A 60,948-nucleotide genomic window follows, 5' to 3' on the forward strand; every position below is an offset into this window, starting at 1 on the left:
GCTAAAGACGGTAGTTCACGTTCAGAATTGGGCTTCTTTGATCTTATACGTAAATCACAATATGGTATGTTTATTTTGAATTTTGTTTCGTTGAGGAATTTATGTATGACTGTTTGAGTATAAAGTTACAATATTTGTTAGGGGACTTGTTGTGAAACTATTCTATGTTATTTGGTTTGAATTAATTATGTGTTTATGTTTCAGTTTGTTTTTTTTATCAACGAGAAGTTATTTTACAGTTTTAGTTTTGTGCTTTGAAAGTCATAGTGGCGAAGCCCTGGGGGTGAATTTGGTTTAAACTAAAAAAATGTATCGTAAGAATCATTGGAATCATGACTTCCAATTGATAGCAAAAAAGAAAAAAGAAACCCACATTTAGAGTAAAAAAAAAAACTGTATAAACAATTTGATTATTCTAATCAAATTCCTATCTTATTTTGTTACGATTATGAAACCAAAACAATTCTGTCGTATATTGCCTAATAATTAACTCTTACAACCATTCTTAAATCAAATATATTCATTATTACCTTCACCCACCAGACGGTATACGAGTTAAACAGACACCACGTTTTAGAAAAAAAAATATCTTATAAACTTAATGTACTCAATTTACTAATGTCCCTTGGATCTAATAATAGTTACAACAAAACAACTATACGTTTCCAAAGGTCAAACTTAATATCCAAACTACCTATTGTGATTTCTTATTAAATAACCTATCAAGTCTTCATAACAAGTAAAAACAAAAAACACTCATGTCACATTAAAAATGTCAGATATCCTCACCGCAGTGAACCTGCAGACTAAGCGAATTTCCATCTACCTGGCTGAATTCCACTAAATTATTCCCTTAAAATTGTCAAATTTATTTCCTATTTAAATATCATTAATTTTAACGAGTACTTTGGTTTGCTGCTACAGGGACGACAATGAGTGTTTAACGTGTTTTAACGAAATACCGTATTGATAGCTTAGTATAAATTAAACAAGTTTTCAAAATTTCATTAAAATATGACCATTGACAAGCAAGCTACAACAGTTTATTTATTCTCTATAAGAATGACTTGGTAATTTTAAATTTACACTTTCTGGATTTTTTCCTTAACCGTTAGGCATACAACAACACTTCAATATACCAAATTATTTTTTTTTTAGCTCTACAAAATTGTTTGTAAAGAAACTCCAATGTTTTTATGGTGAAAATGGAAAACCCCATGTTTACCCCATAAAACCCCGTTCCCATAGTATAATCACGAACTCGTTCGAATAAATGTAGGTTTACAAGTTTACACCAAATTTCATCAAAATCGGATCACTTTTGCTCGAGTTATCGCGCTAACGGACTTATACACGCATAATACAGTATATATACATATATGAATTTGAATGGATGGTGTTTTTGGCCTCTGGGAACCTTCAGGTCTTACCACGAGACTCACGGTAATAGCTTATTCCCTATATGGGAAATTCTAAAAAAATTATATATACACAAGTATACGTAAAACGTGCTTAAAACTTAAAACACGTTTCGGGAACTAAGTAAAATCTTCAGACAAATTCCAAAATACCTTAATTATACATTCATTTAATACAGGCCTGAAAAGAAAACTACACATAGCCTAATAACATTTCTCCTGACAACTTTTCAAAAGTTTCATCTATCAAAAAGCATGATCCCGTCACACAGGTGAGCCATGGGCCGATCAGCGCCTATTAATCTAGGGCTCAGCCCAGCGGTAATTGGGCTCCCTAATAAATCTATGGCGAATAGCGTCCTGAATAATTTTGCAATGTCGGGCTTACCAGGTGATTGTACTGGCGATCCTAATGTGCACCCCCCACTCCCCCACCCTAGTTTGGTCAGCAGCATTACCGATGGCCGATTTTACCGGCTTTATCCTTTGTGCGAATGATTTGTGGGGAAAATAGGGTGAAATTGTTCATTTGATTGTCGGCAGCTCGAATTACTTCTTTGTGAGAGGGAAGGTATTTTCTGAAGTTTTGTGTAGAATTAGGTTATTGGAAATTGTAGATTTTTCAGCGAATTTGTTGTGATATGCTGTTTTATTGATTGGACTATGTGTATTATGTGCTGAGAACTCAATAATTATTCTGTAAATAAACCATAGGTCAAATGAATAGGTGTGATACAAGATGTACGTGTGATTATGATTTTTTTTATTTTACCGTAGTCATAAGAAATTGGATTTGGCCTGATTGGTGGTTGAAGCATATTTTTGTCGTGAAATTCCAGGCTAAAATCCTCCAATCAAGTATTGCTCTTGGCCATACAATAATGTCGTGACGCGCTAGCTGAGAATACACCTTTGAAAAGTCATAGAGAGACATGTCACGTTTCCGGTAATTAAGGTCAAAATATATCTGCTCGTGCCTACGCAGTGTATATAGTACGGCATACTATATCGACGCTTATTCGTCGAGTACGAACTAATAATGTATTAACAATGCGTTTATTAGATTAAGAACACATTTTTATAAGTGTAAGAATTTTACAACATTTGTAATGGCTTTGTTAAATTACGTGTAATTTTGACATAAGATGACAAAATTATTTCATAAGAGAGTTTAAGTCCAGACTTGATCTCCGCTGTGTTAGTGTCGTCTGTTATCAACATATCAGTATTAGCATTGACCATTTACCACAATTTATGGAATAAGTAACAAATGCATCATGTATGTGTGAGTGTCGTTTTTAAATGTTTATTTTTACATGTTTTGAATTCAACGAACTTCACGTGAAGCTACAAAAACGTCCTTAAACAGCCTAATGATGTTTCCTTGTAGGAGCCAAACTATTTGATTCTGCTTTACATGGCTTGTCCAGTAGTAGGAATTTAAACATTAAAATACCCCAGCCGCAGCAAACCTGCCGACTAAGCGAATTTCCATTTGTCTGAATTGATTTTCAGTTAAATATATTTTAATAACATTAGGTTTAACGAGTACCTAGGTTTGCTGCTACAAGGAAACTAATAAAGTGTGTTTTTGAGTAAAATATTGATAGCTTAGTACAAAATAAATAAATTTGCCAAGTTTGATCAAAATTTATCCATAAACAAGCAAACTACAAAATTTTACAATATTCTCCTTAAGAATAACATGGGAATTTTAAATTTACAATTTTTTTAATTTTCTCCGTTACTAATAATCGAACAAAAATACTTTTATATACTAAATTATTTGTTTTTTTAAGCTCTTTAAAAAGGTCTAAAGAGAAATTGGGAAATTATGTGTTTTGAGGGTCAAAAGTGAGAAAAACCAATTTTTACCCCATAAAACCCCCCGTAAAGCCCCGTTCCCATGGTCCGATTGTGCTGGTTCGCGAACTCATTCAAGTTTATCCCGCTTTACACCTTTAAACCAAATTTCATCAAAATCGGACAAAAATTACTCAAGTTATCGCGTTCACGGACGTATATATATAAACATTTGAACGAATGGTGTTTTTGGCCTCTGGGGACATCAAAATGAAAAAGTAAATCGGTCCCGGGTCTAGGTCTTACCGTGCCACCTACGGTAATAGCTACTTCCCTATAGGGAAATTCGCTAAAATATAGGCTTTAACAAATATCCAGTTCTTTTCATTTTGCTGTTTCAAGTACAGTAAGCACTTTTGGTAATCAACGCGAGTCCAGACATGCTCATTTTATAACATTTCAATTTAAAAATTAGTAAACAAAATATTTCAATTAAACAATTTGCTTGTTTGAAAGTAAAATAAATATACCGTTTTCTAACTTATTTGTGATAAACTATCCTATTAAGGAACGCGGCAGCGTTCCGCCCCGCCAAGTCCCCCAGCGGTACACAGCTGCTGCAGTGTATATATACATGACGTGACAAAGTGGCTTTTTTACTCGTCTATAGCTCTGAAGAAACAAAAGCTATTAAAATAATTGTTCATCTACTGGATAGGGGCAATCATTCTCAACAAAATTAAAAAAAAGAATTTAAAAAACGGTTGTGTTTGAGCCAAGAAAAACTAGTTTGAAAATTCACAAATTTTCCGTGTTCTCCTTCTTCTCCTTAAATGTTGACGGACCTACAGCCCAAACCACTGGCTCAATTTTAATGTTTTTTATGTTGTTTGAAAGCCCTTAGCGTGTAGATGTGCCTTTTGAGGGTCTCAAGTCGGTGCGTTGACCCATAAACCCTTGGCAAGCCCTCAAAGTACGAGTTTGGCCCATTTAAATAACATGGGATTAAAATCAAAACAAAAGAAGGACCAGCTGCGATTAAATCTTAATTAATTAAATGTTAGAGAAATTCATAGGAACAGCTGAAAAATTATTTTAATACTTTTATAAAGTATTTTTTTCAGGTATACTGAATGATTTGAACTACTTATTATATAAAATTACTTAGAGCAGTGATATTCCCCGATACTTTCCATTGAAAAATGCAGTGTACCGATGGTACACTGGTACAGCAGCTCGTCATTTTTAACAGTTTAATACTACTTATCAAAACATATGAAACCTAGGAACTTGAAACTTAGTACTAGTACGCTAGTACTAAGGTTTGTTCTATGTTTTGATACACTAAAACAAATAAAACGATCGGGAAAATCACTCTACATATGTTAAACAAGCAATTAAAAAGTGATATGTAAATTTAGGATAAATGAGTTATTCAATATTTGTTTTGCCTTATGCTATTTCTAACAAACCTAATTAGTTTGATTACATTTTTACATCTCTAATAAGGGCTCAATTTACACTAGTCTTTAGATATACGGGTTTAATTATTAGAACACTTATGTAACATCAACACATTTTATGTTGTTCAAGATGAGCATTGATGAAATTTGAAACTGAGTTTAAGCCCAGTGGGTTTGTTAAATAGTAATTTTGGTACGTGTGTCAAAAAGTTTTTAATCTGTTTAAAGCAGATAAGACCAAAAATGTAGAATTTAGTTCTACATTAACAATATTATTGAAATTAAATGAGATGTAGTTGTGCCGTGGTCTATATATCAGAGAAAAGAGGATTTTTATTTTAACTGTTAATTTTCTACAAAAATAAATAAAATCTAACAAAAAACCACTAAGTGGTAACACTTTCCCCACCAAGTCAGCAATCCAAAAAAGTTAATAAATCATTACTTTTTCCGCCAAGAAAAACAATGTAATGTATGTAAGTTTGGCAACTTGGCGGCAGACTTTTGCTCGATCCCTTTAAAAAATACCATAAAACTAGTTTCATTGAGCAAGTATCCCTCCCATTGGTACATTGCTAGGTGAGAGCTTATTTTACAAAATTTGACCTTATTTGTGCCACATTTCATAAATTATACTTAGTTGGACTAATTAATTAGAGAAGTTGATTTGTGAAATTATCCACGAACGTAACTTAAATGAAAAAAACTAAGCAAAAGTCTGCCGCCAAGTTGCCAAACTTACATACATTACATTGTTTTTCTTGGCGGAAAAAGTAATGATTTATTAACTTTTTTGGATTGCTGACTTGGTGGGGAAAGTGTTACCACTTAGTGGTTTTTTGTTAGATTATTTGGGTGTTTGAGTCGTCACAATATACTTTTAATCGTCAATACAAATTTATATCGCTATAGTATTATCTTAATCGATCTCCTTTACATTTTCATCAAGCTCTCAGTGAACTTGTCAAACTTTATACATTCAACCAATGAATCACAATTAAAATATACAGCGGCGAATGCAAAACAGCAAATCTCTAACAGAAACAGAGCTCTGTGGAAATAGAAAACCGTCGGCAATAAACCAGACCTGTCCCTGGTCGACGGCAAATCACCACAATATGTAAATAGGCGTCATAACTGAACGATGTAGATTGGACGTTGTACTATGGTATTGATATTGCTAAAATCACCGTAGGGACCGACCATTCGATCGTTCCGTTCCGATGTTCCGCCGTTCTGCTGTTCCGCTCCCATTATTACTGCACAACAACACTGGACGTGGAACGATGGTTTCGGTCCTCTCGGGCTAGAAGGAAAATTGAATGTGTTGGGTTTTGTATTAATCACTGAGGAATTAGATGCGTGTGTTTTGCAATTATTGTGCAGCATATAAGTGTGTAATAAAAATAGCATTATGATTATGATTAACGAATAGCTAATACAATTTAATTAAAGAAATGGAATAATTTCACACGTGCTCTATATCCTTCCCTGCGAACTACAACAATTTGTCGATTCTCCCATGCACACGCTCGTGGAAGCAAAAATGTGTATGCATTTGTTATCAAATGTTATTACCGATGGATTAATGTCATATTCTAGGTAAATATCCAGATTTGATCAAATTTAGAAAATAGGACATGATCAATTTCAGTTTAGATGGTACTAATTAATATAAGTAGTATACGGTTTAGCAATACCATATAAAATTTGATTATAATATTTGTAGTAGTAAAATATCCAGATAATATATTACATAACAATAACTACAAAAATGGGACAATGTCCTTGCAAAGGCTGGTGATGGCTCAATTAATTGTGAGGTTATACTACAAGTAGTTGCCACAGGGAACATTTGGCTCAACATTCAAACCACTAATAGTGCAAAAGAAAAACTTCGGTAGTTTACAATTCCGTACTGTGATAATAGCAAAAAGTTTAACTGTCGGACAAATGTATAATCAATGCAGTAATGCAAGAGTGTTACCATTATTAAAATAATGTATCTTTTTATTTGTTTCCTTTCATATGCACTACGAAGCTACAAAAACACTGGATTTATAAACCCAGCACATTCTGTAAAATGCAAAAAAGAATTGAAAAAACTATCTGATGTGTGAGAACTTGGCCAGATAGGTTGGTAACTTGGGCTCAGCTCCGAGTACATCCATCACCCAGGCCAGAGGTTTGGGGCGACAGGCGAAAGAAAATGTGAGAAAATCCTGGAGAAAACTCTGAGAAATCCCGGAGTTGAGCCGAGGTTGTGGGAAAAGCAAGGTGGTTATGTCTAATGACCGGCAAGGGTCGATACTTACAACATGTTCGAAGATAGAGAGATACAGGGTGGGGGTGTGTTTCATTCGTCGAGTCAAGCTGTTTGTAAATATTGTTAATTGGTATAAAACTGTTTTATTAATCGAAATAGTGAATTTTTAACTTTTTTTATTATTACTCGATTCGAGCCAGTTGATCTCATTTGTTTGCGAATGTTCTACATTTATATACTTTGAAATGATGGAGTTTTTGGCTTCGGGGGACCTCAAAACGAAAAGGTAAATCGGTCAGGGGTGTATGTCTTACAATGATACCTACGGTAATAACTTATTCCCTATAGGAAATTAAAAACTAATGGATGAACCAAATTACCTTAATTTTAACTATAAATATACCCGTGAAAGCTTATTTTTGTAATGCGTCCAAACCAATGACCACCATCAATAGTAGACCATCGTCAAGTAGTGATCGAGTGAAAATATTATGTTATACTGCTTAAACGTTTCTTCAAGGCGAAAACATTAACATAAACTCCATCTTAAAGTGTAAATTGGGCCTTTAAATTCGTTATAGGTAAACACTTTTGATTTTCTTTAATACATCTTACCTCAAATGTTTTGTATTCATTTGCAGGCAACGCCTTCAACCCAGGAGCTGTGAAATGAGTGCAGCTTCAATATTGCGTTGGAGGAAATTCAGGCGCGCCGAGGATCCACCCGGCCTGAACACGGCAAGCATTCCAGATTTTGTGATCCTGATAAAATGACATTATAGGCTTTAAATTCAAGGCCATTTAGACATATTATTCAACTATAAATTGTTATATCCTATGATAATATTGTTTTGATAATTATTGATTGGAATTTAATTATAATTTTTTTCGTTCATGACTTGACTCCCATGAAGCATCAAAATTAAGTCCTGTTTTTATGGAGGTTAGAACAGTTTTATGTGTAGAATCATAATAATTTACAGAAGGGTACTGAACTTGGTTTCCGGCTTTATTGTTAGGTTTTTAGGTACAATTTTAAATTAACTAATTTAAATTAGAAGCATAGTAGAAATTTACCACCATTTACAAAAAGTCCTGGTATATCTTTGGTTTTCTACCAAAAATTAAAACATTAAAAACATTGAAAACAATATATTCCCATTTATGTTTAAAGGGATAAAGTAAAATATGAATAACATAAAAATACAAAAAATATGTTTTTAGATTTGCCTTATGAGTTCACACATCTTTGGAAAGGCTTGTTGGTTAAAGTGGTCAATCAAAAGATGGTGGATTCGCCGGGCGGATGAAAGTAGACGCATTGGATGCATTCCAACAAGGAAGTGTTCTTATTTACTTAAAACACAAGTAAATATTCTTACCTGCATGACTTTTACTGGTTTAAGAAGGGTTCAACTTTTGTATTTTACAGTGTGATATTGTTTTCATTTTTATTTATTTCTTTATATATTTTCCATATGACTTATCTTCGTTTGCGCCCACGAGTCACCCCAGGGGCGGGTTCACCACGGACCTCTGCCCGATGAAGCGGTACTAACTGCACCCTGTGTCAATGGGCAATCTGTTTTGTATCTGGGGTTAATTTTGGGGCCGGGGCAGCTGCCAGTCACCTGTGTGTCCCCACACTTGCTGCGGCTCAATGCGGCTCAATGCGGCTCACTTACTCCGCAATTTGGAGGTCTCATGGTGATGTTGCGTTTATGTTTTTGTAGATGTAAATGGGGGGAAATCCTTATAATCTTTGATTGTGAATAGAACTAGACATTACATTTGTGCGTTAAATTTGTAACCAGTTTGTGAAGTAAGTTTGTTTATCCTGAGAAAATTCATCATTACAGTGTTTAATACACAAAAAGAATGTTAACTATGCGAAAGTAATGTTAACTATTTTATTTTGCCTACTTAAACAAAGATTTGTTATTGCTTTGCCAACTGTTTCAATTTGCAACAACCAAAACTGTACAGTTATTGTAAATATTAACTTTAAATTGAAGGCATTACATAAAAAATTTTATGAGTTTTGTAATGTTCCTAATTTTATAAAGAAATATTCAATTTTTTTATTAAGAAAATAATTATCTTTCCAGTATAGCAAAAAGTAACGTTCAAAACACAAGTGAAAGTGGGCCTATGCATATTCTCGACCATATTTAAAGTGATAGATAAATCTCGCACTTCTCAGATATGTAATGAATCACTTTCTACTCTTGTAATGAAATATGCTATCTTGTGTAGTAAACATGTCGTGTTATGCCAAACTAGTTATTGGTTTTAAAAACTTAAATCTTAAACTTAAAAATATATTTTCAGGTTTTGCAGACTAGCATTTAATTATTTCTGGAAGACTGTTTTGTTTTCAGTATTTATTTTAACTTAAAGTCATATGTTTGGATTGTTTAAAAAAATTAAATGTTGTTTGGATTTGTTAAAAGAACACAAGCTCATTTTGTGTTGTATAAAATACTTCAGTTTTGTACTTTTTTAATTTCATTTTTAAATTAATCGTCCGTGATATCACAAGCTATTGAATCGTGTTAATTGACGACTACAAACAATGTAATGATGAATTTTCGCAGGTGATCAACTATAAAGAAAACAGGTCATTTCAAAGTAGTGTAGCGAAATTTTATTTTGGTGTTTATCTTAGTTTCACATTTGGCGTTTTCCGACATTACCACAGCATACGTTTGCCATTTATTGACATATAGACACATTTTACGAATAAATTTTAAATTTAACTGAGTAATGCGTGTTGCTTCGGAATGACGGTCACAAAAGCAGCTAAATAAGACGGAAATATGAGGACTTGGAGGACTATATTTAAAAAAACAAACAATACACGAAATTATAATTTTTGTAATTAAGTTATTAGCTTAAATAAAAGAGTTAGCTTTTCATCATAGTTGGCATGGTATGACGAAAAATATTGTCCGGTCATTAAACTTGAGCTCGTGTCAAAAAGAGTTACTTTATGCCCTAGTGTTGGAATGTTCTATTATCTTACATCAAGTATACGGTAAAAATGTTTAATTAAAATGGGATTTCAATATTAGTACCCTCTGAGTGGCGTATTAAAATGCACTCAATTAACGAAAATTGCTGGACCATTTAGATAAAATGTTTGGGTGTGTAATTCAGTGACAAAGAGTAAATGCAAAATGTATACAATAAATAGTAGGATAATATATTTTGCAACAAATGCGTATATATTTTTTTGATTGAAATCTTTATTAGAATTTGATACCCTGAGTTTAGAGAAGAATTTTTCACACACCATAAATTCTAATCCGAAACATAAATTACAATTTTAACAAACAAAATAAATGTTATCTTGCAATGTTTACATTTCCTACAACACAGTACCGCTAGCTCCATCTACCAGAGATCGAGAGAGCTACCAGCAGCTGAGGTCGATACTTGACAAGTGCTGCAGTCTGGCGGGGCTTCTGTGAACTACGTCAGCTAACATATTATGGTATCGGTGGTACATAAGTAAATTGGAGCACAATATTATTAGCATTGACTATATAACACTACTGTAGTGTTATATAGTCAATGTTATTAGTTACTTGTGTGCAATGATTTACCTTATAAATTGTCTCCCTTAAATTTACGTTTTCCATAAGGAGCTAAAAAGCAAACATTTAGGGGGTAGTAAAGATCTAAGTTATTAACGCTTAATTTAACTGCATTACCAATTAGTTAAAGCGCATTTTTGCATTGAAAGTTGCATTTTTTGTTAAGATTTATTGTGAACCCAAGCCATATTTGAAAAAAAAAAAATAAAGCCATGTTTGGGATTGAAGAATTGCGCATTTCTGAAGAATTATGTATTGTATTATGCATAACCATTTTATAGCGTGCTATTAAATGCTATAAAATGAAAATATTACCCTAACAATATTTATTAGGTAATACCTAATAGATCATAGAGATCAAGTGAGATTCTGCTAACATTTCTTGGAATAAAACGAATGATTTGTTTTAAATAGTTCAATGTATTCCTCTACAATACTTAATCTTTTAGCATGAAAAAGCACAATGTTAAGTCTTATTTACAACAACTAGCAACAGTGCCCGTTGTGGTTAAATACAACGGTCTCTAGTAAAGTAAAGGTTATGAAATCCATTCACCACTTTACTCACTAATATTAATGGTACAGTTAACGCACATAACATTAGAATAACACAATTAACATAAGGAACACAATTTAAACATAAATGCAAATTGTTAACAACAACATTTAATCAAAGAAAAATTAATTAGATAACAATATAACAATAAGCTGTTTTATTAACACACTAGCTGTACCCGCGGGCTTTGCCCCGTTTAACTTCATATGTGAGCTCGTTCGCATGGCTCAATCACGTCCTGGTTGAAGTTCGTTCGCTACGCTCACTCACCTTTAGGTTGGAGCTCGCTCGCTGCGCTCACACGTCCTGGTTGAAGTTCGTTCGCTACGCTCACTCACCTTTACGGTTGGAGAACTAAAGGTATGGACGTACCGCAGATTTGCCATCAAGCATCGGCATTCATTTTGACGTATATTTCGAGTTATGCACAAACTGCCTCCCTGTACATTTCTTATGGGAGTTAAATTTGGTTTTTTCCGAGTTCAATGTTTCGCAGCCGGGCGATGGTTTACAGAAGGGCTCTTCTACCTGCCCGATTTTCATAATTTTGGTCTTAAAATAAAGCTATGCAAGCACATATTTGTCATCAAGCATCATCATTAATTTATCTTATTTATTACTCGACGAAAGAATAGTTTTTCTCTTCAATTAAAGATGTATTCCAGCAGTTCTAATTACATTATACATTTTGGTCTAAAAACCATAAGTGAAATACCAGCTTTCTTGAGCTATTGATTATTAAGATCGGACTACCTAAAGCACACTGATGAATCACGAATCAACAATAAATACAATCGTTTTAGTACCTATCTGCAATCAATGATACGTAACTCTATTTTATTTAAGTTATTTTATATATGTCTTGGTCTTATAATACTTCAAAGGCTTTCACTTGAGATATTGATAGTTTTAATCAGTTAAGTTCAAGATACTGTATCACTTAATCAGAAAATATAAATTTGATTATATCTTGGATATGGAATTTAGTTTTAGATACATTTACTTAATTCTAATTACGTCATTCTATTTGTTTTGACCTAAGAACCCTCATTGAAATACCAGCTTCCATTTCATTAAAGCACGCAGCTAAATCACGACCAACACAAATTGTTAAAAAAATGGAGTTATTTATCATCGATTTATAGCCAAACGATCTTGCTTGCAACCTCAACAGTACTTTCATAATTATTTGCCAATCTTCACAAATTGGGCTATCCAATGACCTATTAATTAATAAAATCGGTTCAGTAGAACTGTAGATTTAACTGTACAAAGTTTAACAACAACATCTTTAATTCAGTATTTTCTAGTAGTATTCATTGCTATAAACTTGGAGGTTGCCTAACGTTTTTGCAAATAACTTTGAAACGGTGAGGAAATCGACCAAAGTGGAAGTGATATTCTGAAAGAGAATAAAATTTCCTACAAATTGCTGTTATGAATTTCTTGAATATAATCAATAAAGGCAGCCTAAAGTTGGCTACAAATATAAAATTTAAAATATAAACCTGGAATAAAAGGAGTTTTAAATGTATTATTTTTAGTTTTTATTTTTTTTATCTTAAATATCTAATAAAACAAACTTTCATAATTATTTGCAAATCTACACAAATTAGGCTTTCCAACGACCCATTAAGTAACAAAATCGGTCAGGTAGAAGTCTAGATTTAGTTGTCCAAAGTTTAACAAAAATATATCTAATTCAGTATTTTCTCACTACTATAAATTTGGAGATCACTTAGATTATTGCCAATATCTTTTAAATGGAGGGGTAATCGACCAAAGTGAATGTGATATTCTGAAAGAGAATAAAATTTACTACAAATAACTACTATGCAATTCTTGAAAATACTTAATAAAGGCAGCCAAAAGCTGGCTACAAATAGAATCTTGAAAAAAGAAACTTGAAAAACCCAGTTTTTAATGTATTTTTGTTATTTTTAATTTTTCAACACAAATATTTAATAAAATCACGATTTTATAATTATTTGCAAATCTACATGGGTTAGGCTTTCTAATGACCCATTAATTAACAAAATCGGTCCAGTAGAAATCTAGATTTAGTTGTACAAAGTTTAACAAAAATATCCCAAACTCAATATTTTCTCATTACTATAAATTCGGAGGTTGCTTAGCTTTTTTGCAAATAACTTTTAAATGGTGAGGAAATCGACCAAAGTGGAAGGTGATATTCTGAAAGAGAATAAAATTTCCTACAAATTGTTACCATGCACTTCTTAGAAATATTCAAAAATGACAGCTAAAAGTTGCGCCCAATTAAAAAGTGTGAAAAACACCGTTTTCAATGTATTTCTTATGGAAAACACGTTTTCTTTAATTTATCACCATAAATCATAACAAAAACAAACTTTCATAATTATTTGCAAATCTACACGACTAAAGCTTTCCAACGACCCATTAATTAATAAAATCGGTCCAGTAGAACTCTAGATTTAGTTGTACAAAGATTTTTAAAACTGAATTATATATAGTTATTATTATAAAATTTATATATAAATAATTATATAATTATATAAAATTATATAATTATATAAAATAATTATATATATATATATATATAAAACTGAATTATGTATATTCATAAACAGCATTACAAAAATCATCAGGGGCTCACCAGTGTGACAAAATTCTTTTGGTTTAAGTATATGATAGTGTGATGATGCATATATAAGAGTGTCCAAGTCTAAAAATTTGCTTCCCAAAGATTTTTTTAAATCATGTTTTTAAACACAATACAGCAATTTATCAATTACCTGCAAACGGATTTGAGTATATAATGTCATTTTTGTGTTCTACATAAAATTTTGAATAACAATAATTGAAAATGTTGGAGGCCCAATAATAAAAACCCCATAGTCAGTTGCTCCCAAGATTAAATTTAAGGTATTTGATACAAATAAAAAAATGCTAATACAAAAAATTAAATTAATTAAAAAAAATAAAAAAATTTGTCAATTGCATTTTTTTACATTCTATATACAAGAAGGTGGCAAAATATGTCGAAAACTGCGACATTTTATAAGTTTTTATTTAGTATTCCGCGATTATATATATATATCGTTTTCTCTTCCCACCTTTAAACCATTTAATCTATTTCTCATACACATATTTTTCTTATATTATGAGATAAATAGTTAATAAACACCGCACAAACAACAAAACACGAACAGTTGTTAGTTAAGTGGAGTGGGGTAATAGTTAGTTTGTTTGACTGCTAATCAAAGGCTTCAAATACTCTTTCTTAACTTCAGGAAAATTAAATTCCCTTGATGCGAAACATTTGATAATAGAAGCGATATGCTATCGGTTTATCTTTCTAAGACAATAAAAAGCCTCAACAAAGCCTCAAGAAAGAACATATAATTAGTTGTTTATAAGTGCACTTATTGTTTGAAATTGCAGTTATAATGAATGGCCAATCAGTAAACTCGTGAAATAAATCTTGAACGAAATCCGCATTAGGTCAAATAAACATTTCCAATTTTACATGTTGAAGTTTCAATTTGAGTTTAACGGCTGCGGCAGGTGTGCTGCAGCTGGCGGTCAAAACTGACACCACCTTACACGAGCTCCGACCAAGATTTACATAATCACTTTAATGTGTCAATGACTATAAGCTTTAAAACTATTACCAAGTATAATGTTCGGGGAACTGGAGGATTTAGATTTGGATACATAATTAATTGACCATCGATTTTACGCTGTTTTGTTCTGTAGCGCCAGTCACAGAGCTTAGTATTAATTTACTTGAAACACTGTAGCCAAGTAGTAAGTGTTGATTCCTTAAAATCAAGAAAATAAAACTAATTCTGGCTTAGAAAAATGTATACTGTATACAGTTACTATGTGTCCCGCATATTACTTAATCATATTTGCTTGTCAAAAACCTAAATACATACAGATGTAACTTTGAAGGCCACTTTTTTGGGTTCAAAAGGACCCAACACAAACATTTTTTACCCAAAATTCAAGCTTGGAAATCTTTACAAAAACAATACTTCCTCCATATACTTTATCTTTATGTATATATGGAGAAATTATACACTGTAAATATAAAATTCCTATGTGTTATTCTTCTGGAGAATAAGTAAACTGATGTATTTTGTGTTTTATTGTTATACTAGCTGACCCGGCGAACTTCGTATCGCCTAAGTTATAGGTTTCCCCTAAGACAGACCGATGGAAAGAAAGTACCGTTACGTTTAATTTTCAAGATGATCTCGTTCGCATCGCTCAATCACGTCCTGGTTGAAGTTCGTTCGCTACGCTCACTCACCTTTGGGTTGGAGCTCGTTCGCTACGCTCACTCACCTTTAGGTTGGAGCTCGTTCGCTGCGCTCACTTGCCTTCATGTTAGCTCGTTCGCTACGCTAACTCGCCTCCAGGTTGAAGTTCGTTCGCTACGCTCACTCACCTTTTGGTTGCAAATTAGCTGTTGTCATAAATGTAAAAGAAATAATAGTGCTGCACCCTGTTGGTAATCCTTGTAACTTTAATGCTATTGAACATCATAGAACAGAACCAACTTGTTTAATTGAAACAGCTGTTAAGATTCATTAATTCCATTTCTCATAAGGTTAACATGGGAAACTCCAGAGCCACTGGGGCGGAACCCTTTTAAGAATTTCGAAACGGGAAATAGTTTACGTCCGATTCGCATACCTACAGAATTTACACACCAAATTTCATAACGATCGGTGAAGTCGTTCCGGAGGAGTTTGCAGACAAACACTGTGACACGAGAATTTTATATATTAGATTTAGGTCAAATTTGGTATATTAATTTTTTTGAAAAATTACGCTTAAGATGGTATGGAATATTCAAATTGGATTTATACATTACTACTCTGTATTTATTATAAATATATTTCTGAAATATTTAAATTAATTATATTTACCATATAAGTATTGGTGATTTGTAATACAACTTATATGTTTATCTATTGGCTAATATTACTGGATATCCAAACCAATCTTAATTCAAAAATAAATTGAGATTTTTTGTTAAAAGTATAGTTTTATGGTAGTTTTAGTAATTCCAGTTTTTTTTTAATATAGATCTGCCAAATTCTCTAGGTCAAGAATGGTATTATTTCCTCAATGGATTTACCATCTTCTACATAGGGCCTATTTATCAAACACCTGATAATCAGTGAGGCTGATTCAATCCCTGTAGCCAGGGGCTCAACACCACCTGTGCCGGCTGCGGCTGCGCAGGTTGAGATATTCATAACCCGCTGTTTCGCTACAACCCGCGCCGTTTTTGTGCAGAAACAGCTGTTTGTGACGTCGTCGCTCAGCTGATTAACGGCCGCTCGATTTGGCGCAATTTTGGAAGTTGGATTTACTCCAGTGGCAACTGATTATCTGAATTATAAATAACACAAACATGTAAATTTTTATAATTTTTCATAATGTTTCAGATAAATCTATTTCAATACTATTGAGATGTAAAACAATGTTTTAGCTTATGCAATTTCGGTTTTACTCTAATCAACAAGAGGGTTCGCCATAATAATTTTACAAAGTAAGGACTACATTTACGACATATAGGCTAACAATAGTTTTTTTTTTAACACTACAAAATTCACAAAACTAAATATTAACAAGTAATGTTCTAAAATGCTGTTTAATAGAACATGAAACGCTATTCATAAATCACACAAATGCGTTTTACTGTTTGTGAACTGTTTAAAAAGAGTCACTTATCAACAATGGTATCAACAATGACTTTTTTAGCCTGCAATCAAACTTCTCACATTTTCCTTTGTTTATTTTTTTAAGTAAAAATCTCTAACATTCAATTGTTTCGGTCGTATTTGTTGGTTGGTAGGAAAAACGGAGTAGGTAATAAATACCAAGGGAATAAATAGTTCTTAGCTAGCTGGTGTAGAGACATAGCCACCACCTACACATGTGTATTTATACTAGAGAAGTCACATAATCGGGAGTCGTGTCGGGAGCGGGGAGCAACGCGTTGGTCGAGAGCTGGGTCGGGAGTAGCCTACACGTCCCCAAAAGTGTGTGTAGATCGCTAGGACCTCGCTTCGCTAGCGCATGTATCAGGGCAGCAGAAGCGGCGAGACGACTATACATATCGAAAGCCAACCACAGAGCACTAAAGTAGCCAACTAGAGCCCTAATGTAGTCAACTAACTTAACAATTTTATATAAATTGTTAATTTATGTACAGTTGAATTTAACCTTTTCCAACAATGATTTAGTTTTACAAATACACTGTGGGGCTGTGTAGTGTGTACATGTTTTCCCACCTTTTGGCATTAACTTATCTTCCTGTTAATCCCAGGGTGCCTAGTGTTCAGCAGGTCAATTCCACTTCAAATAAATTCAATTAACTTATTGAATTTACTAATTTATTGAAATTCATACTATTGAATTTACTTGTGTACATTCACAAGTGATACATATAGGAGTGAATAATTCGGACAGTTTTACTGTAGCATATAGGCTAGTAAATCTCTGCAAAATATATTAGAATGCGATTGTGTTTACCCCGAAGTTATTTTTTATCAACCGATTAATTAATTAATTTATTCATATATATACGGGCAAGAATTGGTACAGTATCTCTAATTCAATGACTGTAAGATGCTGCAATGCTCTAACATCCTAATACCTGGCGTTCAATCTTGGACTAAAAGGTGGGGAAAGGTCAGGGGCTATGGCGCCATACGTCCCAAATTAGGTTTTAATTCCAATTATTTAACTGGAGTAATTACATAAATTAAACACGATCCTTTATAAATTTACTGAAGACAAAATGAGCTGGGAGAATTTTAGGGTATTTGTACAACCGGTGTATTTGAGTGCTTTGTTTTTCCCGTGCTTCGCAACGGGAAGAGGACACGAAACGCAATAATGAGGTTAGTTAAGCTGTATCAATTATATGCTGTATGAAATAGTTACTTAATAATTTTATAAACAAAACTTAATTTTACTTCTTATTGTTATAAATATTTTCATCGAATTCAGTAGGGGTTTAAATTTCCTAGTCAACCTAGAACGGTATGGACATCCAAGTATATAACACAACCCCTATACATTAACGTGTGGAGCGTGTGAAAAAACGTTGGGTATTGTTTTTTACAATCGTGATGGAAAATATCCGCAATAAACATTTGAACAATATAACACAACTTCGTTGTTTTATATACTTGAATGGGTATGGGTCGCAGATGTGAGTTTTAAACTACTGAAACTATGTAGGCTAATTGAATTTGAAAATATAAACTTAAAATAAACTTAAAATTTCAGGTCTACTATATTGTACACCTCTACAGTACTTACATTTCTCAATAAGCACGTCATAACAGGCTTCAGAGTTTACAATAGGAACTTAACTTACAGTATCCAAACTCCAAAGTCAATATCTTATGCGTAGGTGAGATGGTAGGGAAATTATTGAATACAAATCAGTTCAAAATATAATCAATGGATAAATGAATCGTGAAAATAGTTTCTTGGAATAAGAGATGGATAACATAAGAGATAACATAACAGATAAGAGATGGATTTTAAGGGATAATTAGGGATGGCACTGAAACATTTATCTGACATGCACAGGATTTGTTTAAAATATACGGTATACACCAAATAAATTAAATGCAAATTTTCCATTAGTTGTTTTTACCATTTCCATTCCTACAAAACTTAGTATTCAGGCAATTGTCGGTCGAAAGTTAAAACCAATAAAAAACACAAATAAAAAATGATTATTTTCCCTTGTAAAATCACCACAAATTAAATGTAGTCATTCAGCATTTTCTTCAGTGACAAAATGGTCTACAGATATTTATAGGGAAACCCGATTTCGTTTTAAATGTGTGCAAATATACACACATTTTGTTTATTAATTATAAACTGGTTATATAATGAGTTTGTGTCCTAAGAATAGCATGAAACTATGAATAATCTATGTGCAGCATCTATGATCTACGAGGAGGCAATTTTTATTATTGTAATGCATCTGGCAATTTTTTAAGACATTGTGTTTCTAAATTTAACGTTTCGTAAGTACTAGCAGAGTACCCGTTCTTCGCACGGGGTTGGCAAATATGTATAAAATGTTTATTGCAGTTATGGGAGATGGCTTAAGACTATTAGGTTTTTTAATTTATACGGTATGTTATAGTATAGCTCATCTACCATATCCATAATGTTCTACCACTGCACCTAAACCATAGACAAATTAATTAAAAGTTCTCATTGTGTACCACAACCTTTTGTTGGTCATAAATCCAAAATAATAATATTGCTGCACCCTGTTGTTAAACCTTATAACTTTATAATGCTATTGAATATCATAGAACTAACTAGTGCTGTTGAAACAGCCGATACAATTTTTTAATTCCTTTTAAATATGAATACTCATTAGTTTTACATGGGAAACTCCAGAGCCAATGGGGCGGATCCCGAAAGTATTTTTGAGATAAGAATATGTCTATACGTTAATCGGGAATGTGAGCTATCATCATACCAAATTTCAATCCTGTCGGTTTAGTATTTTTTGCGTTTACTTGTCACAAACATCCATCCATCCATCCAAACTTTCTCAATTTTAATATTAGTATAGTACTATTTCTGTTGTGTTTTCGTTAATAAATCTTTTTATTATTGTTACGAATAATATATATATATTGTATGATACAACGGTACTCATTTTTTAACATAATAAATTTTATTCAGTGACTGTAAGATGCTACAATACTCTAACCTCCTAATACTTGACGTTCAATCTTGGACTGTAATGGTGGGGAAGGTCCGGGAAGGTCAGGGACTCTGTGTCATCACAGAGGAGGTTTCAATTTCAACGAGTTTTACATACCTTAACACTTAGTTAATAAAGGGTGCGCCAAAATAACCTGACAGTTTTTAATGATAAATAACTCAAGCAAAAAATACAATTTTATATATTAAATAATGTAATATTGTACACACTACTATGCCATTTTCACTTATGAAAAATTATATCACTTAGGTTACGTCCTTCTCCTAAACGTAGGCTTCCCATTTTTTTGTGTGCATATTTGCAGTCACCTTCGCCTGATGAATAGAAACAATCTCTTCCCAGATACAGTGCTTGATTTCAGGGATGGTTCGAAATTTCGAAACAAACACTTTGCTTTTTAAGTATCCCCATAGCCAACTTAGTCACACGAAATTAAGTCTGGGGATCGAGCTGACTACAGCACATCACCAAACCAAGAGATCACTTTACCGGGAAAGAGTTCACGCAAAACTGTCATTGAACAATTGGCTGTGTGACAAGTTGCGCCGTCCTGTTGAAACCATGTGTTGTCATGTGTATCTCTCCTAACATTCGCAGTTGTGGAACCAAAAATCTCCTCAGTATTTCCACATAGCGTTCCGAGTTTACAGTGATGGGGGAAGTTCCCACTTTCGTCCTCAAAAACATATGGTCCGATGACTCCAAACAGTGCCCCACCACACTAGACAGTAACTTTCTTTCGACGAAGTGATGTTTTACCAAACATAACCTAAAAATGGCATAACATAAGCAATCCTTCACTACAACAATGAGGTCTCTAGCTAGTATAACAACTGACTTATTACAAAACAAAAACCGTCAGGTTTTTTTGGCGCACCCTTTATAACTAATAATATACTACCTAGATTATTAAAAGAATTTGTCGGATTTTTTGTGTGCAGCAAATCGACCCCTAAATATTTTGTAGGCATATTGGGTGTCAATTTAAAGGTCTCATTCTCTCTAGTGCTTGGATGATATCCAGTGAAAGCCCTTCGTCCTATAGGCTTTTAAAATGTCATAATTTGTGCTGAATTCTATTGTCAATTATCTTAAATTTTTACATTTGTTAAGTTAAGTTTACAGTTGTAGTTTACATCAAAACAGATGACCATGCTAATTGCGTTTACATCCATACGAAAATAGGGTTATCTGTATGTAGTTGGTGATGTTTCAGTGAATTCAAGTGAAGTGTTGTAATGCTATTTGTATAAAAATCATTATAAATGTAAAGAAGAAAATAACTTACGTTAGATATTGTGTTGTTAGAGGATTTTGTGTCTTCATAGTATGTTTTATTGATGTTTTTAGGGAATTCAAGTAAAATATTGTAAGGTGAGTTGTGACTCGCGTAACAAATGATTCACGTTAGTTTTTGTATTTTCATAGTATGTTTCATTAGTATTTGTAATTTTTCTAAGGTGCCTCGAAGAGATCCTAAGATCGAGAGATAATTTATTAAAAATAATAGGGCTCGCAATGCAGTAGGGATATTATGAGACATAATCGTTTTCATCCTTATCAACTATATATCAAATATATCACGGATTTTGAAGTCACGCAGTGACGCATGTTGCTAGCTAGTATCATTGACGATTGGAGTCAAATCTAGTATACAATAATTTATATACACTATATGCAAATGCAGACAATCCATATAACCTGCTTGAGAGGCGATATATATATACAACACAGGTAAGTCTTGCGTACCTCTTTTATCATACGAATGAAGAAATCGTCATTTTTTAACGTTATGCTACACCACATACAGTAGTGTAAATTAAGTACTGTAATACTAGACTATCCTATTTATTGTTTAATTAGTATTTTCAGTACTGTACACCAATGTGGATTACAGGTTTCATACGTGTGGAAACTTTTAAATCATATTTTAGGGAAACGATTAAAAGTATTGTTAGTCTTATTCTTGATTCCCAACGCAAAAAAACAAGGATACGTTGTTTGAGAAAAACAAATTAACTTTTATATAACGAGACTATGTGTATACAATAAATTTACTGGAAAGGGAACAAGTCGGTCAGTAAAACTAATACCAAATCTAAACTAATATGGACAGTTAATGCTGAAGGAACAACTGGAATATAGAAATTAATACAAAATATGCCAAATTGTACTTTCGGTCCCGGAGGTCCCGAATTCAAATGCCGCCACCATTATCTAAGGGACCCTGTACTATAGACCCAGCAAATAGTGTGGTAAACAAGTCAAGACATAGAACCTAAAGGAATTTAGAAAAATCAATATCAGTAAACAACAACAAATCCATAGATGTGACGAAAGTGAAAGAATGAGATGGGTTGAGAGCGTGAGGCGGGAGAGAGAGAATGTGTGTGAACGACACACAGGTCCCTTGTGAGATCCAGTGGTATCAGGGTAGCAGAGATTGTCAGCAGCAGCGACTCGACGACCAAGACGTACACGTAGCATTATCAACTACCAAATTACTCTATCAATAATTGAGATGAGAACGCCACCTAGGTGCGCATTTTAACCAAATTATGAGTGAAGGATGAGTGTAGAATGGCGTGAGATGATCTTTAGCTTTGTTACTGACTATGATCAGCGTTTGCCAGGATAATTTATTTGAAGCCCAATGGTCAGAAACCAGTTTCGAATCATCAAAAAGCTACTGACTTCTCTCAGGATCTAACTGGCGACCTTTCGGTTGTTAAGGGTCAATATTATTGCCAAATATTTCATTTTGCACAATATTTTATAACGTGTTTGGGTTATATTAAAGGCAAAAATCAGATTGTGCAATATATTACTGTAAGTGAATACAATTTTTTTTAAATTATATTGTGCAATCTTCAATATATTTAATCGTGAATTGTTGGTATTGCGCAATATCCTTCAATCTGCCAATGCATCTTCTCGATTTTGACGACTTGACTCATTTGAAGGTTGCACAATATTATTGAACTGTGTATGGTCGCTCTTTAATGATTGCGCAATACACAGTAAATATTGACCGTGTATGGGCCCCTTAGGGGATTAGTATAACCACTCAGTTACCCAGCCACTCTATATGGACCAGCCATTTCTTGTAGCCTACTCAAGGAGAAGTTGTTTGCGAGGAAGTTTGATACGATTATGTTTTTTATTTTAGTGACTTTTGACAACGGACACAACTAGACACTCTCAAAGAAGAACAAGGACATTTGTAAACCACGTAGAAACTCTGAAGGACATCTCACCGCCATTGGGTAGATTTTAGCGAATTTCCCTATAGGGAAGTAGCTATTACCGTAGGTCTCATGGTAAGACTTAGGCCCGGGACCGATTTACTTTTTCATTTTGATGTCCCCAGAGGCCAAAAACACCATTCGTTAAAACTTTTATATATGTATATATATATGTGTCCGTGAACACGATAACTTGAGTAATTTTTATCCGATTTTGATGAAATTTGGTTTGAAGGTGTAAGGCGGGATTAACTTGAATGAGTTCGCGATCCAGCATGATCGGACCATGGGAACAGGGTTTTATGGGGGGTTTTAAGGGGTAAAAATTGGTTTTTCTCACTTTTGACCCTCAAAACACAAAATTTCCCAATTTTTCTCTAAACCTTTTTAAAGAGCTTAAAAAACAAACAATTCAGTATATCAAAGTGTTTTTGTACGGTTATTGGTTACGGAGAAAACTAAAAAAATTGTAAATTTAAAATTCCCATGTTATTCTTATGGAGAATATTGTAAAATGTTGTAGTTTGCTTGTTTATGGATATCTTTTGATCAAACTTGGCAAATATATTCATTTTCTACTAAGCAATAATTATTTTACTTAAAATACACACTTTATTAGTTTCCTTGTAGCAGCAAACCTAGGTACTCGTTAAACCTAATGTTATCTAAATAGATCGATTGAAAATCAATTCAGCCAAATGGAAATTCGCTTAGACGGCAGGTTTGCTGCGGCGGGGGTATTTTCATTTGTAGACATCGGTCGCATCATGGGGGGTTCAGATGTTTTAAAATACTATTGCTAAGATCTACAGTCGCGTGATAGAATTTTAACCGGTTTAGTTACTTCATCTTCCCAATAGTCGTTAAAATGGCTTCTAATATAAATAATCCATCAAATGTCACATTGGCTTAAGATCGCTTAGTTAGACTATGACACTCCCTTCTATAATGGACAAAATGCAGGGGCGTTTTAATTGCCATTCATTCAAACAACCATTTTGACTAGTCAAATAACCTGTCAAAAAGTCCTAAATCCTATCATGAAAATTATCATCATTTTATCTATGACTACCTACGAACTACGTTTGGAGACCACTCTAGACTGCAGATTACTTTCACGGGGATGATTCGGACCCTAACTTATTCACGACACATACGAATTGCAGTACTTATCAAATTGATCCACAATTATTGTAGGGGTTGCCTTTAGACTTTTTACACTTCCGTCTGCCAAAGTATAACCTCTTTGATCAGACGAAATAGCAGTGGAGGTTATAACCCTGCTCAACAAAATAGCTCCTAGTTTGAATTATTCACCAACCTTTAGATTAAGCTTAATATAGCTCATAGTCTGACACTCCCTTTAGCCACTAAATGATTTGGAATCTCGATCTTTCCTTAGGTCTTACTGTTCTTGCGCATCCCAACGACAAAGTGAAGTTCACAGCTGAAGTGAACAAACTCCTAGAATAGCCCCAGTGTGCTTATCAAACTTCACGATGACGTCCCCCAATGTCAATCTTTCTAGTTGTATCGGGCTATGAAAGTTAAACCTCTTTGATTACAATCTACTTCATCCCCATGAGTACTCACCACATACCATTTCATACCCTTTGCCACAGTATACTCACCAGGTTCCAACCGTTTCAGACCCTACACTGTAAGACACTCATGGTACTACCATTTGCCACAGTCTACTAGCATGGCTTCAACCGTTTCAGACCCTATAAGACACTCATGGTACTACCATTTGCCACAGTATACTCGCAAGGTTTCAACCGTTTCAGACCCTACAAGACACTCATGGTACTACCTTTTGCCACAGTCTTCTAGCATTGGCTTCAACCGTTTCAGGCCCTACAAGACACGCAAGGTATTACCTTTTGCCACAGTCTACTAGCATGGTTTCAACCGTTTCAGACCCTACAAGACACTCATGGTACTACCTTTTGCCACAGTCTTCTAGCATTGGCTTCAACCGTTTCAGACCCTACAAGACACTCATGGTACTACCTTTTGCCACAGTCTACTAGCATGGTTTCAACCGTTTCAGACCCTACAAGACACTCATGGTACTACCTTTTGCCACAGTCTACTAGCATGGTTTCAACCGTTTCAGACCCTACAAGACACTCATGGTACTACCTTTTGCCACAGTCTTCTAGCATTGGCTTCAACCGTTTCAGGCCCTACAAGACACGCAAGGTATTACCATTTGCCACAGTCTACTAGCATGGCTTCAACCGTTTCAGACCCTACAAGACGGCCGTTAAGTCAGGTGGTCTGTTGCCCGCATGACGAGGCAGGTGATGCCACTGCTGCTACTTCGGCTTTCCCTTTCTATCACCTGCCCCATCCACCTCAAGTCTTCAATTAAGAGACGATAACGGTGGAACTCTTAATTGCGAATCTACCTGACTGGTTGAGATGTTTATTTCCTTTGCGATTGATGGACGAACACTCGCACTCTCAGTTGAATGGCGATGGTTGTGAGGAAGAGGAAAGTATTTTTCTTTATTTCCTACGGCCTAAATGAATATGTTTCGGAGACTTAATTTTTACGAGTTACTTATTCGCAGCCTGTTTTATATCTTTCTTTCGTATCTACAAATGCTCACCTGATAGTCAAAAGGTTGCTGGTTTGATCCTGAGAAAAGAACGGGACAGGCATTCAGCTTAAAATACCCACAATATGAGTGTGAAATATTCAAAATCAGAGTGTGTTTTACTTTATCTAAGTATCTTGGTGGCTTGCGTCCCATCGACGTATTTACTAGTAGTCACTAAAACTGTTTGTTTTCATACGTATACCTATAATCAAGCAACATTTCTGTGAAAGCTTCTGTTTATGATATTATTTTTTCAACCGGTAAAAAATCAAATCTATATAATTAATACGCTACACGAAAGTTTGTCGGTTGAACTCCTCCGCCATTTCTTAACCGATTTTATCCATTGACGTCTCATTGGAAAGAGCGTGTCGCGTAGATTTGCAAACTGGCCTTACATTTTTGAAAAAGTCCCCCCCAGTGGCTTTGAAAGTTCCCATGTTATCCTTATGAAGAACATAATTGTTTACATTTTGATCAGCTGTATAATTTTATTGCTGTTATTTAATTTTTAATTCAATGAAACACATTGAGTACATTTATTTACTATTTGAGTTTGTGTAAACATAACCCCCAAGACGGATCGTGTTAGTATGGTTGTATCTTAAATTTGTGTATTTATCGTTGTCTTGTGTCGCTATGATGGATTGTCTTAGCATGATTGTAACTTAAATTTGTGCATTTATCGTTGTTTTGTGTAGCTATAATTTGTTTATTATTTGTTGTTTATTCCTTTTAAATGTCTCTGACGCAACGACAACGAAACATAGACAGGAAGCGCAATCGTGATAACGACCGCAGCTACAGAACAGTGGCGCGTAAAAGGCTTACTCATCACAGTCTGAACCTGAACCTGGACACTATTAAGCTAGGCGCCCACCGGGCAACTCAGCGGGTGACGCGGCGCGGCGCGGCACGGCGCGACGCGGAGAAAAACTTCCGTCCGCTTCTCCAGGGTTCGCGCCCACCAAGCAACTCTAGCGGAAGCGCGGGGCAGCGCTGAGAATTATTCTTTTGGAGGGGATGCACAGTGCACTTCGATTCGGACCCGAACACTCCCGAAGGGCTCACGATACTTTCCGAAAACACCCGAATGAGCGGCAGACGAGGGGCAGACGCCGTTTCCGTGCCTCTACCCCGCGCCCACCAGGCAACTCAACGGAGGCGCCGCAACACGAGAGGAAGAAATTCTCCACCGAATTCTCACTGCCGGATTCGAGAAGAAGTTTTTTTTCCGCGCCGCGTTGCGCCACCCGCTGGGTTGCTAGGTGGGCGTCAGTCCATAAGATAACATGGCACGGATACGTGGCAACTTTTTTCCACGGCGTCGCGCCGCGCCGCGCCGCGCCGCGTCACCCGCTGAGTTGCCCGGTGGGCGCCTAGCTTTAGGTTACAAATGCGCCCTAACACTACCCCAAAACGACTTTTCGTTCTCAATTGGCCCTCTATTAAGCTAGGCGCCCACCGGGCAACTCAGCGGGTGACGCGGCGCGGCGCGGCACGGCGCGACGCGGAGAAAAACTTCCGTCCGCTTCTCCAGGGTCCGCGCCCACCAAGCAACTCTAGCGGAAGCGCGGGGCAGCGCTGAGAATTATTCTTTTGGAGGGGATGCACAGTGCACTTCGATTCGGACCCGAACACTCCCGAAGGGCTCACGATACTTTCCGAAAACACCCGAATGAGCGGCAGACAAGGGGCAGACGCCGTTTCCATGCCTCTACCCCGCGCCCACCAGGCAACTCAACGGAGGCGCGGCAACACGAGAGGAAGAAATTCTCCACCGAATTCTCACTGCCGGATTCGAGAAGAAGTTTTTTTTCCGCGCCGCGTTGCGCCACCCGCTGGGTAGCATGTAGCAGATAAAGGTGATGTAGCAGATGAGGACCCGGGATAAGCGAGCCACATGGCGTAATCTGCTGGGCACGCGCCGCATGCCAGGTGGCTCCGTCTCATGTCCTACATAGGCGGCGACACCGGCTGCATCTGCACCGCCGGATCTCAGATAACGTTTTTGCCGATGACTTGTCGGTCTCGCCTCTACCAAATATTTACGGTGTTTCCACTCCAAAACACCGGCGTTGACATTTGATCCTGAGCTGACCTAGGCAACGCGAATTCCTTTGGGATATTCTTTCTTGTGTTGGCTTTTTAATCGTATTCTGTTTCTGAACTTTTCTTCTCCACCTGTTTGAATTATTGTACATGTTTGTTAATTTATTTTCATGCACTTCTTTTCATTTCATGCATCTGATCCAGGTGGTTTTGGGCAATCTAGCTAATGTGAATTTCTTTGATACTTTCAGTTCTGTCAACTCTTGTGGTTGAATTTCTTGGCCATATTCTGTTTTTATTATCTTCTCCACTAGTCTAAAATTTGCCATGAACTTGGTTGATAAATTTGTATGCCTCTTTCGTGTGGTTTGGACTGACCAAGCCAATTCGAGTTTTGTTTGAGACATACATAAATTCCATTTGGAACTGTTGGGATTGACATCATAGTTAATCATTTTATTTTAGATTTTTTCCCGGATTTCGTTCAGTTATTTTAATATAATGTCTTCAGTAGATTTTGCTCTATTTCTTTTTTTTTCTACACTAACACAGAAAAGTTTACTGACCTAGCCGATGCAAATTCCTTTGAATTATTTATTGTTGCTAATGCATTGGCTGAATTTATTGATGGTAGTCTATTTATTTATTTATTTATTTATTTCCCAACGGTTTACAAGAATGGATACAATGTTGTGTCTATTGTATTAGTTTATTTTATACTTCTTCCACTTGTTTAGTATTTTGTGAACTTAGTCCTTCCATTATTTTGTATGTAGCCTACAGCATCACATAAAGTGACTGGAGCCTTTACTTTGGAATTGTGAAAATTCCATAGGCTAATAGGCTTAATTGATTTAAAATAAAAATATTAACATTATAGCTTTCTTTAACTTCTCTGCTGTCTTCTTTTAAAAATTCTCTTGCCATTGTTTTCCCTAAATGTATCTATTATAAACCCTTTCTTTAACATAAATTACTTTCTTAGAATTGTGTTCATTTTGTTTAAATTCCTGTTTACCTTTTCTTGATTTTCTGCCCATTAATTATTAGGATAGGACTTTCTTCAATTCCATGTGATTATTGACAATGTGGATGGAGTGGGACGCATGGGACGGAATCACCAGACGGTATACAAGCAGAGAGGGCTTGGAACACATAACAAATTCATGGGTAAATCTAAAACCGCCCTCGCAACAAAACCGGAACATTTCTGGGGTCACTCAGGTGAGACTGATGGTAGGTTGGCTGTTAGCTCCCCTCGGTCGCGTGGCCAAACCCAGCACACCGTGGCGGGGCGGGCGCCCGCTGCTGTCGAAGCTCCATGTAATATTCGAGATTATCCATGCCTGAAAGACAAAACATCACCATCAATAAACCAGGAGAAACAATCAAGGAAAGTAGTGTCTGAGAATCGCAGGTAAAGTTCGTTTGATGATCATAATCATTTGACCAGTATGGCTATGCATGGATCGAAAGTCTTGTTCCCACCCCGGGATGTTTGTATCCTTCAGTTCCTGGTTGAAGTGGATACGTAGTTCAGAGCTTGAAAACATTTACAGCACAGTAAACTCTTTTGCTTGACGTTTATTTTTGCAGTATTTCTCACGAAACAATGGCATGAAAACAAGGTTTTTTTACTCCAATAGTAGTGTGGTGAATAATAGTTTTGAAATTGGGGTTGTTCTCTCTTGACTTGAAGATGTTTTTGAAGACGCTCTGCAACAGTCAAGAATAAACTGAGCAATGTGCAACCCTTTACTCAGCAGGCCTTAAATTTGCCAGGAAATTTACACCAACCCCCGACCTGTCATGTGAGGGTAGACATAACGACGCCTCCTCACCCCCACTGATGATCCAACTGTCGGTCAAGGTGCAGCCCCCACCCCAGTGTCAGATGGCCCGCAACCAAAATAATTAATTACCTTACATATTTGGTAACGAATTTCGAGAGGTGGTTTATACTATATAGGCACTGTTACCCTCTGTCGACTCAAATGAACCGAGGGTGGTGAAAATGACTTATGACTCTGCGGGGGTGGAAGTATACGATTCTGGATTGCCGGGTTTAGCGTAAAATATTAGCTACAGTCATGGTTGATTACAGCCCAGGTGTGTGGAGATAATAGTCTCCGATACGTTGGAAACTGTGTTTGTTGTTGAGTTAGATCAAGGTTTACTATGCATAATGGCTCCTATAATGGTGAGTAATAATTGTTGTATGACATACATTTCAGGTGATCTCCACAACACTGGGTTACGGCGATTTAACGCGTAGCCAAATCTATTTGTAATATGCGGTATTTTAACCAACAGCACCTGGTCAGAAGCTCGGTGCTTCAACTGTTAATTTTGCAGCACCCCATCGAAACAATATGAATAGTTATTAGAAGTAATGCGACTGGTTTTCTGAAAGAATTAAACAACAACTATTAACTGCATTTATTTTCCCCAACTCAGACGAGCAGATATTGGAGAACTTAATCACATTTAATTTAATCATATTCATTCTCTGTATGTCCTACTTACAAAACACAATATGCATGATTTGCTGTACACTAACGAAGTTTTATAAAACCATCATTGACTGCAGTTTAGTTCGTTGATGAAACCTCAACATTTTCAAAGCTTGAAGAATCTGATTAAACACAGTTACTGTAAATGGGTATAAATGGGTATCACAGACCACCTTCATCCCGCTCATCCTTGTATTTCTCCTTAATTTATCTTAGCTTATCTCTCATCAGGATAGGTAGGGCAAGGTTAGTAAAACTCGTAAGCAACGTATGATTATCACCAATATCTAACATCCTCATGAAACATTTTGCAGACCTCTGAGTAAATTGTAAAACTCCTTGATCGTCTGTGAATCATTCAAATCATTATAAGAGATTCATTTTTACTCCGTAAATTTCCAAATTCATACATTTTTTTGTATCCAAGACATCCACCCAAGATATCATATCACCCGCTCACTTCCCCGCGATATTTACACACAAATGACTCCCACCTCTCATAACACCGGGGCGTTACGAGTTTGAGGGGCTTCGGAGAAGGAAAGTGGTCTAGGAAGCCTCTCATCAGCCGAGGGAGACAGTAATGGCGGTGGAAGTCTGATATCTGGATGGCAGGTGACAGAACATCAGGAGGGTGGCGTTACACCTGGGGGATGATCGCAAAACTGCCATCATTCTAACGGTGCGGGTGGAACGGTGCAGAAAATGAGTGGAAATTACAGTCCAATTTCCATTCTGGGGTGGTTTTCAAATTATTTGGAATTCATTAGATATCAATTATTATTCCCTAGTAGTATCGAAGTAGTGTTTTGAAAGGTTGACTAGGGCGGTCGCGGACTCAAGCCGAAGTCAAATTTAAGGGGATGTAGAGTACTGTATTTTCCCGTTTATACGGTTAAAAATGTTAATGTATGGCAGGTTTGTTTGGCGTTTATATGAGCACGGGTAGAAATGTGAGGAAAAATATTGTGGAAGTTATGGGCCGATTTCCATTCTGCGATAGTTTATAATTGTTTGGAATAAATTCTTTAGAAATGCATGACCACTCCGTATATGAATATGTTTGAAGCAATGTAAAAAAACTGGTTTTGTGTTGGTTTAACTTTTTGAAAATAGCTTTCGTTATGGGTGTTCACGCACTATAATGTAGGACCGAGTACCCAAAGTACAATGCAAAATGACATGGAATATTTCTTTCTAGTTGAAACTGTAATGTACGCATTTTAATACAGTGCATTGAAATTTTGATAGACGTTTATGGAGTATTATTACTTTTCATTCCTCGAATGTGTAAACTAATATAAACGGATTTTCATTATGAGGTAGTTTTCTATTTTTTTTTAAGTGTAAATGAATGATTAATCTTTAGGGAAAATTGTGAGGCAGTGTTAAAAGGGATTTCGTATTTGAAATCACTTTATTCTAGGGTGAATTGCAGAATCCAAAGATTAATACAAGAGGAAACGAATTTTACAAAGTTTAGTACATCAACAACACAAAGCAACAACCTATTATTAATGCAGCTCTTAAAAAACCCTAGGCAGTTAATCATATTAAAATCCCCCATCAGCTCTTGACAATAGAGTGGGCGCTTCTGTTTTGGTTATCTGATGCACCCGCCCCGGTTTTTGACCTCCCCTGGGTGGATGACCCAGGGGGTGAGAATCCTTCGATGAACCCCTCATAAGTGGTAATGACTGGCCCGTCCGATCTTCAACCCTTAATTAGACATTCCTTTTTAACTGTTTCTATCCCCCCGTCTTGTTTGTTGTTTAATAATTATGCCACCAGATTCCCTCAATTCAGAAATTGATTTCATAAATTCTTGATTTGATTTTTTATCTTACATTCAATAGCCTACATATTAGATCCAAACGGAATCTTGATCAGGTTTCCGCAATACAGAACGTCCTTGGAACTTTGGAGAATGTTGTTGGAATAATTACAGAAGAACAAATACACTTGTGTTATGATATATTTCCTATATCCATGATATTACCCTTCAACTTTCTAGGACAACATGTCCTTACCTATAGTCACGTCCATGTCATGTCATCATGTTATTTCCTTATACTATATTCTATTTTATTTGGCTCAGAAGGGAAAATGAATGGAAATGGAAGAGCTGAGCAATATCTATGAATCATTTGAATTTAGTACCTCTGTTACTTCTGTTCCCTGTACAAGAACACGACCAAATTTATATCTATATAGATTGTCCATCTGTGCTAGCTACAGTAAAACCTGAGGAACATCTAGATCTAGTTTTCTATATCTAGAAGACCTTTCATTTCTACCTTCCTTCCTTCCTTGAACACCACAGGGCCAAACCGTAGCTCTTTGTCTTCTTTAAGGCTCCACGAGATACAAATACAATCCCTAGACAAGAATGTCATCGAGCATCGATAACGGTAAGTAGGCCAAGTGATCGAACACCGGAAATGACCGAAGGACAAGAGACCGGAAGTTGGCCACTTAATACATAACCTAGCTCAGTATTTATAGGCCTTGAATACAGTCTGGACACACCTGCCTGCTTTTTTCCTTTCTTCAAACGGTCTGAAACGCACGTGGGCCATTACAACAAAATGGCCGTTGGATTTCCGGCCTGAACATTATTTATCCAGTCTAGATGGTAATCGACAACGCAAATGGGATAATCTTGTTGTTGGCAACACTGGTGGTAAACCTGAGTCTAGGGGTGGTGAAGCGTGGGAAACTCGGTCAGCTGTTAGATACGAGGGTATCATTCTAATTAGTATTTTAAAAACACATTAATGGTCTCAAGTCAAGGAAGTTCAATGTAGGACTTTGGTAAGAAGGTTCTCAGGGGATTAATTAGGTTATCAAGATTAAACACGTCTTGTAGTAAGGTTTGCGGCAAAACCACCTGCTGGTTTGCCATTGTTAAGTAGTGGAACATTTTAAAGAAGAGTTAAATCAAGAAGTTAAAGAATATATCAACAAAATTTTAACTGTAAACCAGGAACTTTAGACAATGGAACTTGTAACTATTGTGTTTCATTGCATTATGTCGGGAAAATAGATAGTTTTTCATCTTTTGAAAGAGACGATTTTCTAAACTGTTTCTAAAATGATTTAACCATCTAAAATTTGAAACCTTGAAACTGCTAAACCAAATACAAGATGTGTAAAACGTCACAAAACACGAATGTGTACCTCTTTGTTACAAATGCAAATATACGATTTAGACATACATTACACATACGAACGTCGTCAGTTTTAATTTCGCTTACAGGAAAGCGCAATTTTTAAATCTTTCAGTTTCCAAATACGTAAACTTAATATCCTTTATTTAACATCATGAACGATGTGTAGAATACCTCTGCTACAGTCGTAAATGTAAATTTCGGAGGACAAACATTTTTCTTTGGTTGATGAGGATTATTCAACCGGCGTATTCACCTTTAGATCTTTTCTCCATTTCCGTAAACTAATCTTACTCTAAAGTTATTCAGAACAATGTAGATCATGTTAAACTTGGTGTTTTGTCAACTGAGTTTTCTGTATCACCCGACGAAGTGGGCTGTGGGCTTCCTTGCAAAGATTATAGAACAGAAAGCCTTACTTTGGCACACACCAGTATTCCAACCAAACAACACAATACATCGCGCTTTTATTATGCACGTAATCCGTGTACGCTTGAAAATAAGTTGGCAACAGAATAAACACCATTTTTTACTTCATCTATGCTACTACCATCAGCTGGTGTAGCGTTTTCTATTTCGTTCAATGTTTAGATTTAACCTAACCTAAAAACGTGTTGTACGGTGTTTGAAAGACTAATTATTTATATGATTTTTAGTAACTGTAGGAAAAATATAATGTGTGATACGAGTGCAAACTGCCTTTCTGCACACAAATAACTATTTCCTCCTCAGAAGAAAATTTGCACAGAAGACTCACGGTGAACCAAATGCCCTCTTTCGCTAAAGAATGCAACATCTTTTCTAATAGATCTTATTTTTTGCAACATATCTAACAAAGTAACTACCATCCCGAAATGTTAAGTCACTTCAACTCAAACTACTAGAGTGAATTCAACTCAATCTTTTGCGACTGTTGTCCAGACAAGCCCTCCCAGGAAGAAATCCTGCACAGTCTACAGAACCACCACCCAGGAGTGTTGAACACCAGCGGATGTTTGATGTTTGATCAAGTGGTTGAGTTTTCTACCAACATAGACATAGCCACCCGTGACAACTTGTTCTCAAAGCTTTGCTGCAGTTGGCTCCACTACCAGACTTCATTTATCTGGTATGGATCTGATCAAACTTGTTTAAAATGCTGTGTGATCTATAACACTTGATATAATTTAGATTGGAATTGGTCATCGTACATATTGTAGCACTTACTTCAGTGAATGAGGAGTTGACGATAAATATCTCTACCTCCTATACACTTATTGGTTAAAACACTGCTTTAAGATTATTAAAGAAGGCTTACGGTTTAGCAAATTTCCTACGTAGGGAATATCAAATCGTGTATTACGATATTCCAATTTTACAAGGTCATGATGGCTACATATAAAATGCAGTCTGCCCTGGATTTTCTACATGTTTTCAAAACAATAGAAGGTTTTGTCAATTAAAGTTTTACTTAAGGTACCCCACAATATCTAGATTTTCACATTCTGATAAAACATAATATTTTCAATATTGTAAATTTCTTTGTTTGTGGGTTTATCTTTTGCCTTTTCATTATTTTTTTAAGGATGAATTGATACGTATATGGACAAATTTGAGAAGGAAAACAATAGTTAAATCTTATTTATTTTCAATAACGTTTAAACATATTTTCAAATTGCCATTTAAGTTCACTATTCTTTTCTTAGTTATTTCAATATTTATACGATCAAAATCGTATATAAGTACTATGAAGAAAATGCGATTAACCATGCAATACCACCCGATGCATTTATATATTATTATTATTTTATAACCAACTTTTTGCTTTGGACGTATATGAAAACTACTGAATTTGCAACTTTTGACTTTTAACAGGTTATCCTTGAGCCTGATACATAATTCATTAACTCTTCCTGTGTTTAAATTTCCCAGGACAATGAGCAGTTTAAGTTTAAATGAGGGGATGAATTTAGTTAAATGTGTTAAATGTCCGATCCCACATGACGTCAGATCCTGTGTGTCTTGTGGGGAGCTTTTAAAAGAGGAGAGGGAGGTAAGGTTAATGTAGGCTACACCTGCAGACAAATTGATTATTCAAATTGTCTTACGTTCTTAGTAGACTATTTCTAAAGTAAAATTAATACATGTGAATTAGCATCAACCTGAAAATTATGCAATATACCGGTCAAACAACACAAAGAACGATGACTGTAAACCAATTGCTGATAGAAATAGATCAGACCTAAAAATGGCCAAAAGTACGTGTATAGTCAAATCTATTGAAGAAATCGATAGGAAACTCGAAATATTCTGTTACTGTATATAGAGAGCTGATATAAATGAATTATTTTTGTTACAATATTTGTTATCAACCAGTGTGCTCCTCGCAAACACCAAACACTTTTCGTTGCCACCACCAGGAGTCTTAAAGAGCTATATATATATATGTATATATTACCAATTACTCAGCAAAATAACTAAATAAATACGAAACTAGATCATTTGTGTGTAATTTAAGTATTTATTAAAAAATAATGAATTTCTTAAACATTCTTTACTCATACTAAGCTAATGATATATTTATTTCTCTTTTATTGTAAAACTGAAAAAAATCTAACGTCCCAGTTTAGACGACTTGAAATATTGTTGTTGCCTAAAGCTAAAATAAATACTAGCATAAGCAAGGAGTACAGATAAAATCCCCTGACAAATTTTAAAATTCAGTTTCACGAATAAATAAATTACCATGGAAAACAGACGCGCATCGTGACCAAAGTAAGAAGTGTAACAATCAGTGTGTGATAAAAGTCACGCGGAAAAAGTAGTTCCTCACGACAGCTGATAACAGAAAACCATCTGTCGCTGTCAACAATGACAAGAATGATAACACTAGCTGTAACTCACTAACAGAGCTTGTGGAAAGATTTACTTGGATGTGAGCAATGCTTCGTTCACATATTGGTGTGAACGTTTTGTCATTTTTACTTTAAAGCATCAGTTACTATCTAGCTTGACAATCTGTAGATGGATTAATCGACATCCCAATGACAAATGACATATGTTTGCATATTCGAAGAAACAATGGGATTGAAAACCTATCATTGAGGTTTGAAGAGTACATATTGGCTAACCATAAAATAAATATGTTGTACAAGACAAATCAGTCAAATGCTTGCACTGTATTTTGGGACAGTATAAACCAATTTATGGATACATCGGGGACACAAATAGCACACTTGTTTCTAGTACTGTACTGTCACATTACTGGGGATGGCCATTTTTAGACTTTTTGAACATAAACAAAGTGTTGGATTCGTTACTTCGTATCCCTTGTATGCGATATTAAATGAACTGCAAATGTATACATCGTATATATATATATACTTGGTCTTTGACATTTTAGCGAAACTATTGCATCAAAGTGTCTCTCATATTTAAAATAAATATTTGTCATATTTTACGTTGATACAATAAGACAGAATAAAATTCTAAATATAACATAGTCAGGAAAATATCAATACAGTAGTTTTTGAATATTTATTTGCCACCAATCCTTAATTTTAAGTTTCCATTTTTTTGTCTAGAAAAAAAGGAAGACCTAATCATCAATGCAGGGTGTATTCGAATTACCATTCATGTTTAACTATGGAGAGTAGAATCAACTTCATTCCCGTGTTTTAGAACAAGGAATGTTGTGTAATTGAGCTGCCGACATATTTTGCTGATGCCAATAATTGTTAATTTCCGTGGTTGGTCCAACAAAAGGTTTTATATCCAATACATCACATTTCCCTCCTAAAGAGCACCCCAGACGGAGGCGGAACTACGTCCCAACGCCTACGCGCGCTGCCGCACACGCCCGCAGTCAGCACGCGTGCGGCAGATGGCGCGGCTACATGCTACAGCTACAGATTACCCCGCACAAGCCGTTACGCAGAATGAGTTGCAAGATGTTCCCCATCAACTCGTCCTTCCCGCCATGCCGCGGTCGGGTGATCTCTACCGTTTACCCGCCATTTTCCCCGCCTGCGTTTTGAAAATGAATTTGGTACCTATGTGAGTGGCTTGTGTTTATTTAGTAGTGTGAAATTTTGTGTCATTGTTCGTAATGGGGTCGATACTAGAGTAGAAGTGCAATCTAAATGAAGCTGTAGGAAATCTTTTACTCTAATAGAATATAAAGTAGTTCGATGAGAAGCGTACAGAGTGTACTGTCAAAACTGTATTCTCTAGATTTTCATTCCTAACAAGATAAAAGATCGCATAAAAGATTCTATAGTTTCAGTAAGTTTTTATTTCAGTATGGCTTCAAGTCTACGTAAACGACAGAAATAAATAGATATCAGCACAAGCACAGTATATTCTGAATCAATTCAATAAGTCTACATTCATTTTTATTGTGTTTCAACTACCTGCTGTATCATCTTTCGGCACTGGAATAACTTAGTTAATGATATTTTTATTTCGTTCATATATATGCACCTCTTGCTCTCTTTCAAGGGCGTTCTAACATATCCCATGAGCTATCAAGTACCATAGATTAAACACTCACAGTACGCTCATTAAGTAGGCCTACTCCTTAGGTCTTAGGACTTTAGAGGCCTTCAGTCTCAGAAGTATCTTTCCAACTACTCATCAACTCTAGGTCCTAAACAAAGGTCTCCGACCCCTCGGTCCCCCAGCACCTGAGTGTCGGGCGGTCTCATCAACCTCTACTGTGTGGGATTGGAGGACCAACACACCTGAGAACACAGTTTACCTTGCAGGCCCTGATTAATTACTCTATTGTAGCCCTACATCGCTTACAACAGGGTTCACGGGTCCCCGGTGTTGCGCCGTTTTGGAACTTCTACGCTTCCGTTACTGGTTGGTCTTTCTACCAAGAGTTTCACGGATTGAAATGATTCGTTAGTAAATTAAGGAACTTGAAGAACTTAAAGTTTGCTTGTTATAGCCAAAAGCGGAGCCGAATTTGGACCCAGATGCCATTTGTAATTGAGATATCGATTTATGATGCCATCAAATAAAATGTTAACGTTAAATAACGGTTTTTTCAGATCATTCCCTTACAAAAAGCAAAAACAAAGACAATATGATTAACAAATTAACAACTTACTGAGCAGCGTTGACTTTGTCACATCCAGAGGAACCAGATCCAAAACCATCATAGCGGATTGGAAGCGAGGCTGCATCGCACATTGACTTATTCAATGAATCAACTTCATCTTTCAAACGCAAGATTATGGTTAAATATTTTTTTTTCCAGCATTAAACAAAAATGTTAAACTACAAATCTCTCAGGTATCCTCTTAACTCATTATTTATTTCTCATCGCTCTCAGCTCTGTATTATACGTTCATTGCATGTACCGTTTCCTCTTTGTTCTTACTTGTCTCCATGGTTATTCACTTCAAATATTTATCATTGTTTTTAATATTATTTATTGTTCTCACAAAAATATTTATGTATCTGTTTATTGTTATTTCATTGTTATTTACATTGTTCATTGTTATTTCATTGTTATTTGCATTGTTTATTGTTCTCACTAAAATATTTATCCTGTTTATTGTTATTTTATTGTTATTTATATTATTTATTGTTTTCTAGGTTAGTCCATGTGCCATTTATTGTATACATATCTTCGTTATTCATTTAACTATGTATTTGCTTATCGTTACTCACTCCGTTCTTTGTCCAAGTTTTTCACATGTATACTTTACTCTTATTATTGTTACATTTTGACATTCCTTTCATTGTTATTATTATGGATTATCTAGTCATAATGAGCATTTTACAACTCAATCAAACTGTAAAATTTGTGTAAATCCGTTGGAAAATAAAAATAAAATTAACGAGTTTGCTATAGTAATGTAGCATCAACAATTGATTGATATTTTCAATTAGTATGTAATATTTCAATTATACTCTATTTACAAAAATTAGGTAAATACTGTGATTTCGCATTCTGTATTAGAACTAGAACCTAGCCGAAATATGCAGACCTTAACTACATTCGGATTACACTATAATGTGGTTTGTTGCACACCAGTTTTCCAAATAATAGTCTAACATTGTTTACGTTCAATTGTCACACATACAACTAAACATAGTTTTCTCTTTGGTTTGGACCTTTCCCTATTACTATGTTTGTTTTTTTTTTGTTTTTGTTTTTTTTTTTTTGGGGGGGGGGGGCGAAATGTTATGATTGATTATATAACCTACTGTTGGTCGGATTAGAACCAACCAAGGCATAACCATCGATGTATAATAACCTACAAACTTGAATAGTGTATTGTTACATACAACTTGTATAGTAGAAGTCGTGCAAATATAGTACCCATGTAGTTTTCCCAACTTCTAGCTAGCGATGTGCGAAGAGCGGTTCCAAGTGGTCTACAGCCATATTGCCCATTGAGCGCGTCGCGGGACACAGCTGGCTAGTGATTGTTGCCGCGGCGGCCTCCTATTGGCTGAGCGCTGACGGTTGCGTGGCAACAATGCGTGCTCTCGGCCAATCACAGCGAGCTGGCCGAATCTGAGCCTCAATCTGCGGGGCGGAGTCAGTCGCTGCCGCGCCGCGGACCCGTGAGGTTCTGTGGTTTGTGTCCGCAATCTTGTGTGTTTGGATTTCTCTCGAGGTCTCTACTGGTATGAGTGCCTTTCCGTAGTTACTAGCTTTAAGGTAAGGTCAAGACTTTTTACTTTATATTTACATAAAAACTTAGCTTATGGTTGGAACAAATGTTAAAAAAATATTTATTTTTAAATAGGCCTAGCCTATGTAAAAGGCCAAGTAAACCTTTATTTTATTTTTATGAAATACTGGCTTTAACTTGTTATTGGTCAATGGAGCCAAGAGTCGATGAGGTTGCCAAAAACATTATTAATTCGGAGTAATAACATATTTATTTATTTTGCTACCAACGGTCCAAACAAACTGATTTACAATTTTTTTATCAAACAATTCATTAGCCAAACATGCAATGGGACTGTCTTAGCTAATTAAACAACGATAGGCTACGTTAACTTGCAGATTAAATAACTCAAGTAAATGTACAAAGCAAAGAACAGACGGTGCACCCTAAAGTTGGATAGTTGTATGACAGCAAATCGCAAAAAAGGGAGATATTTGTACAGAGATTAACAGAGTGTAGCATATTATATGTTGCAATGATCATTTGAATAAGTAGGGCCTATATGATAAAAGGTAATCGCACGGAGAGCATTTTCATCCTTTAGCTGAGAAATGTTAGTCAGTATTTTTTTTACAAAAATCAACGTTCGTCTGTAGGCTGTACTTTTTTCTCCAATGATCATTAAAAACAATTAATATAATTAATTTGGTTCCAAAATTCCTTGTAGTATAGGAGACAAATAGATGGGATTGGTTGTTTTCCATGATGCAATTTATGTCACTGAAGCAGTAAGTGTTGCAGCCATATGTTCACAGTTTTAATTGCTGCGTTTTAATCAGATAGCAACCTAACCCATCAAGATTTTTACATGTTATTTAACAGTTTTTAAAAATGATACTCCAAAACTACTAAAAATGTATTGTACATTATGGTTTACGATACTATTCGAATTTATGTTTATACTACTGCTGAAAATCATGACTTTGTTACAACAATCAACTTCATATTAGTAGTATATTTTACAGAAGTAAATTTGTGCATTGTATACAGCTTTCTACTTAATAATTCAGTTAACATTGTTAAAGACGTTATGGGGTTGGATTCATAATTTAGTCAATTCAAATATTTATTTATTTATTCATTTCAACGGCGATCGCCATTTATATTGCTACCAATTGTTTTAACAACGCTTAGATTATTCTGTTCATTGCAACACTTCAATACAACGTGTGAATATTTTGTAATTTTTACCATCCACACGGTGTTTGTGCAATACGTTGGCAGTTGGCATGTTGCAAACATAAATTAAAGTATGTCTGTGTGTTAAATGAAAACCGTACTACTGTATTTGCCATCAAGCCGCCAATTCACTATCAACTTAATTACAGTGTGCTTAGTGCCTACCTTTGTTTAGACCTGACTATCAGAAGTGAGTGGAAATAAAATTTTAAGTTACCCTATATAATTTGTTTTTTAAGAATTCCATCACTAATTTTACAAAAGTGCACATCTTGTGTTCAATACTAAATTTATTAGAGTTTTGAAATCAGAAATCTTTATTTATTTATTTATTTATTAACGGATGCACCATTTTGACATGTAAATACAATAATCTTACATCAGAAGCAAAAAAAGAAATCACAGGTCAGTACAAAAGTAGTGAAAAAAAACTGGAAAACAAAACTTCAAAACAAGACATAAAAAGATAAATAACAACTATAAATAACAAACTATAAATAACTAACTATGAATAACAAACTATAAGTATTTATTGTCATATTACTATATTATTAATTAATTGATCAAATTGTGTTTTATTACCTGACAATGTAATAAAAAACTAAACTAAACTGTTGATACAAATGTAGTAAATAATTTTACATAAATCTTACAACTAATAACAAAATATCAAAGCTTATTGAGCTACTGTCGTCCTATATTTCATTTACGTATATGTCCTAAAAATCGATTTTTGGATCTTGAACGTTTCTATTATTTATGATTATTTAATTATAGATTTTGCTAAAATAGCACTGAAAAACTCGCTAAAACCGCCAATATTAAAGTTATTAGAAAGTCTGAATTTAGAACAATTTCCCAACAACTTATGTGATTTGTTTTGTAAGGCTTAACACCTCAATTAGCATTATAAGTTACATTTTATGTGCTTTTGGTTTGTAACTTTAAAAAATTAAATAGCTTTAGACGATAATCCGATTTTCAATATGAGGATTAAGCTATTACGGTGGGTCTTGTAGCATTACTTAAACCCGGGACCAATTTACTAATTCGTTTTGATATCCCCAAAGGCCAAGAACACTGTTCGTTGAAATTAATGTATACATTTTTGACCGTCAGTGTATGTTGGCTTTAAAAATAAACATACATATTTGTTTTTTATCTGTGACTTTTAAATAAATAAATAAAAACGTTTTGTATTAATAATTTGTAAAAATTGGCGCTTGTTTTGAATATTGCCTATGGCCATCATACTCAAATTTACTACTGTGATCTCAGAAACGTTATATAATGAGAGATTCAGTGTCTGTGATGTATCATTGAAAGATTAAATATTTTTCACATTGACACTTACATGGTTCGGATGTTCGTCACAATCCCTACCAATCCCTAATGTAAAAATGATGTTGCCAACCTGTTAAAAAAAAAAAATAATCGGAAAACGTTTATTTTTCATATATTTTCTTTTCTGATAGTGTACGCAGTGTTAAAAAAGTATTTAATAAAACATAAAATTCATTAAATATTGGTGACGTTTTTTATTTTAAATTAAATACAATGTTATTATTTTTCCTGGGAAAAGTCAGAACTTTTCATGGTTTGAAAATGGACCCAGCTGACCTCCATTGTTGTGCTAATGAACCACAGCTGATCTTACTAAGCACTAATCTATCACTGCATCCATGCAACATTCGTAGTCCACTAATAATACGCAACCTGATACGACAGCGTAGTCTGATTCTACATGTAATATAATATACACTTTACAAGTTATATTTTCATATAACTGTAATAATTTAAACTTAAAGTTTTTAAACAAGCTGCGATTCCCGGGTAAAGAAGTAATTTCATGTTGTCAGCAGGCTGGGAAACCTTACAGGAACACGTGTCAGGTAATCTGTGCCGAGGTGTGGCAACACTGGTTGAGCACAGATTCAACTTGTGAAGCTTCGTAACTCCTCAGAAACAAAATGGACGTCGTGTCCATTGATGAGCCCATGTAGAGTAATTATTCAAACAATTATTTAGTGTCCTTTCTTATGGGAATCCTCATTAGTATTATAGTATAACCAGAATATCTTATAGCTGCAACCGGCGTAAATTCTGCATGGCAAGAAAGAGCTCTTGCTAACCTAGGTTCCCAGTTTTGTAGTTTTTCAAAAAATCTATATATGGAAATATGGAATACAGTATTTTTCTTTTTTCTATGAATAAGAAATTATTTTGTAAAACTATGCAAATAATTTGAAAACAGAACATTATGTATAAATAATTTTGCATTGTCATGCTTTGGTTTGAACAAACGTTTATATGGAAGTATGGATGTCAGTATGCTTGACTTTTTACTGACATTTTGCCTACCCAGCAGCAGAACTAGCAAAAGATTACGCCTTTTGATGGCGCTTTCCTATTACTTTGGTGTACATTTCAATTAATTAACAAAAGAGCGATTTGATCTTTGCGCAATTATGGAACTTGTTGATATACGGATACCAATTTGGACACATTTTTGGTAAAGGAGTTAGCACTCTTCATTTATCGCAGTGTCGAAGACTTTTTTTAAGATACCGCTGTAGTGATTAATATAATAATAATGATCTTTGTTTTTTTTATTTTATTTTTTTTGTCGCTAAGAACATGGTGTTTTGGTTAGTTTTATGTGAAATTTATATTGACGTCATTATGGAGTTTGCAACCGTCAAATATATAAAGATGTTTGAGTTACGACTTAACAAATTGAATGTTTGTATTTTTCTGATGGAACCAGAGCAGATTTAGGCGCGAATGATGTTTCTAAGGCCGACATACGCACAACTAGGCCTATGTTACCCTAGAGGGCCTCTGAGTAATTGATAATAGAATTTGAATTGAATCGAAACTGTCGAAAGTCTAAACCAAGGCCAAGGTTCTGGTTTAACTTAGAGATTTATTCTCGTCCGAAATCGTTGTAATTCCCTGCAATACATACTGCCTATATTTGTGTGAGTAATTAAATTGAATGGTACATGTTTAATGCATTTTGGATATTTCATCCGTTATTCTTGACTGTGGTTAATTCCTATGTAGGATACGAAGATATGTGTTAAGGTCACCGCTTTGTTTACTTGAGAGTCGAGGTACTTACCTGTAAAGCTGATAGTTTGGTAAAATTATAATTTAAAATGCCTAAATTCAAACATACAAAACAGCTCATTTCACTCCCAAGCCGTATTTAATTTCCCAGTAGATATTGGCCTACAATGTAGATCTGTGCGTTGGGTGTGATCCACTTTTATCATCAACCGTTGATGAGGTTAGATTCTCACTCCTGATTTCCCTTAAAATAGTTTATTTCATCGTTAGGGCCCAAAGTGGCTCTTGGTAAATGAGCGATGGTTGAAAAGACACTTTTTCTCTTAATACACCATTAAATTAACAAAATTATGTTACAAAAAGAAAATGGTTTTCATTTAAATTTAACCTCTCAAAGCCACTTCTAGCTTGTTTTCAATTTAATTTGCCAATATAAACAAGCAGCTTTTTAGTAAGTATTCAATCGTCTATTTCGATTTTGTAAATTATACCATCAATATTAAATATTTTTTCGTAGTATTTACAATAAGGCAATAATTAACTACAATAGACGATATTGTTTTCAATCGAAAGCAATAATTTGTTTTCAATCGAAATGTATAACTGAGTTGAAAAGAGCTGATTTTTACTCCCTATGGGCCAAAACGCTTTTTACTCTAAAGGGAGTAGGTCTAAAATGCTACTTTAGTTTACTTAATGCTACTTTAGTTTTACTTTTTACTTGCTTTTTTGCTACTTTTTTTGCTGCAGTATGACGAAAACTATATATTTTTTTAATTCACACATACAAAAACCCTTATTGAAAAAAAAATAAATTGTTGATTAAGAGAAACTTGTTCAACAACTTACCTGGTGAGTTGCATAAACAAAACAATTACGCAATTTATTTGCCATACGTTCACACAACTGAGTGCAAACCGGCTGAAAAGTTGGAGACATTTTGCAATTACCTTTGAGACGATTCGATACATAGTCGATTTGTAGGAATGTCATTGTGTGTGAACACAGCTGTGTGGACAATCACTGACAGCGAATCACTGCCTAGTACATGACAGCTGCCTCTGATTTGATGAGAGTTGATTTGATTTGTGAACATCTGTATGGTATGTAAGTGTGCAATCATTGATGGCACATGATGGAGCAGAGGTTCATTTGTGTGGGTTGCGGCTATTTGAGATGAGAACAATATACTCTGTGGCTAGCCTCGGCACTCAGTCAGTAAACATGTCTAGAAAACCAAAAAGTTCAGATCCTTCTCTAAAACTCTTTTTGAAATATATTAAAGCTTATTTATCACTCCAGTTTAACGGGTTTTTAACGGTGATGATCTCTTCAATTGCTTTACTCCAACTGAGCTGTTCTCTATAAAACTCCCGAACAATACACAGGTGAAAAGCAGATGATGGAAAGCTGGGTGGTTTTTTGTCTGATTTTAATCACAATGAGATTCGTGTACAAAGTCTGTATCTATTGACTCTTCAATAGTCCCTAGTCAGTCGGTAGAGATGTTTTGCTGGCGCAGGTAATAGCTCTTCATTTTCAGCTTTAATACGTTGCAAATTTACTCATCAATACTTTAATTTATCTTTGGCTTTAAAAATATATATACGAGTATTTATAATACATTTTTTCAAATCAAATCATTTATGTGTTTTGTTTGTTATTTTAATTCATTTGCGTCAACATGTCAATTTGTTTAATAATAATCCGACTAATTTACAGGGTTTTTTGCATTTATTGACTGTAAAATGTTAGTTATTGACTGTAAGGGCTGTAAGTGTTTAAAAACAACTTTCTTTTCTGTTAGTTTTTTTATTCTGTTCTCTATTTGACTCTTTTCAACTGGTTCTCCCCATTGACATATGTTTTCCATACTGTTAATCTCATGTGTTAATCTTATGTGTTGTCTTAGTGCATTTCCCCTTTTTAGATACTTCTGGCTCAATTTGACCAAACAATGTATTACAATTCAAATTCATGGTCATAACTCTAAGTTACTAATACTACTCGTAAGTACTCATGCTAACTCATATACTAACTTATAACTCATATTTCTTCAAACGAATATTTTATTAAATAGTTTTGGGTGTTTACTGTGACGAAGAATAAACACATTTTAACAACATCAACACTTTTCTCTTCAACTTTGATAAATATCATTATCTAAAAATGTATTCTCACTAACATCTTCTCTGTTGTCGTTTCAAACTTGTTTCAAAAACTGTACTGGGAGACGCTCAGAAATAAAGGCATTTTTATTGATTTATTTAATACATTTCATGTATATATTTTTGGTGCCACAATATATTCTTAATACTTATCAATTATCAATTATTTAAGATGGGGACGCCACTATGTGCGTACATTAGATGCAGTCTTACTCGAATACGAAAATCACACTCCCTTCACTGACATATCAGCACAGATTTCACCACCTGTGGAGTCTTACGCAATTTTGAGTTGTTATGATACTGTAATAAAACTCGTGCTATGTGACTTTTCGTATACCGTAATGTGCCATTGTTGTGCTTTTTATGAGGGTGTGGACTTAGTATCCCTGCACGTTAACAGCTTGTTGTGCATTGCTTAAGTTTTACGACATTTTGCTGTTAGAATACTTTAGGTGCAAAGAGACTTCGGTGCTATAAGACTCGTTTGCTTGTTGCAGGACGGCGATGCCCCCACCAGTGACGGGCGACCCAGAGAGTGAGTCCGTCATTCAGAGAGCTTCCCCCACCTCTACTTCACCAGGGATGACTATTACCCCCTCCCCACCACACTCGGCGCCTGCCACCCCTCTAGTCCTGCCTTGGGGACAGCGCTCTGGTGAGGAGAACTTTCTACTTCCTTCTAAGTCCAATCCTTTAGCATAATTTTATGTGTGTGTGTGAGTGTGTTTTTTTATTGTGTGTGTCTGTGGAATTTTTCAAGGATTTATAGAGCAGGCACACAAACGGGTTAAAGGATTAAGCAACAAGTACTGCCAGTCCAAATTAACAGCGTTTGTTCCCTATTTAACTAACACAGTTAATAACATGACTAATTTACTTCTTAATTTTTTGAGTGTTTGAATGTGTGCTTAAAGGGTTAACAAAGCTTTAGAAGGATTTTTAGAAATTTTTCTATCTGTTCCCTTCAAATAAGCATAAGTGCTAAGTGATTTCACTATAGCATTACTGCAGTTCTCTGTTTTAGTTCCTTAGCATGAACTCCACTTTATTTTAAATTTGCATCATATTCTGTCCTGTAGATGTACCAGTGCCTTACCTAGCCCCTACACTACCATTACCGTACTTCTGGCCATCCATTTTCGCGTCACCCTCCAGGCTGTACCTACCTCCATGGGCGTCGACCCTTCCAGAGGACCTCAGCCCCGACAGGGCGGGCTCCGACACAGGGTACACGCCCGAGAAAGCGAAGACAGGTCAGTGAAAGAGCAATATAACATATGTGTACAAAAAACAAGCCATCATACGATGTAGTATGACTCAACATACAACCCTAATAGAATCCAGACTAGTATTCTACCACGTCACTAGTTGGACTGCATAATGTGTTGTACCTACTTTGAATAGGTGCCCTTAGGTTGAGACTGGGAATCAGAGTTGAATGCAACTCACACAGTTCTTTCGTTTTGTTAAAAAAATAATGTATAGCCCATTTAGTACTAAATTAGTTTAAGACTCAATTATTGTATTTAACAGTTACATTAAAGTAATTGTATGCAACTTCCGTATCTTCCATAAAATCTGTAGACAGTTTGTCGCTTAAAATTGTTTAAGAGCAAAAACATATGGATTCGATTTCGTTGTTTTAACCGAACCCCAGTTTTCCTTAAATTACCTCCTTGACCAATAAACAAATTTATATTCTTACGTTGAATTGATTGGGGGTGTAAAATACTATATTTGCATTCCACATAACGTAAAAAATTTTATAACGTTAACTATTAGTCATTTAAACTAAAACTGTTTAAAATTTGTTTAAAGTTTGTTTAAGTACGACCCTCAGATGCTGCCTTTTTATTAAAATTTTACTATATGGACCATACTAAATTCAATTCTGTAACCGACTCCTGCTTGTCTGCAGATGAGGATATGCCCCTCAACCTGTGTATCAAGCCCCGCCGACCCCTGGAGATATGGTCACCGGCGACCCAGTGTGAAAAAGAGGAGACACCCCAGCCTCAGCAACCTGCGACCTCCACAGTATCTCCGGCCGAGAGGACATTTCAGGTACGAATAACAAATCATGGTGGTAGGAGTAACGGGTTAGATGTTGCAATTACAGTCCATAGAAGTTAACAATACAATAGGTTGTATTATTTACTTCGATATTACAGCCTCCCTACTCTAGGTTTGCATGACTTTTAGTAATGTTTGTAGTTTCCTTGGAATACAACTAGGAAACTGAACGAAGAACCCCCAAGTATGGAGCTTTTTAAACCGTTTGGGTTGAATAACAACATGTTAAAGTATAGTCATCCTAGCGAGATTCCCACATGTCTATAAATATTACTACCTTTACATTCAATGGATATTTAAAGTATGAGTTATCTAGTAAATACAGCCTATTGAAGGAATGAAACTTCACTATTCAAAGGCATACTCGCATTCAAGCCTCGATTTCGATTTTAATTCCATGAAGAATATTTATAGAAGTAGGCTCAATTAATTTAAAATCAATTGCTCGCATATGAACATATTTTTAAAAGGTGTCAATGCATATTCAACCGCTATTTTTTTATTTGTTTCAATGCCAGTGAAATCTTTTAATTTTGTAATATTACAATTAATTGGGAAAGCGTTCATACTTTATGCTCCATTCAATTTTTCGTGGATAAGTCAGAAGTTAAATTATTTAATGTTATATTCAGTGATATTCTGGAAGATCTAACTTATATATAATTTTTTATGCATTCTTCACCACTTAACCCCAGATGGGTCGGTTTGTTTTGGAAACACCCGCTGTGGTGGCAACCCCGCTTCAGAGCGGAACCTTCATGCTTTGACGCTTCGGTGAAATCCTCCTTCGAATCACCACCGATTGAAATGCTGAATGGCGAGACAAGTTGATTATGAGCTCCACCCCGCACTTATACAACCTACAGGGAATTATATCGATCCGGGGATATTTGTAAGGCTCGCTGACGACAGTTGTCATTGATTTGAATGGATTTCATCGTCCTTCGCGGAGAGATAATTGGGTTGAAATGATTCAGTTAAGGTTTTGTAAAGAGTAGAGGGTCGTACTATGTAATTTGATATATTGTATCTCGGTGTTGACATTAGGGTGGAAAATAGTCTTGTATAGCTTTTAGTGGGAAAGGATTTCTATAAATAGAAAAAAACCACATGTGTGACCTATAGTTTTTGTTTGTATATCTTTTCGATCAGTAGCATACAGGGATGCGTATAATCAGACCAAGATATTTTCATGTAGTTCAATAATTTCGTAATTAGCTGGATGTGAAACTAGTCCCTAGTAAAATCTAGTGGACTTAACTTTACTGCTCTAATCACTAGAACAACTTTAATGATAAACTAGACTTTAATTACCGACCATAAAAAATACCTTACTTTAAAAAAAAAAAGAGGTTGGCGGCCTCTTTTAACCTTGCATTTGCCCGTCCACATAGACTAAGCGCCCGTGCGTGGATCGTTTACAGCAAAGCAAGGAGTGAGCCGGTACAGTACAAAGGTGAACTGTACTGATAAAATGTTATCGGCAGTGACCAGGATCCGAACCCACGACATCGCTGCCTTGGGCCCAAAGTCCGCAACGCTACCGACTGAGCCACCGACTCACTACACCAACTACACCCATAAACATAAAAAACTTTTGATAAAAGATTGCCGCGTACTGGAGGGCAAAGAAGTGTGTAAAATACAAGGATTTGAATTGAAATATCGATAATCTTAACGTATAATTAACGTAATTTGTATTTTTTTCTAGTGCAAACAGTGTGGAAAAAAGTTCAAGAGATCGTCAACGTTGACAACACATCTGCTGATACACTCGGATACGCGGCCCTACCCTTGTCAGTTCTGTGGGAAGAGGTTCCACCAGAAGTCCGACATGAAGAAACACACCTACATACACACAGGTGAGGGAAATGCATATTGAATAATAGTTAGAAAACAAAGTATTCGTCAAGACAAACTTTCACGTGTTTCCAATAAAGTACAATAAATTATAGAAGAACTGCGTGTTCTTTCCTAACAAGTTAAAAAAATTATCGCAAATTGTAGACCAAGCTAGGATTAATAAGCAACGGGAATTGCCTAAGGCTTAAAGTATAAGCTTGGTCAAAGGCGGCCGGCGTGAATAATATAACGTGAACCAGGGCGTTTCCCGAGGTTTGGATGGTCAGACGACAATTGAATAAATCATGTCCGATTTCGTCAGGTGGTCTTCATCGAGAGTTCATTGCATGATCATATTTGTACGATACGCAGTGTGCTATTTACACCAACTTTTTTACAGAGTCTAATTTACAGCAACTTTTAGACCTGTGTTTTTGAGACTCTTTATTGTGAATGTTAATTTAAAGTTAATAATGGCTTTTCCTGTTGGTAAGTGTTTTGACTACACCACGTAAGGAAACTCCCGAAACGTAGTGTAGTTGAAATACTTACTGATAGGATTAGCCCTTAGTATCTTAAAATTCTCGGCCCCTCTCTACTCTGGTTGGACACAGGAATATAGCTACAGCCCAGCATTAGCCTAAATAATGTTGGCTTTCACATGAAACAATATTATGAACCAACTCCATTAAATGTCTATCATTGTCTCTATAAGGTCGGGTAATTGAGAGAACGATACCAACGGTCGTCCAAATTCAAATACCGTTTCAAATGACAAAGATTTTTATTTCTTAGTTTACAGTTTTCTTTCGCAACCAAAATTTGTTTCTCAACTGCACAGATTGTTTGGTATTTACTATGGTCAGTCTGGGTAGTATGCCCATTAGGTCACATTATCAAAGTTAAACCCCGATACCAATTACAAATAATCGGATCGATTTCGATCACCGCGGGACGTAGAGATTTCCCTAGGTAGGGACTACTAATGACATGTTACGGGGAGACGGACGTTTACCAATAACCCCATGTTACGACTCGCATGAGACCGTCCACCTGTCTTGGAATAATTAAAACAAATCGTCCTTTATTATTCACAACCTCCAGGCGTCTTCCTAATTCCCCTCCTCGGAGCTTGCATATTTGAGCGGTTGATTACAACGTTGTTCATTTGATTAGAACCTTTCAGAGCTTCCATTTCTCGATTTCAATATTTAGCTTCATTGATTGCATTGACACACTTTTCTGAAGGCCGTATGTGCATGCACGAGTAATGTTTTATGTAATATAGCGTTTCCTAATTTTATTTTCTATTTGATGTACTCGAAGGCGAATTATCTTTTCTTTATAAGTGAAGTTAATTTTATTTTCTCTTTGAAGTACTTTAGGTAAAACTTTCAAGCATGTAAAATATAAACCATTTTTTGCCATTTGACTCGTTATATAGTTAATAGAGCGTTATCGTTTCAGCATACAATAATATCAAACTAGAAATTATTGTATTTAATAAGATTTTACATATGTATACCTAATTTACAAATATTATTTATTCAAGATTTAAAATACTATATCATTTATATACACGTACAAAATATTTTCACACATTTTAAATATTTTGACTTACCGGTAATTGAAATTAGATTAGAAAAAACTTCACATAATTTTATACTTTGCTCAAATAAACACAAGTAAGGTTAGGTTGTATTGATCAGTAATTCATCTCATAAGAATTACACATAACATTTTCTATAAATGTGCTAAATATTGGAGTTTGAATAAGAGAATAAGGACACTATTCTGTTTGGTTGTGACCATTTACCCTCACTACAAAGTGCAATAAGTCGACAAGCATATTACTGTCATCACTGTCCATTTTGGTGCTAATGCTACAACAATAAGTTACAAATAGAAATCTATTTTTGCCGACCCCGTGAGAAAAACCGTGATTGAGCAGAGGTTAACACGAAGTTATCAAAATCATTTATCAGGGATCAGGACAAGTGATAAGGGAACAGCACAATCTAAACATCGCTGAATGAACACGCAAACCGGGGTAAACATATACGATAAAGCAGTGAAGTTAATTTTATATTGACAATAGTATTGGAGAAAACTTTCATCTAAACACCAGGGACGAAAACATATTTTAATGACAATTCGATAGAGCTTTTTAAACTGTTAATGGACATGTTATCGTTTAATGAGTTGTCTAGCTGACGAGCGACTCGTTTTAATTATCAAAAACTAAAAAAGTCTTATTTTGTGATCTTGAGGTTGCAGTTGAATCGATTTTCAATAGTTTTTTGTTTGGATGTACACAATTTACTTACTTATCCCTTAATTATTTATTGTTATTCCAAATAGGGCATTTGTTATCTTACAAATCCCATGTAAATCGCTTGTAAAAAATCTATATTTATTCATATATGATTTATAAAATATTTTACATATAAAATCCTTAATTACTACAACCGCAACCAGTTATTGAATGTCACACATTCAACTTGTTCGATAAACAGTCTTACAAACAATTTACCAGCGCAGGTGTAGCTCATAAACATAACAAACCGTATTGGCCGTTAAACCGGTGCGGATTATGGAGATTGGAGCGTTTTTACGGCTCTTTGAGAACGCAGGTAAGAGTGAAATGGGTCGGCAGTTTGTCGGCTCACTGTGTACACCTGCCACTAGGCACGCGTCTTTCATTACTGGCTTCCTGCACCTTCCACAGCTGTGATTATGTTGTTTTGACGGCGTGTGTTGCTTTTTGCCCCCCTTTTCGCTTCTTTCTCTTTCAGGAAGTTAATTTCTTTCTATTGAATTCCTCTGCTCCTCCATCGTCCTAGCCCTCTTCGCTTTGATCCCTTTTAGGAAGTTGATTTTTTTATTCTGAATTCTCCTGCATAACCACTAGGCCTTTGTTATTTTGATAATCTTTGTTTTCAACCAATCTTTTACTGTTTCTTTCGACTTTCCAATTTTTTATTTCAATTTTTTTGTAATTATTTAAGAGGTGTCTTCAGGATAGCCTATTTTAGAGGTACATTTTCCCCACAATAGTGTGGTGAAAATGTACCTCTAAAAACCCTGGGTGATATGCAGTTTTAATAAACCCTCTAAGCTAAGTGTCTAAGTGGTTGTAGTGTTCGCCTAACTGGTTCGATCATGAGAAAGGTCAGACAGCTTTATGATGGTTTGAAACTTCACCCAGATGTCCTTGATTATTCAAACGTTAATAAAATATACTGGCTAAAGGTACGGGATATCTTAATCAGTAACAAAGCTGCCCAGATCATTGTACTACTTTCGTTTCGCCCTTTATCCATAATTAGTTGAGGTGTGAACAGCTATCTTAAATGTAAAAAAATAAAAAAATAAACATTACTCGTGAGCGGAGTTAAGGGTGTGCAAAGGGAGTGGGTGATGGGGGGGGGGGTTCGATTAACTAAGTGATAATTACAATAATTGCCGTCGTGTCAAGTGATCGCGCCACTGTCCATCACTTGTTTGCTTTGCTCACCTCCGTAACCGAGCCAAGCTTCTAGTCTCTTACCTAGATTGGATTGGGTTTTGGTTGACGGATATGAATTAAACCTCTTGTTGTAAAGATTGATGAGTAATCGATAAAAATAATTTGTTAAGAACGTTGGTGTTTGTCTGTTGCGGATCATGAGGTGACAATTTAAGAGCTTTTCTAGAAATTACCTAATACGCAATTTTTTCGTGAACGTTTTAAAAAATGTTTCTATCAAAAAATAATTTTACAAGCAGAATGTTGGTGTTTCAAAAACAGGGCGTTTTCGCACTCTTTATTCCTAGAGTATCGTGTCTGGATGAGAAACATTCACAAAAGGATGACAACTTTGTATAAATCACCATTAATTTTTAATTTTCATAAAATTAAAAAATTTTAATTTATTCTTATTTTGAATGTTAAATTTTTAACTCATTTACCTTCATTACCAAAAATTCTTGTTGATTAATTTAATATTGTGGCAAATTTCAACTGTATAAGTTTAATAACGAGATTTACAATATGTATGTGTGTAAATTTGGTCAGTAGTTGATTTAGGGTATTTTTTTCGTATTTTCAAAACGTTTTATACCCAGGTAAAATGGATTTTTTATCAATGAATTCTATAAAGCAACGCGATCCACGTTAAAACAACCTGTGTTCTTCATCAGAAGTTTGTTGAGTAAAAACCCCTTCTTTGGGTGAGTTATTTATTTATCCAACAATGACAATTTATGAAAGTACCTTATAATGATAGACCTGGATACACATTCCGACGCTGCCGACTGGAATCGATCCTTAAAATTACCTGAGGAAATATACTATGGAGTATGGAATTACTCTCTACCGGTACACGAGAAACCTTTATTATTTTTTCTGACTAAATTCGTGTTAACACGACCTTTGTAATCCTGGACCTTTGCACCTCTTTCTTTACATTTCAGGGTCTAAGATATTTAAAACCCGTTTGTGTAACCCAGAAACTTCACTAATTCAAATCCTAATAATCCAGCTTTCTGTATAGGAACACTATTATCTACCATTAAAAAACTTATACAGAACTCTAATTTAGTTGTTTTAGAAGAGTTTTGAGTAAATATAAATTAAAAGCATAACATAATAATTGTATGTGTCCGTAGCACGACAGCTCGAGTAAAACTACAGGAACAATATAGTTTATTTTGATCAAATTTGGCAGATTTTTTCATTCATAAATTTTAATTAATAACATTTCAATAAAATTATCCACTTTACTACCTTCCCTGAAGCAGTAAACCTAACTACTCATTAGAATTAATGTTATTTAAAAATATAATAAATTTGACAATTTTAAGGGAATATTTTATTGAAAATCAAACCAGAAAAATTGAATTCGCTAGGATGCTGGTTTGCTGCGACGAGTGTTCTAAAATTGGCTAAAAATGTTAATATGGGAATGGAACGTACGTAGAGGTCTATCCATAGACAAACAGTACATACACAACCTCATTACCTTAGTCATACGTTTTCTAGCAGACCTATCACCCCCCTCCACCCTGCTGTCTCAAAGGAGTCGTTGTGATTGGTCGAAGCATGATTCATAAGAGATCGCGCTAAAGGAGACATCTCACGACAAATCTGATGCACTCCGCTGGGAGAGGGAGGAATATACATTACGTAATTGGTGCATTAACTTAGTTCAGACGGTGAGAAGTTATAATTACTAATTACTATTGATTGGTTAACCGTGCTGCAAACCAACAAGATCGTCTTCCTTAAACAAATAATACTGTACAGTAAGAGTTTCGTAATCATGATCTGAAAAATTGTGTTAATTGAGTTCTGTTAAGCCTACGGGAGGATAAGAAAAAATCCTGAATTTTTTGTATTGTCTTATGTTGTTTTAACGTTACGTTCATGTGTTCTCCTTAATTCTCAGACTAAGACTACACTACAGATAGGGAAGCTTATAGTCCCATTTAGGTGTAGTTATTTTTACGATGATGATTCTGTTAGTTTGAAAATAAACGCAAACTAATCTCCGACGGAACTTTTTTATACAACGGATTTTGATCCGAGCCATGGATCGAAAACTGTGTCACAGCTTGTGTTAGATTAATAATATTAATATAGAAATGTAAGGTAGATAATATAATGTTTACACTCAGTAGAAAAATGTAACAGAATAATTCAACTACGCTCTCGAAAGAAATTAAAACTATCTGCAGATGACAATCCAATATTGATATACAATTATTGGTAATTCCAGTTCATACATCGCACTCATGATTTACAATTATGCTAGAACTAATTATGCTAATTATTATTACAATTATGCTCCTAAAACTAATACTGTAGAACCTCGATAACAAGACTCTAATGGGGATTATTAAATTGGACTTGTTATCAAGGTTGAATTCTTATTGAGGTTTGTAATAAAATGTGATTGGGGTAAAATAAATTCAAGGGGGTTTTAAAATTACACTTTTTATCAAGGGTGGCTTGTTATTGAGGGTCTTCTTATCAAGATTCTACTGTACTCGTATTCGTGAGTAATGTTATTCGTAAGTTCAATTGAATTCTTCAAACAACAAACTTAATATGAGAATGACTTAAATACATTTGACATTTAATTACTAAAAGGTACCCAACCATTGAAAATTTAAGGTAGGTATCTTCGAGACTTTGGATCTAATATCAAAAGCTATTTTCTCTTTACAAGCTTACCTAACACACTATACTTTTAAATTGCTATAATTGTGAAATATATTGCAAATCAATGTATCCAAAGGTTTGTTAGGATTTACCCTACTCACCTCGTATATATCATTACCACCCGCATACATGACCTTGGAAGGCAGCCCTCATATCTCTTATCAGTGGTCAAGGTCGACTTCCGTATTGTAACGTACTGTTGGCAGTATAGAGGCTGCGTTTTGTAGTTCCCAAATTAAGTGCCTAAAATTCCATGGCGATTTCACTACATCCACCTGAACTGTGAAGAACTTTCTCTGTCAGGGAAAACTCTGTTAAAGCAATAAATAAATTTGAAACTTATTTATTTGTTGTTTTTCAGGCGAGAAGCCCCACAAGTGCGTTGTATGTGGCAAGGCTTTCAGTCAATCCTCCAACCTCATCACGCATATGCGCAAACACACAGGATACAAGCCCTTCTCCTGTGGCCTATGCGAGAAGGCGTTCCAGAGGAAGGTAACTATCACCATAGAACAAACAGAAACTCGTATAGATTTATCATGGTGTCAGCTGAAGTGCTGACAATTTAAGGTATCTTCCTGATCGGTATATGTTTCAAAGTTCAGTAAGGGTTTGGAATCTTTTTCTTCGGGAGATGGCCGACGGGAGACGGACAGCGTCCCAGAGCTTTGTTTGGGTTAATCCTCTGATTTATGGCCTGAGGGTAGTGGTCACCAGTGAAGGGGTGGGGAATCGAGAATTCTGAATCCCACCGGAGGCGTTAACTTTTTGTCAAAGATTTCGCTTAGAATGCGATTACTTCTTAACTGTGCATCTTTTGTTATAATTTAGAAATTTATGACCAAAACTATTTTTCGATTATTAACCTTCGTTCGATTTTTTAATTATCAGCAAGTTTGGTTGGTTTGGTTAGGTTATGATAGTTTAATTTTATAATTTTAAAAATTATAAAATTAAATATTAGGCATTTGTAATTTTATTTTACGAACAGAACTATTTTTTTATTAGTAAACCTTAATTCGATTTTTCATTATCAGCAAGTTTGGTTAGTTTGGTTAGGTTATGACAGTTAAATTAAATTTAAATTTAACCTACAAACGATACGTTTTGACAGCGACGGTGATAGAGCTAACAATTTGCCGCGAACAGTTCGGCTATGCACGATATGATGCGGAAGCGTTCGACACCAACCTAGAACTGACAGGTCAACCGACCGTGATTAAGAGGATTACAGCCTCGATCATGTGCCTACACCCATGGCCGACTTATTTGGATTAATTGCACTTGGAAATTACTCGGACCTTCTTCTGAATTTCTAGAAAGGACTCTTAAGAAAGATGCACTCAAAAATAGGTGGGTGCCCTTATTGTAGCAATCTGTGAGCCTAAACTGGCTGTTGAACTGCAAACAGTCGTTTAAGATGCTCTTAACATTAATCACCTTTGGGGAAAGCTACAATTTAACAGAATTTAAAAGTTAAATTGTAGCTTCTCCTGAATGCGGATTTTTTCAACGTATCTAATACGAATTTTCACCAGTTTCTGGCCACAATGAATTTTTCTTTAAGCACATTTTACAACTCCTTTCATGACATTTAGGAGAAGGTCCAAATAATCTTAACAAGCATTTCAGCCAATATGTTTTGCACTAAATAGAGCTAGCTAACATTCTGGTTATCCCTAGGTGGACCTTCGCAGACACCGGGAGAGTCAACACCCTGGGTATCCTCCCCAGCAGACCCTAGTCTCCAGCAGCAGTCAGTCACCGGTCCATCAGGAGGTCAAGATAGAACCTGTCAACTTACCTGCCAGAGCACAACAGTACTTCTGCACCTCCTAGTAGAGATTTCACTCTTAAAAGTACCTGTAAGGAACCATTTTCCCTTATTCTGAACCGTCGGAAGATAGGAGATCGGAGGGACTCTGAAAAGTATTTTTCAGAAACTCCTTTCCTGTGTATCGTCATCAATACTTCTGTACCTCCTAAGAGAAGATGGAGGGAAAGTACCTGGGTGGAACTCTTTACCACATTTTGTACGTTCTACTGGAAGATGGAAGTAAAAGATTGCAAGGACTTTGAAAGCATATAGGAACTATTTTCTTTCCTCTGTACCTCAAGTAGAAAATGGAAAAGGAGATTACAACGGCTTTGAAAAGTATTTATAAGGAGCTGTTTTCTTTCTTCTGTATATCCAGTGGAAGATGGAAAAGGAGAGTGCAAAGACTTTGAAAAGTACTTATTAGAGACTACTTTCCTTCTGAATTGTCATCATATCGAAACTAGTTATTTTTGTTCCTTATTTCATAATATCACAACCAATTTGAACTTTTAAAGTTCCATTTGATGTTTCATACGTTGGAAATTGACTTTGACGAGTCATTCAGTGTCTTAAGTGTTTACCAAACCTTTATTGGACGAATTTCAACTCTACGAAAATTAAAGTGTCTTAAAGTACCGCTATACTTGTAATGAACTTAAAAATATAATTTTAATCCAACATCCTGATTACTTAAAATAGTGAAACAAATTTGTTAACAGATTCACTTATAACCTGTACACGTGTATTTGTTACCTGTAAAAAAACAACAGTTATGTAAAAACCGTGAATTTAGTGTGCATTCCATTTTATAGTTAAGAAGTGTAATATCCGTGTAGTTCGTCAGTTACCTTTGAATAGTTGAAGTCTGGATAAGTTGTTAAATTTACTTATTTATATTAAACGTGTATTAAGTCAAATCCTTAAAGGATTCTAAGATTTTGCTTTAAATATGCCATTGTTGACTAACAATACTAGCTTTATTTTTTTTGAGCAGTTACTTGGTAAACGCTTATAAAATATTGATTAAAAGTCCGTCCATGTGTGGCCTATGACCAAAGCTCAATGAGTTTCCTAAAGTCGAACTTGTTTAGATTGTGGCTAATTTTAAGCATTCACTGCCTACAATTTTAAAATAACTCGACTGTAGATAGTTGCCATACTGTTAAGTTAGGTGTATATCAATGTCTAGTCCAAACTATCACAACTAGTTGTAGACTAGTCGGAGAGCTTGGGGTCAGTTTAAATAAATAAAAAAGTTTCGTGATAAATATTACTACTCAAAATAAATGTGCACTAATTGACTTTTGAATTTTTATTTTGTACTTGGGTGAGTTTTCTCTCTTGAAGATTGCTTCATATGTCTTTAAAATATTTCATTTTTCCTAAATTGAGTTTATTACGTTTCAATTTAGTTCTAAATTGAGTTATCTCTCCAAATTGGAAAGTTCTTTTCATAATTTATTTAACGTCCTCTTACCAACATTGTAATTTTAAAATAACGGGTTGAAATTAATTCAATTTTATTTGTATTGACAATGTATCAATTTATTGCAATTTATCTTTTTCAGTGTAATATATGTATGTAATGCTCGGACATGTAAATTTGCACGGTTCCGAGTTTATCTTCACCAAAAAACAGGCCTCAGGCTATAAAGCAGCTACAAACCAAAGAAGTTGTAAACTAAATTGTATATCGTTAAATTTGTATAGTTAAATTCATTATATATGTACAGATAAAGACTGCACGGATAGAAATATTATACAGCTCAAATGCTCTAGTCACTTGTCACTGTTTAATGTTAGACCACTAAAAAAGCTCAAAGATTTCCAAATTTATTTTGATACTTAAGTTAATCTAATGTCACGACGAAAAAAATCTTATTAAATCCATTTCCATAACTTTCAACCGTCAACACTGTCTACAGGTAAAAGGTGGTTGTTGATTAAGTGGCAAAGTAAACTTTGAGATGATTCGTTCCTGGAACTTTTGTAGTTTTACGTTTCATTACATCTAAAATCCTACTATTCAAAGTAACTGTGTTCAGTTTTCGATCCTGCAGTCTTTATTAAATTGGATATATTGTTGAAACAAACCCTTCTAAAAGGTGCTAAATATAGTTTAGATAAAAATGGTAATATTGATTTTGTAGCTTGGAGACCAGTAGAAGCCATGGCTAGTTTGTTCACTTGTTGTATTATACAATGTTTGTACTGAAAGTATTATAGTGTTTTGTATAAAGACAATAAATCGTATAAAGTTTGTTCGTTGTGATTTCTACCCGTAGAGTTGTAGTTTAATTGAGCATACATTTCGACAAAAAAATTGCGTATTTCACAAAAGAAAATAATATGATGAACTGTGTGGAAACAACGTGCAAAACTGTAAAAAAGTATTTTTCAAATTGTTTTGATTTGTATACATCTAAATTTTTTTTCATTGTTTGTAATA

At 35.1% G+C, this 60,948-nt stretch overlaps 1 protein-coding gene across 1 annotated transcript; it reads left to right on the forward strand.

Moving 5' to 3' along the window:
• The first annotated feature begins 40,019 nt into the window (after nucleotides 1–40,019).
• LOC129004702 (zinc finger protein Gfi-1b-like) lies at nucleotides 40,020–59,326 on the forward strand. Its single transcript, XM_054433268.1, has 7 exons — nucleotides 40,020–40,125; nucleotides 47,058–47,215; nucleotides 47,640–47,813; nucleotides 48,479–48,624; nucleotides 50,345–50,495; nucleotides 57,042–57,175; nucleotides 58,364–59,326. Exons 2-7 carry the CDS (start codon nucleotides 47,065–47,067, stop codon nucleotides 58,517–58,519), a joined length of 912 nt encoding a protein of 303 aa, XP_054289243.1. The 5' UTR covers nucleotides 40,020–40,125; nucleotides 47,058–47,064; the 3' UTR covers nucleotides 58,520–59,326.
• Nucleotides 59,327–60,948: the final 1,622 nt, after the last annotated feature.

Source organism: Macrosteles quadrilineatus, unplaced genomic scaffold (genome assembly GCF_028750875.1).
Source record: "Macrosteles quadrilineatus isolate MER2022 unplaced genomic scaffold, UCM_ALF_1.0 Scaffold_10__1_contigs__length_6754688, whole genome shotgun sequence".
Classification (NCBI taxonomy): domain Eukaryota; kingdom Metazoa; phylum Arthropoda; class Insecta; order Hemiptera; family Cicadellidae; genus Macrosteles; species Macrosteles quadrilineatus.

Coding starts and splice junctions, on each gene's coding strand:
- LOC129004702 (XM_054433268.1), top strand. CDS start 47,065: ATGCCCCCACCAGTGACGGGCGACCCAGAGAGTGAGTCCGTCATTCAG. Junction 47,216..47,639: donor GCCTTGGGGACAGCGCTCTG/GTGAGGAGAACT, acceptor TCTGTCCTGTAG/ATGTACCAGTGCCTTACCTA. Junction 48,625..50,344: donor CGGCCGAGAGGACATTTCAG/GTACGAATAACA, acceptor ATTTTTTTCTAG/TGCAAACAGTGTGGAAAAAA.